A 72,089-nucleotide genomic window follows, 5' to 3' on the forward strand; every position below is an offset into this window, starting at 1 on the left:
AGCTTGGTCATTAAGGTCTAAAATAGGCTGGTCACTAAGGGGTTAAGAGAAAATAAGTTTTTTACTTACAAGTACATGATACCTCATCTTTCAGAGGTTTCTCCATTTTGGAATGAGCATGTGAAGACGCTTAGTCATTGATGGACAGTAGCACATGGTGATATTTCATGTTTTATCGAATAAGTTTGGCTAGTAGATGGTTAATGCTATATTCGGTTATCTGCCGTTTCTTGCAGTATATCTGTGTCTGCAGAAAAGGCCTAAATGAGCGCTATTTACGCGAACGCTGCGCATCTCGGACGTGAAGAACTGCCGTTTTTCACGTCCGAGGTGCATCCGTGCTCAGCGCTGAGGGATGCGATGTCACGCATCCCCCATAGTTGAGAGTCTATGGAGTGATGCGTGAAAAGAACGGACATGTCCTATTTTTGCACGGACCCTTCACACGGTCCGTTGAAGCAACGGCTGTGTGAACGGCCACATTGAATTACAAAGGTCCGTGGGACGGCCGCTGTTTCACGGACGTTTAACACGTTCGTATAAATAAGGCCTTAGTGAAAAATGAGAAATGTGTCCGGTTTATCAAAACATTTATTATGTTACGTTGAGGTTTCAATAATATATGTGGTTCATGTGTGGTCCATATTGAAGTACTTCATGTTTAAATGTAATATTATGTACATTAATAAATGAGAAATATAGTTGTTAAATGGATGTATAAATAAATAAATAAAAGAGCTTATATACTTGTTTTAACAAGTTCTGCCTGTGTGAGATTGGATACTCGGTATTGTGAGTGACTGGTGTGTAACTATTATTAAGAGTAGAAGACTTGTGTAGGTCAGTGTTTTATTTTAGTCTGATTATTTGATATTAAAAAGTTTCTATTGACATAGGACGATACATAGTGCACAATATGTTTTATCATTTGTGCGAATGGATTGGTTTATATAATAGTGACATACTCATTAACCCCTGAATACCAAAAGGTATGTTAAACCCTAGGTGACCAAGCTATTTAAGTTTTTCCATCGTCGCATTCCAACAGCTATAACTTTATTTTTGCGTCGACACCGCTGTATAAGGACTTGTTTTTTGCGGGACAAGTTGTATATTATCTTTTTTTCCCGCACCATTTTGGGGTACATATAATTTATTGATTACATTATATTAACTTTTTTTGGTGGGCAATAGAAAAAAAATTCTGAAATTTCACCACGTGTGTCTAAAATTTGCACAGTTTACAGTAGGGTATAAGCATAACTTTATTCAGCGGGTCGTTACGATTGCGGCACTACCAAATTTATATTGTTTTTTTTAGGTTCTACTACTTTTACACAAAAAAGTTTACCAAGTTAGTTTTTGTGTATCCATAACTTTTTTATTTTTCTGCTGACAGATGTGAGGGCTTTTTTTTGCGGGATGACTTGTAGTTTTTATTGGTACCATTTGCGTACATGCGACTTTTTGATCACTTCATTTTTTTTTGAAGGCAGGATGAACAGCAATTCTGGCATTGTTTTAAGTTTTATTTTTTACGTTTTTCACCGTGTGGGTTAAATAATGCAATATAGTTTTATAGTTGGGGTCGTTACGGACGCGGCGATACCAAACATGTGTAACTTAACTTTTTTTCATAATAAAGCATTTTGTAAGGGGAACGTGGGACTTTTATTAATTTCATACAAACTTTATTAAACTTTTTTTTAGTCCCACTTGGGGGCTTTACTGTGCGATCTTTTAATCGCTTTTATAATATACACTGTAATACTTCTGTATTGCATTGCAGTGAATTATTGCCTGTCAGTGTAAAACGGACAGGCATCTATGGTATATTCATATGCACACACATACATTCACATACAAACATATTGGGAATATTATGAATAAAAAAATGCAAATAAGGTAGACTTATCTGGTCTTTTGGAAGGAAATGAATATAATGGTTTAGTAATGGTTAGAAGGTTGACACATATCAATTAATAAATACCCTATGAAGGATATATTCAACTATATATCTAACTGGTTGATTAAATATTTTATGAAAAAAAATATATATATATTTCTATGGCCCAGTTCAGTTTTTCAATGTGGATTTTAAACTGGAAACCGCGTCGGAATCCGCTGCAAAAAAATGGCCGAAACTGCTTCCGATTTCAATGGGGGGGTGGAGAGTTTTTCGATGAGGTTTTTAGCCGCTCGTGGTAAAAAAAATAAAAAAGCAGCATGCTCTTTCATTCCGCGGTTCTGTCTCTGGCTTCCCATTGAAATCAATGGGAGGCAGGGAAAGTGTTTTTCGGTGCATTTTTTTGCCCGCGGCGCTCATTGGCCACGGCCGAAAAATGCAGCAAAAATCGTTGCACGAGTTTGCAGGCAAGTCCAAATATGCCTCAAAATTCCTGAAGGAAATTTGAGGCAGATTTCCTGACTGCAAAAAACAAAAGGTTTTTAAATATAGGTTTTTAAATAGTTTTTCTATGTACATTTTTTTTAAAAGTTTTTCCAGGAAACATTTTCTGGTCCTATTTATACTGTATAAGTATATTTTAGTCAACAGATGGCTTAAGAGTTAATCATGGTAAAAGCTAGTCAGAGTAGCTAATAAGGAGATATTATAAGATTATAATTCAGTGGTTATCCATACAAAATGCAATGTATGATGTGCTTTTATTCGGATATCTTCCGAATGGGAAATAAAGAATGGGAATATACAATTATTTGACATCTCAAACAAGAACACATTGATGTTAAATAAATGTTTGATATAGAAAATATTGCTTTATTAAAAGTGAGGGTTTGGGTTTATTTAAAACATTTCATTCAAGGTCTATGTTCAATTATACCAGTGTCTTACTATGGTTTATTGATAATGGTAAAACATCTACATACATTAAGTCTAAAGATTGTTTTCAATGAGGATTCAAAAGTTAAATACATTTATATATATATATATTGAAGTTTTACTATTTATTTTGAAGGTCACTGATATTTATGTTTGATTATCAATATGGTATAAATGAATGTTATGATACACTGATTGCAGTAAGTTAGGAATTAACTAATATTTTGGTATAGCGAAGACTAGAATCAAGGTAAAGTCCAAAATTCTGGGATATTAAAGAGGCTCTGTCACCAGTTTATAACTGTCCTATCTCCTACCTAATGTAATAGACGCTTTGATGTAGATAATACTGTTTTTTTTAAAAACACTTATTTTTGACAAAATTATGAAGATTGTAAGATTGCAAATTTGTTCTTAAAGAGGCTCTGTCACCAGATTAGAAGCGGCCTATCTTCTACATAATGTGATCGGCGCTGGAATGTAGATTACATAAGTGTTTTTTATTTAGAAAACGATCAATTTTGACAGAGCTATGACCTATTTTAGATTTATGCTAATGACTTTAATGCCCACCTGGGTGTTTTTTTAGCTTTTGACCAAGTGGGCGTTGTAAAGAGAAGTGTATGATGCTGACCAATCACCCTCATACACTTCCCTCCATTCATGTACTCCGCACATAGTGATCTTGTGCGGAGTAAAAACGCTTTTTTTTCAAAATTATTTGTTTTTGTGTCTCCATATTTGAAGAGCCGTAACGTTTTTATTTTTTTGCTGATGCAGTTGTATGAGGGCTTTTTTTTGCGGGACGACTTGTAGTTTTTATTGGTACCATTTTTGAGTAGATGCGACTTTTTGATCACTTTTTAATCACATTTTTTTAAAGTGAGGACTCACAGAAAACAGCAATTTTTCCATCTTTTTTTATTTAATTTTTTACAGCGTTCACCGTGCGGGTTAAGTAATGTAATAGCTTTATAGTCTGGGTCGTTACGGACGCGGCGATAACAAATATGTGTAACTTTTTTACTTTATTTTGTTTTTTTAATACTAAAGCAGTTTGTAAGGGCAACAAGTTGGTTTTTCATTTTTTTTTTTATTAACTTTATTAACCTTTTTTTTAAACTTTTTTACTAGTCCCACTAGGGGACTTTAATATGCGATTCTGCGATCGCTATTATAATACACTGCAATACTTCTGTATTGCAGTGTATTATGCCTGTCCGTTTAAAACGGACAGGCATCTGCTAGGTCATGCCAGAGGCATGATCTAGCAGGCATTCGCTCCAGGCAGACCTGGGGGCCTCTATTAGGCCCTTGGCTGCCATCGGAGACACAGACACTCAGCGATCTTATCGCCAGGTGTCGGTGGGATGAGAGGGAGCTCCCTCCCTCTCTCCAAAACCACTCAGATGCGGTGCTCGCTATTGAGCACCGCATCTGAGGGGTTAAACGGGTGAGATTGATACTAATATCGATCTCACCCGGCAGAGCAGGGACGCCCCCAGCCCTCAGCTACCTCTGGCAGCTGAGAGCAGGGAAATTTGACAGCTCCCTGCTCTGTTTACTTATTCTGATGCCGCGACGTAAAAAGTCTATGGCATCGGAATAAGGCCCGTTAGTGACCGACGTAAAAAGACTATGGGCCGGTCACTAACGGGTTAATGCCCAACTGGGCGTTTTATTTACTTTTGACCAAGTGGGCGTTGTAAAGAAAAGTGTATGACGCTGACCAAAGTAAAAGAAATCCCAGTTGGGCATTAACAACAAATTTGCATAAATCTTAAAATCTTCATAACCTTGTAAAAAATAAACGTTTTTCAAAAGAAAAACAAAAAAAAAAAAACAGTACTTCTCTACATCAAAGCACCTATTAGATTAGGGAGGAGATAGGGTAGTTATAAACTGGAGACTGAGCCTCTTTAAACATTTTATAAAAGACTAATTTCAGCTTTAACCGATTATTGCAAGCTGCAAGAGAGGAAAGACTGATGGAGGCAGATGTCACCGCTGCATGCTTATGCTGTTTTTAAAAGGACCTTATATATTACATTTGATTTTCATCACTGACAATTACTGGAGTTTGGTAGCGTTCATATATGATGCTAAATGGACTGTTATGTTTGTTGTGGTCTAGTTCCTGATGAGAAGAATACCAACTTGGACACTTCAAAGAAGTGAAGCTAGACTGACTGGTGAGCGGAGTAATTGACATGAACTGGTGTGTCGGGATGCTACAACCGTGATATGCGTTCTGATAATTTAAGAAACGTAGGCTTTCACACGTGTGTGACAGATTTACGCACAATTTTAAAAAATTGTGCGTAAGTCGGTCGGTGTGCGTCACGTTTTGCATCAGTGTGCTTTGCGCTTGGCATGTACTTTTCACTCACTAGCAAGCACTTTTTTTATTGACAATGTAATTGATGCGTAAAACACGGACAGCACATGGATGTGCATCCGTGTGTTATCCATGCTTTTCACACACCCATTGACTTCAATGGGTGACTAGGTGCGTGAAAACGCACCAATATATGACATGCAGTGAGATTCACGCAGAGAGAGAGTCCATTGCGTGAAAACACACGTGTAAATGGCCCCATTGTTTCAACGTTAAGTTATGGACTGATTTCATACTGAAAAATCGGTGACTAAAAACATTTGAAAGGCTGCACAGCCAAATTCATCAATATTTCCAGGAATGTTTATCCAAGCCTGTGCAAGGTAAAGAATGTGTACTACTGCATGGGTTTATAATATATGGACTTGGATTTGATGTCTACGTCTTCAATTTATGGACTTTCGTTTTAAAGGACATTTACAAGTTTATCAGAATAGATTTCAAGGGATTCTACAATCTAAGGACTGTGTTTAAGTGGAAAAGTTTATAAAGGTATCGGCCTGACTATGAACATGTCAATCACAGAAATATTAATTCTGCAGTGGAACCATAAGATTAGAAGAAGATGACTTCATCATTATAGATAGGTTTAGTTAAAATCTACTTATGTATATCCAATCACAGTTTACTATAACATTAATGGACATTATACATTTATTGCAATTCATTTGTGGTCATTTAATTTATTTGATCAATGGACATTTATTAACATTCATAAAAAAAAAAAGAAAAGACGACTCATTGACTATTGTATTCGGACTATTGTCTGATACATTTGTATATTTTGAGGGTTCCAACGTATCTCACCCTCAAGAGGGGAGTCCAATGGATTCCAAATAGCAAAAAAAAAAAAAAACACTCCTTCATGTGAGGCTACTGTATTGCTTGTGGCTTGTGCCAGAAATTTAATTAATTACTCAGTTCCCAGGTGGTGGAGTAAAATAAATAATTTCTCTAACAACGTGGATAATTGCAAACAGTAAAATAAATGATAAAATAGCGACGAGTTTCAACCCAGCACCTAGGACTTCCTCAGGCTTGAATCAAATTGTGCCGACCATCCTGCACAAACAGAGGGCGAGTACCATGATCACCCCTTTCTGTTCACTCATGATCGGTTTCAACAATCACATTTACTTGTTATATGTCCTATCCAAACCTTATTACCATAGAGGCGCGCCAGTGTTTTTTTTGTTTTTTTTTCCCTTTCCCCACTATTCTACCCTCAAGAGGGGGGGGGGGGAGCGTTAAATACCGTATAGCGTGTTATAATATAAAATGTTATTAGATAGAACTAAAAAGATACATTATGTGGACTATGACCGTTAAGCAAAACATCTTTCAGTACCCGAGGGAATGCATGAGCAATTACATTTGGAAGACTTACAACTGTCGAAAAAATGCCACCTAAATGTTAAGACATGCCTACATTCTGGGGACAGACAGAGATAGACATGGGGAGCTGGTCATCCAGGGAGACGCCCAAAGACATACACCAATACCAACGATGAAAACACGCCCAAGATGGAAGTGACAAGTGTCTCATACAATGACTACGCTATTGCTTCCGGCAAAACGACGTGACCGGTGCACAACAGAGACAAATGGAAACCATGGGCACCGGATCCGTCACCATTGAAATCAAACCTCTGGTTTCCGTCAGTTTGTATCTGACGGAAAGCTCAGACAGAAAGTCAGAACGGGACCCCAACGCAGATGTTAACAAAGCCTAAGATTATATCTTTATTCTGTATTAGAACCTCAGCTATATTACAATACGTATCGGTCTATGTATGTAGCTCTACTATAGTACTATTATTTAGTACTGTATCTAAATAAACTAACCATTGTTTTGTATAAGTTTCATATTCCTCCTATTAAATACGGATCAAGAATATTGAAACACAATCAATATTAACTATTTAGGGAGTCAGAAATAACATTTAACAGTAACAACCCGCAGAATAACACGGTTATTTGTACCACGTGATAAACAGTGTAAATTTAAAAGGCAAAAAAGAATGGTGGGATTGATGTTAATCAGTAAGTTGTGTACCCCAAAGTGGTGCCATTTAAAATACAACTCAACCCACAAAAAACAAGCACACGGCTAGGTCTACGGAAAAAAATTAAATATGGCTTATGAATAAGAAGAGATCAATTTTTATTTTTTTTTATTTTTAAGGGGCTTTCCAGGCATTTTATATTGAAGGTCTAGCCTTAAGATAGGTAAATCAATATCAGATCAGTGGGTGGGGGTCCAACTCCAGCCCCCCCCCCCATCGATTAGCTGACTGATGGGGTTACGGTGCTAGTTGCCGTAGCCTGTTCAGTTTACTGTCATAGCGCCATAATCTTGCCCCCACACATTGGAAAAAGCCACCCCAAAAAAATGCAAATAAATTGACCTGCGGTGCGGTTTCCTCAACCGCAGCATGCCAATTAATGCCGTGGACTCGCAGCGCTTCTGTTTTGGGTTTTCCCCCATTGAATTCAATGGGGTGCTTAAACCCGCAACAAAGTGGTGTTTATTTGACATTAGCAGCAGAATCAAAGCGATTCCGCCGCAAAAATCGCAACTAAGAAAGAATAAAAATATACTTACCCAGAGTTCCCTGCTTCTTCTACAGTCCGACCTCCTGGGATGACGTTTCATCCCATGTGACCGCTCCAGCCAATCACAGGCTGCAGCGGTCACACGGCCTGCAACGTCATCCCAGTAGGCCGGACTATGCCCAGAGAAGAGGGAGGGGGTACAGTTCTTTTTAATTTTCCGGCGATGCTTTACGCAATGGAAATTCTGCCGGATAAACGCACCACAATGTGGTGCGATTTTTCTCAGATGGTATTCCCTACGGTGTTCAGGGCAAATACGCTGCGCAGCTTGACGCCCTGAAATCAATGGTGATGGAAACCTCTGGTTTCCATCAGTGTCAGTTTGTGTCTGTTCAGAGTCCCGTTCGGACGGAAACCTCCGACGGAACATCAGAACGGGACCCCAACGCAGATGCGAACAGAGCCTAAGCTGCACAAATTTGTGCAACAAAATCTACCACGTGTCAACTAACCCCAAATAGAACGGTGTAGGATTATAAATGAGGTACAGAGAAGGAATCCGCATCTGGGGTGTACAATGATTACAGAATAGACTTTCTACATGGTTTAGGAGTGCACCACAGACTAGAACTCTAGTTTGGTAAATTCCAACACTGTCAAAACAGCTTAAAAAGTAAATAAAGTTTTTGTGGTTTTAGCACCAGTTTATAGCGCTTTGGAAAGGACAGTATTTTATCATTATAAATTAAAACAGTTACACATACGATTAAACATTTAAAAATGGTTAGGATGCTCATTATTTTAATTTTACCTTTACTTTTATAAATTAACAATTGTTAAAGAAAAAAAAAAAAAAAAAAACCTTTTAAAACAATCATTCAACATAGAGCTCAATCATCAAAAAAACTTGAATATAAATATTATCAAACAATATGGTTTCAAGAGTTTGGAAGTCCGCTTTCCAGAGCCCGCAATAAACACATCTGCAAATCTCCAAGAGGAGCTATAACCGGCCCTTGGAACACAAGAAAGACAGCACCATTCATTGTATATCATTGTGTTCAGGAACTCTGCATGGCTTTTCTCCATTTTACAGTTATACCCAGTGTCGAGTGTATACTTTAGATCATTTCCTTTCGGTTAAGTTTTGGTTTGATCCATATAAAACGGTGTGATACAAGCCAAAAAAAAGATACAAATAGAAAACAAAAAACAAACCCCACACACTAAGAACCTCAACGTCAAATAGATAAATCCAGGGCTAAAAAAAAGCTTTCATGTATGACACATAAGTTAAGTCATCGTACCTAGGAGAGGGCTCATTCACATCTGTTAACAAAAAGGTTACAAAATTCTATTGCCCATATATGCATGAACTAAGAAAATAAATCTTTTATGACTTGTCTCCCGAAACCTGCCAGGAAAATCGTTGTTATAAAAATAAAAAGTTGTTTTTCCAGGATTTCTCTCCTGACCTTTACCAAGCACTAAAGGAGGTTGACCTTCCGAGAACAGGTTAAATTACTATGCACAAGTTGCCACATTTGTTGTAGTTCCGCAGGCAGCAGTTTGTGCACAACAAGCATACTGCGATAAAAACATGGCTCTTTGTTCATCTTGCTGTTTTTATTCTTTACAATGCCAAATGTTTTGAACCCTTCGTGCAATAATGGGTTGACCTTAATAACTTCCAGGCACATCCCCAAAAAGACATCATCAATAGGATAAAGATCCAAGTTTTCTGAAGCTTTGAACAATCTCTTCACCAAAGAGCCTGCCATGAGGAATCCGCCACCACCAGCGTATGGAGGATAGAGGCTTTTGTTATACAGCAAGTTTGGGATGTAGTATTTATTTTCTTTCTTCCGGATGGGGCGAGCTTTGTAGAGTACATCTCCTACAAAGAGGTCTGGTGTGTTATTGCCATCCAAAAAGTCCAAAATATTATTGGGGCTGACAAATACATCATCATCCCCTTTGAAAATATAGGTCACATGCTGACAGTAGATAGTCATCCACTTTAGAAAATGCACTTCCTTTAACGTTAAGTTAAAAAAGGAATCTAGAAAATCCCACTGTAGTATATCTCTATATATCTGGTTCTCAAAATCCAATAGTTTCTGGTAATTGTCTCTCTCCTCTTCTTTCATTGCAGTCCCAAGAAGAAATACGGTTCTTATTTTCTTGCCATTAACTACTTTCTCCTTTCCCCAGGTTTTACGAATTACATCCCTGCGGTCATGCTGAGTGATTATGGACTTTACCACAATCAGAAGATCAATGTCTCCACTGCACTTCTGTGGGTTATTAATAATCATGGGGAAATACCGACAGTGGCGGTACAGAAGAAACTGCTTGTAGTTCGGTTCCAGCGACTTAAACCAGTCCAAATTGGTAAGGTTCCAATTAGCAGTGCAGTTGATAGACTTGACATCCCATTCAGTAGGATATGTATCAGTAATAGAAGCTGTGGTTACCTGTTCCTCTGTTTTGGCTGCCCAAAACCCATCTGGGACAGGATGGGTGTCCCTTTTCATAGCACTCAAAAGCTCCTCTGAATCCATACTACTTTGAGTAAAAAGAAGTCCAGGGGATGTCCCCTTCTGGAAGATGGTCAACATGATTACCAAGCAGAATGAGATGCACACGCTTTTGTAGAGTTTCTTTTTCCTGGAAATAGAAGAGATGCCATTATTAGATTTTTCACTGAGTAGTATGTGAAGAAAAAAGGATGACATAACAATTACTATTCTACAATAGATCTTCCCTGGCTCTTGACGGGACTGTCTGCCAGAACACAATGGCAGAACATGTGCAGTTCCTATTTTTGTATTTCTTAAATGTTAACGTTTCAGATGTTCTCTTTCAGGCAATATTTCCTGTGTGTAAAAATATCTAAATTATTCCAAATTGAAGTTATATTGTTACAGGGAATCAAATGCACAACAGACAACAGCAATAGATACTATATAACAAAGATGAACAGTTTGTGGTTTTTTTTAACACATCAACTTTTTGGGATAATCTTGTTAAAACTAATTTTTAAAAAAAGTTGGATTAAGTAGTAGGAGTTCAGCAGTTTACGTGTGAAATATGAAAAATCATGTTGAGTTGATTGCATAGAATCATCTGGTAACATAAGTACTCTTAAAAATCTCAAGCACGCACCCAACACAGAAAAACGAATAGAAGATTCTTGTAGCATTTGGAGAGTTTCTCTGCATCTCATTTATTAGTTCAGGATGTGTACTACTGGTTCGAATGTTTACCTTGTACTTTTTTTTTTTCTTTTTAAGAAGATTTAAGAGCAGTTGGGGGATGTTAGAATTTGCATGTTAACATTTTGGAGTGAATAGCACAATTATCAACATGCTCTCCTGATCTTATGTGGATAGAGGCTTGAGAGGTTAACATGATTCGGATCACCTTCGGAACGCCTCACACACCCTGCCTGGCACGTTTACATTACAGAGAAGCCTCCTCAGTTTCGAGGCAATTAAATGGGGCTTTGCAATGAAAGGCGTCTTTCTACTCCACAAGCAGTAAAATGCTAGTTAACGGGAAGGGAATAGGACATGAAAATCAAACTGAGCTTTGTAAGCAGACTGGCAAAAGTATACATGTATGTCTATAAAAATAGGAATACCTATATAGATATGTGTAAGAAATATGACCAAGGTACGAAAGGACAGTTACTAAAAAAAAAAGTCACAGCAGATATAAAAAGGCATATTACTTTATAAGAGGTTACACTATTGTCTATGTAACATTCATAGAAAGATCTGACAACTTGCATATTTGCTCCATGTATCTTTGGAAAGGTCTAGTAGCCTTTTTTGTTGTTTATTTATTGACATGTTATAGTGCAAAAGTCTCTCAAGTGGATTTCTGACAAGTCTCTCCGATGCGATAAATTCATATTGACAATTTGCATGTATTGCTCAGAATTTATTTTTTACAGGGAGATCCTCATGGAGTAGTTCCCAAAATGTCTTTAAACTAAAAAGTACTATAGGATGTATGATGGCCATAGACCTAGAATAGCTGTCAACTGAATGATTATCGGGGCTATAGACTGATTGCCATCCCGAATTGATCATAAAGACTATTACATATCCATAATACTGATGGGCTGCCTTCTAGGGCAGAACAGTCCTTTGAATAGACTTCAACAGCTGTTTTGTCTCTGCAAAAAGGATTAAAGTAGTGCAGGCTGCAGACAATCTATGTGGCTTTTTCATAGGCATATTTGAACATTGGCTTTGCAAAATGGGCGCTATAAATAAAAGGGCAAAAAAATAAATAAATTATAATATAAATAAAATTGATCTCGTTACAATGACACTAGTGAAGGGTTGGGATATATTAGGCAGCAGTAAACAGTTATGGGGCATTTCACACCTGCCGATAATCGGCCGGTGAAGAGAGCAACGATCAACGAGACACCATTGATTGGCGCTCGTTTGCTCCTGTCACACGGAGCTATGGATGGGGGACAAGTCCGGTTTAACCAATATTTTGGTGAGCAAGTGACTAAAGGGGTTTTACACTGGCCGATTATCGGGCAGACCAGCGTTCATATAACGCTCGTTGCCGATAATTACCCTGTGTAAACAGGGCAGTGATCAGATGAACAAGCAAACTCTCGATCATCTGCTGATCGTATCGTTTAAAAAAAGTAAGATATTATCGTTGTCGGCAGCACATCTCCCTGTGTAAACATGGAGACACGCTGCAGACATAATGTATGGGGACGAATGATCGGAGTAACGATCACTCGTGCTCATCTATAGCTCCATGTGACAGGAGCAAACGAGCGCCAATCAACGATGTTCCGATCGGCACACGCTGCACAGGCTGATATTCGGCCGGTGTAATAGGGCCCTAAGGCAAAAATGTGATCCTTAAAGTTTTTGTTGTGTATCCATTTCCCAGTAAAGTATAACACAAAAGTATATTCTATGCTGATTGGATATAGAATGGAGGTGCTTTTTGATTATTACCACTAGCAAGTCCTCTTACACAAAGCCTTACATTGCTGCATATATGTCTGATTCAAATCAGAGGTTGCACTAAATATTTTTCAGCAGGGTTAAAACGCTCCTAGAATTTGTAAGTAGTAATTTTAGCCAAGGAGTATATAATTTGTGGTAATTCAATAAATATAAATTCATGTTGGTGTGTGTAGATATGCAGTAGCACACCTTCTGCTGTAAATGCTGCAGTCAGTACACAGTGTAGTACAAAATCTGTAGTTTACAGCAAAGAGTGTTACTGTCCATATATGTGCACGCGTGTTATTAGAATGGAGAACCTCTTGTTCTTACCTTAACTTTTGTATTGCACCTCCAGCTCCCTTGCCGGAGCTCAGTCTCATACATAGAAATATGTACGAGACTGAAGTCAAAGCGTGCAGATGTCTTTACAGGTGTCAATCATGCCTGTAGAAGTGTTATTGTGACCTCTGCTTATCACTAAGGGCCTTAGCACATCACCTTTTTGCCTTACCATGTAAGTACACGTCGGGAGGACTCCCAACATATACCTCCAATGGAAGGCTTCAATGTTTCCCACTGTATAGGCATACAGTGGAATACATTGCGCAAACCCAACAGGCAGAGCACTACCTGAAGCGCTGTGACCGGGAAATCTCCAGACATCACTGTCCATATTTTGACACTGATGTCAGGAGCTAAAATACCGCAGTTCCCGGCTAGAGAATCGCAAGGTCACGGTCACTATTTTGAGCTTCCCTAGGGCAAATGTCTGTGTGTAGAGCGCTTCTGATGTTCTGCTCGGGAACTCCGGTATTGGGAAGCTTATGACATCACTTAACATAGACAGTCCTGGAGTCCCCGGCTACAGCATAGTTCGTGGCCCTGGAGAAGCCCATGATGTTACTATCCATATAGAGACATTGATATCAGGAGCGTTACAATGCTTGAGTCCCCGGCCAAAGCATCGGAAGCGTTCTGGCCAGGGACTCCGGCCCTGGGTAAGTTCCGGACATCACTCCTCATACATGGAGTTTCCGCAGGGCCAGAGCTTCACACACTCTGCCCGGGAACTCTGGCATTTATGGACAGTGATGTCAGGAGCTTCCCAACATATATCTGTGATGGATGGCATCTAGTGGCATCCGTCATCCATAGGCTCCCAGGTTATAAAAAGAAATAAAAAAAATTATGATTTTCTATGAAAAAAAAACCAAACCCATCTTATTCCAGTTTCTTGCAATAAAGAAGCCTTTTGATATATCTATGGTCAATGGAAATGGTTGACTTTCATATACGTGAATGTATGTCAGCAAATGCACCTGCGTGATTCAACAATGAATCCTTCTGAGTCAAGTACCAGAGATCAAATTTCTCTTTACTAAGGAATGTTATTACTGCATAGTCTCTATTCTTCTATTACAAGTGCTAATTTTCTATATTAAATGTGCCTACTGTGTTCCTTTGATAGATTACACACAAATATCTGAATATGTAGATCAATGCAACGTTATTATACTGTCGGGAATTGTTTCTCACTTATTAAAAAGTGATGAAGCGTTTAAGACCCTTTCATTAAAGCTGTTCTAGGAATCTCATACCTTGGAACATGCATTGATAGTTTGTTATATATCAATAACATACTTCTCACTAGAACATGATGATATTCCAAGCCACATGCTGATGCCAGTTGCAAACGACCAAGTGCCACTCGGGCTGTTTTTCATGGCATCCGATAGTTTTCACGGACCCATTCACTTCAGCGGGTAAATCGGGTCCATGAAAACGGATCGGCTTTGCAATCCGTGGAAAGATCAGACATGTCCTATCTTTCCACGGATCATGGACGGGGCCTGGCCGGCACATATGGTCGTGTGCATGAGGCATAAGTGTGGAGATCGGTCTATACATTTATCATATCACTTTGGGTGTGTTCACATCAGTGTCAGGGTTCCAATCGTGGGTTCCGTCAGATCTTTCCGTCAGGGGAGCCCATGAACAGAAACGAAACGTAAAACCATAGCTTTCCGTTTACATTACAATGGATTTCCATGGTAATGCTTTCGTTACAAATGGTTTCCGCTCCGTAAGGTTTAAGTTTTTTGGCGGAATCAATAGCACAGTCGACTATGCTTGGTTTCCGTTCATGGGTTCCCCTGACGGAAAAGTCTGACGAAACTCATGAAAGATGCCCTGACTGATGTGAACTGGCCCTTAAACAGTCATATGTATTCTCAAGGCCAGTGAGGTCTCCTCACCAAAGGCACAATAAACGCGAGGGATTTTTTTTATCACATCACATGCATTGGATGAAATCCATGCAGATATTAGGGTCACTTTTCTGTTTAGAGTTAAAGTGTAGACAAGTAAATGTCAGTTTTCTGCCCCATTGTCTCCTCCAGCTGACTAAGCCAACTTTGATACTTGGAGAAAAAGGGTTTAGAAGCAACCCAAACCTATTTCTGCCTCTAGACATGGAGGTTGTTCTTTTTCAGCCTATTGAAATATACCTGGATAGAGGAAGATGAAAGAGGGTTTTACATCATGTACGATGCATATATTTGACCCTTGCACCAGTGGTATAATCCTTGCATGGATAAACACGGAGTCTGTAGTACTTTTACCACCCAGCAGCAAACACTAACACAGACTATATTACAAAGAGAGTGGTCATGTGGTAAAGATTTGTATGGAACTTCTTTAGGTAAATCATAAATAAAAAAGGTTAAAATGACCTTTCAAGATAATCTGATTTGTGAAAAAAGAGAGTGTGTATTGCATCATACTCCTTGACAAGGAAATATCGCTTAGACTAAACAAAAACTTAACTGATAAAACTGGACTTATTTTCTCACACCACATTAAGATTACATGCAAATACTTTTTTCTAATCTTTCTTAATCAATTTTTATCAAAGAGCAAAGTTTAGACTATAAAACAATAAAAGATACGTACGATGTGTTACATTTTAATAGGACTAAACAGATTATTTTATAGAACTTTTATATGAAACCAGGGGCGGATTGAAAGGTACTTTTTCGTTCTTTTTCATCCGGTCCAGACCTCTATGATGACTTCTCTCGGCCACAGCCCATTTCTGCAGAGTTTGCCGCTCAGATGTCTTCGGCTCCACTTTTCCACACCTATAAATGGAGAGAATTCTTATGGTGCCACACTCTATGCCCCTGAATATAATAGGACCATAGTCTGTCCCCATTAATTAAATGGTGTTAAACACTGTAAAGTATACCACATACACTGCCCCCTGTAGAGAGCGCCAGTCACACTGCCCCCTGTAGAGAGCGCCAGTCACACTGCCCCCTGTAGAGAGCGCCAGTCACACTGCCCCCTGTAGAGAGCGCCAGTCACACTGCCCCCTGTAGAGAGCGCCAGTCACACTGCCCCCTGTAGAGAGCGCCAGTCACACTGCCCCCTGTAGAGAGCGCCAGTCACACTGCCCCCTGTAGAGAGCGCCAGTCACACTGCCCCCTGTAGAGAGGGCCAGTCACACTGCCCCCTGTAGAGAGGGCCAGTCACACTGCCCCCTGTAGAGAGGGCCAGTCACAATGCCCCCTGTAGAGAGGGCCAGTCACAATGCCCCCTGTAGAGAGGGCCAGTCACAATGCCCCCTGTAGATATTGCTCCCAATACTGACCACAGAAGGAAAAAAAAAAACAAAAACACTCACCTGTCCCCATTCTTGCGCTGTCCTCCAGCGACAATACCCTGACTGGTCAGTAACCAGACAGTATCACCCGGGGGTAACGGTGCATTTGGCGTGATAACGTCATTGTTAAAGCGCCGAATGGCGAGGTGGGAACGCATGGTTCCCGTCTCGCCAGCGCAATAGTAATCAATTGTATTCGCGTCCTAAGGACGCGGATACAATTGGGTGAGAGGTCCCGCTTCACCCCGGTTCTCTGAACCGGCTGTAATTTTAACAACCGGTGAACTGGGCCCCCTTCCAGCCTCGGGCCCCGGGCACTTGCTCAGATTGCGCTCATGGTAATCCGCCGCTGTATGAAACGCTAAGTGCCCCTACACCATTAACAATTTCCTTTTGGGCAGTTATTGTTTATAATCATTGTTATGTCCATTTTACTTAAATGGTCTGGGATTGGTACTTGCTTCATGAGTGTAGCCTCCCTGTCCTGTTCTCTCCCACACAGGATCCAGGTGTTATTGATCACATCTAAGTTATGAACCTAGATGTGATCTATAACCGGTAGATCCTGTGTGTCAGAGACCCACCGTAACCGAAGCGGTCAGTCCCACAGACCTAACATTTGGATTTAAGCGCAAGATACAGCTTCTATGTATCCAGGATACATAGAAAATGTATGACAAAAAGCAAAGCAAAACAAATTAAAAAGTTCTCTAAAATCTAAAAAAATTTTATTATAGAAAAAAAGTGCTCAAAAGGTTTACATGACCTGACAAGCTTTAGAGGTGATCAGATCAATACTGCTTCTTATATTGTAAGTTTGTCGCATTTGATCACTGATAAAAGATAGTAGCAAAATAAATTTAGTAACGCCGGCGGCAGGCCCCGCATCTGCCAGCAGTCCCCGGGTCTCTACCTCCCTTGGCGCTCTGTCTTTTGCAGCTCACGGCCACCAGCTCCCTAGTGCGCGCGTTGTCCTTTTAAAGGGCCAGTGAGTGCAAAATTCAAAAGTTCCCCAATCACACCTGCTGCTTCCCAGGACTACTTAAAGAGGCTCTGTCACCACATTATAAGTGCCCTATCTCCTACATAATGTGATCTGCGTTTTTGAGCAAGTTCTAAGCAATTTTAGATCTATGCTAGTTAGTTCCTTAATGCCGAACTGGGCGGTTTTTAACTTTTGACCAAGTGGGCGTTGTAAAGAGAAGTTTATGAAGCTGACCAATCAGCGTCATACACTTCTCACCATTCATGTCCATTTGTACTCAGCACAGCGTGATCTAGCGAGATCACGCTGTACTGTCACTTACTCCCACATTAACTTTACTGAAGGGTCTTGAGAGTTAATAGACATCACCTCCAGCCAGGACGCGATGTCTATTCACACTCCCGACACTTCAGTAAAGTCACTCACAGCACAGTGCAGAGGCGGAGAAGGATCCTCCACCCGTCGTGGGAACGGATAAGTAGTTATGTTATTATTTTTCTATTAGGTACATACCTGTGGGGGCATTATACTGGGTATGGGAGGGGGGGCTCATATGGTAGCTGCTGAGGGGGCATTATACTGTATGGGAGAGCTATCGGGGGCATTATATTGCGTGGGGGACATTATTAATTTGATCATTTTGTACGGCCCGCGAATGATGTTAGAAATATCCAAATGGCCCTTGGCAGAAAAAAGGTTCCTCCATCCCTAACCTAAATAATGAATAAAGCTTATGTTTTATGAAGAGTTCCCACTAGGATACTACCTATAAATAGAATGTAGTCAAAGTGAATAGAAAATGCCACAAAAGACATACCTAGCATGTCTAGATCTTTGTTCTTACTTCTTGTTCAAGAAATGACTGGAATGAAGTTATAAATGCAATTGAACCTTATGACAATTCTGTCATTTCCAATATTGAATCCCATGTGTGGAAGAATTCAATGTACTCATGCTCGCTCTGTGCAGATCATTTAAACACTGTGCAAATTTAATAAAGCACACTAAAAGTTCATGCACATGACGTGCAGTGTGGCCCACAATATGGCCTAGCAGTGATAGAAACATCTCCATGTGCCCTTAGGCTATGTTCACACAGAGTATTTTGGGGGAGGAATATCTGCCTCAAAATTCCGTTTGGAACTTTACTTTGAGGCAGATATTCCTCTCCCTGCACGCCGATTTTCGCGGCAATTATCGCGCCGTTTTTCGCCCGCGGCCATTGAGCGCCGCGGGCATAAGGGGTTTTCCAGTTTGTTTAGAGAGAAAAAAAAAAAAACTTAATTTACTGGATAAATGAAGAAGTTCTGCAACTTTCTAATATACATTGGGGAATTTCTTAACTTTTCAACATCAGTTTTCTGAGAAATGTCGCAAATAGCACAACATTCGCAATCAAAAATGTGACTTGTGCAGTTTCACCGCTCACGCCACATTTAAAAAAAGATGGGGATGGGGCTTAGCAGAAGGGGACAGGGCCACCATGGCCCGACAAATTAACAATAATATGCCAGAAATTTGAGTAAATTAGGGCACAATTCTCCGCCAGCTCATGACTGGCATAGATTCCAGAACTCTTCATATTAAGACTGGCATTTAGTCTTAATAAATCCCCACCGCCCTTGTGTTTGAATTCATCACCAATTTAGAGATATTTGTTGACATTGAATGAGAAAACTTACATTCAGAGGCAGCAAACACCTGTACCTAGTCCTGTATGTACCCCCAGAAGTAGCCACGGCAAAATGTTTTTTTGGGGTCCTACCCTTTCTCTGGTCGGTATTTGTACCTTGTATGCGCGCTCCTTTGCTTTAGACCATAGGATTGTGGTTTACTGCTAAGTTAGGTTCTCAATATTGCAGGACATATCTCCTCTGGTGTGTTGAATCTGTGTGCTTTTAGTATACTATTGTCGCTTTTCTACTGGGTGTGCTGTATTTGTTTTCATATAGGCGCTTAGTTTTACTTCTATACAGCTGATTACCCGTTTTGTGCCCTCCTGTAATGTAAGATATATATATATACATATACACACATATACACACACTAGTCCTGTATAAGATAAAGTGGTTAAGAGTAAAAAAGGGAAGCAAAAGTGAAGAAAAAGACAAGAACCTAGCGAACGGAGACAAACGGAAAGCAACTGAAACAGAAGAATTACCATTGAAATCAATGGTAATTCTAATGGAACCATTGCTTTCCGTTTAATTTTTCGATCCCCTCTTCTTCTGATGGAAGAGAGGTAAACGTATAGACAGTAGCGCAAAAGAAGCCTTAGGATCAGTTCACACAGTTTTGACACGTTTGACGCGGAAAACGCGCCAAAAAACGTCCGAAAATGCCTCCCAATGGGAGTCGGAGGCATTTTTCCTGCGAGCGGAAAAAGAAGCGACATGCTCTATCTTCGGGTGTTTACGTCTCTGACCTCCCATTGATATCAATGGGAGACAGAGAAAGCGTATTTTGTTTTTTCCTGTGGCCCTCAATGCGCGCAAGCGAAAAAGACTGCAAAAAAAGAACGCGAAAATCACGGCAAACGGCGTGCAGGCAGATCAAAATCTTCTTCTGCAAAAAAACTCAGTGTGAAAATAGCCTTACTGACATATTTGTGCTACTGCTGATTTATTGCTCACAGAATTGGCTAGACTGCACACAATTGTATCCACTTCTTAGCAGAGAGCAGAACTAGGTCTGTACCAGTTTGCAGCCGGATTGTAAATAAGGCCTCATTTACACGAGCGTGTGCGTTTTGCGCGCGCAAAAAAACGCTGCGTTTTGCGTGCGCAAAAGGCAATTGACAGCTCCGTGTGTCATCCGTGTATGATGCGCGGCTGCGTGATTTTCGCGCAGCCGCCATCATAGAGATGAGGCTAGTCGACGCCCGTCACTGTCCAAGGTGCTGAAAGAGCTAACTGATCGGCAGTAACTCTTTCAGCACCCTCGACAGTGAATGCCGATCACAATATACACCAACCTGTGAATAAAAAAAGACGTTCACACTTACCATGAACTGCCTGCTTCCTCCAGTCCGGTCTCCCGGCCGTTGCCTTGGTGACGCGTCCCTCTCTTGTCATCCGGCCTCACCTCCCAGGATGACGCGGCAGGCCATGAGACCGCTGCAGGCTGTGATTGGCTGCAGCCTGTGCTTGGCCTGTGATTGGCTGCAGCTGTCACTTGGCCTGAATTGTCATCCCGGGAGGTCGGACTGGAGGAAGGAGCCGGGACTTATCGGTAAGTCAGAACTTCTGTTTTTTTTTACACGTATATGTATATTGTGATCGAAAGTCACTGTCCATGGTGCTGAAACAGTTTAAGTCTTTGAGCACCGTGGGCAGTGACTGTCTCCTGACGTCGCGTACCCGAACATTTTTTGCCGGGTTCGGTTAAAACGAGTTCGGCCGAACCCGGTGAAGTTCGGTGCGCTCATCTCTAATTTGACAGTCCGTTTGGAGGTTTGTAACCAGAAAAGCACGTGGTGCTTTTCTGTTTACATTCATCCTTTTGACAGCTCTTGCGTGATTTTCGCGCATGCAACGCAGGACCGTCAGTGTGGCATGCGTTGTTTTCACGCACCCATTGAAGTCAATGGGTGCGTGTTGCGTGAAAAACGCAAGAATATAGAACATGTCGTGAGTTTTACGCAACGCACTCACGCAGCGCAAAATTCACGCATCGTCTAAACAGCCCCATAGACTATTATAGGTGCGTACGACACGCGTGAAAAGCACGCGCGTCGCACGCGCGTATAATACGCTCGTGTAAATGAGGCCTAAGAGTGTGCTCTTTCTCCAATGGACAAATATCTTGAAAACGATGAGGAATTAGAAACACAAAAGGGAAGATCTATTATGTAATTTCCGCCAGTTAGCAGAGAAAAGTCGGCGCACACTTGTTTTCGATGCTCACCATTTTTCAAAAAAAAGTGGGTGGAACTTAATCTAAGGGCACTGGGCCACCTGCGGCACGACAGATTTATTCTAATTTACGCCAGAAATTATAGTGGAAATCTACGCCAGCTCATAGCTGGCATAGATTTCAGTTTCTGGCGCACAGATAGTCTAAAGACAAATGTATTAACAAGTGTTTTGTTTTTTAAATACCCACACGTTTTTATAAAGTGCTGCATCTGTAAACCTATGATTATTAAATTCAAAACCAGATTACAGCTGCAACATTTTGTAAAAACGCATGAGAAACGAAACGCATGCATTTGTTCAGATGCGTTTCTTGTGGCCGCATTTGAAAATGCATCAAAAATGCTCAATGTGAACTTAGCACAATTAAACCTGCAAAATATATTTCTCTGTCCCATTAACAAATTTTTGCTATTGGACTGATCTTTTGCAAAAATTTTTGCATACATACAGACTTGTTGCAGCAATTGAACATTCCCTCACCCCACCCACATAAAATTTAAAAAAAAAAAACACTTTTTGAACACCGCACTCACATTTTCCATAAAGTAAATGGCAATAGGGCCAATAACCGCCTATGTGTTGCCATCAGGGCTGGCTCAAGATTTATGTGGGCCCTTGGGCGACACAGACTGTAGGCACCATTGCGGGGAAACTCACGGCAGCAGTAAGATGGCAGAAAATAATGTCACTTTGTGCCCCCATATAGATGTTAGGACCTGTTTATGCCCCCATACAGAAGTTAGGCCCCCAGTTTGTGCCCCAATAAATGTAGTGCCCTCTGTAGATAGTGCCACACAGCCCCCCCCCCTCCTCCCAGATAGTACCACACAGCCCCCTCCTCCCAGGTATTGCCACACAGCCCCCCTCCCTGTAGCCTTTGGGGTTCCATCTAGGTGTGGAATCCCCAGCCAGAGCATTGTCGACACTCTGGCTGGGGATTCCGCTTCAAGAGAAGCCCCTGGCGTCACTGTCCATATATGGACAGTGTAGTCAGGGGCAACCCAAGAGCCATAGTCCCGGGCAGAGCACTACTAGCGCTCCACCTGGGACTCCTGCTCTGCTCCTGACATCAGTGTCCATATATGGACAATGATGTCAGGGGTTTCCCCAGAGACTAGCGCTCTGCCTGGGACTCCTACCCTCCTCCTGACATCACTGTCCATATATGGACAGTGATGCCGTGACAATGGTAGAGTCAGCACTTAGCAGCCGAGTGGGCTCCCCCAAGGGTAGTCGGCCCCGGCACTTGCTCGGTTTCACCGGGTGCTGACGCCGGCCCTGGTTGCCATAACAAAGATGATCAAATTAAATATTTTTAATACGTCTGATAGTTTCCTACTGACGGAACAGACTTCCATCTGTCAAGGACACTTGTTTTGGTACTATAGCTGCAGTAACTATGGGCAAGAATACCATGCTAGCTTTTAGATAAACTAATAAAAAAGGATGTTTCATTTAGTAGAACACAGAAAAATGAAGATGATTACTTCCTAAAAATAAATTCTTTGATATAAATTCTCAGGTTGTCCTTTTGTCTAAAGTCTTAATATACTAATCTGCAATCTTTTGAGTTATGTTGGTCATCCAAATTGGTACGAGATGCTGAATGTGTGTTGCCACACAGTTTTTCACAGAAACAGAACGGCATGAAAAGGTCTAGAGTCTTGTGATAGTTAATTAAATCACATGTCAAGGCCAAGGTAAATACCCTGACAGGCACAACAGCTGACATTTATGAGACAAAGTCCCTTCAAAAAGCTGATCGTTGGGGGTGCAGTCAGTCCCCCACCAAACTAATTTTGATGGCCTATCCTATGTATAAGCCATCATTTTTTTAAGAACCACACTCCCTTTAAAGGGTTTATCCGTCTGTCATCAAGCAGAAACCACATAGAACGCAGGACACTTCCTCGATTGCAGGACTCTTCATTGAGTTGAGCGGATTGATATATAATATTGTGGTGAAAAAAAACATAATATAACTTGCTCATTCTTGGCTTAGGAGTCCAGTGACTCAGTGATTGACTGGACTCCTAAGCCCAGAATGAGCCAGAAAACAGGCATAAATTAGAGTAGAAATCTATGCCAGCTTCTGTACCCAGATTACCACAATTATAAAATGTAGTTTTTGGCCATACTGAATTTACAGCCAAAACACATTAAAAACGTGTTTTACCTATAAAACTACTACAAGCCCATGCACCCTAAACGCCAGTTTAAATAGAGAATGAGCTACACATTATTAAAACGTACTAGTGGCGTGGCTTTAAAGGGAATGTGTAGCTAGAATTTTTTTATTTTTTTTTAGTTAAACAGTTCGTGTATACATGATTAGACATTGTTCTAATTTTTTCACAAGTCAGGAAATATTATAAATTAGATTCTAATTTATAAAATTTCCCTGTGCTGGTCACTAGAGGGAGCAATTCCCAAAATTGCAGCATTGGCAGGTGGTAAAGCAACCACATTGCTTTATGCTGCAAAATTTGGAGAATACACACTCGCTCTAGCGTCCTCAAACAATCCCCCCTCCTTTATCCTGGCTAGTGCCAGGAGAAAGGAGGGGATTGAATGTTCAAACCTCCTACACTGTGTGCCGCCATTTTTTGAGCGAACACAGTGTGTAGTAGGCTTACATACAGTAGTAATCACACACTAAAACACGAACATACACAGACATAACTCACCTGCTCCTGCTGCCGCCGCTCCCTCCGCTCCTAGCCCTTGCTTCTAATCACATGTCCGGTAGCCACGACTGGAAGTAGTCATCTTACTGTCCGGCCGCAGCTTCCGGTCCACAAGAAAATGGCGCCGGATGTCGCTCGGCCAAAGACCTTCCATTTGGACTGTGTGGGAGCGGTGCATGCGCCGTTCCCACACAGACGGCGTACACTATAGTGAATGGAACGGCTCCCGTTCGCATTCTCTATGGGGATGTATGTGCCGTATTCCATCTCTGTATGTGCTGTTAATCGACACATACAGAGATGAAAAAAAAAATGGCAGCCCCCATAGAGAAGTAAAAGAAAGATTTACGCGAACGTGTAATACATTCGTGCAACCCGCGTGCTTTTCACGCGCGTCACACAGACCTATGCTAGTCTATGGGGCAGTGCAGACTGTCAGTGATTTTTGCGCAGCGTGAGTCTGCTGCGTAAAACTCACGACAGGTCCTATATTTCTGCATTTATTGTGCATCAGGCACCTCCGTGGGACGTGAGTGATTCACGCAACAGCAGTCAAACTATGATTGCAAACAGAAAAGCACCACGTGCTTTTCTGTTTACAAACATCCAAACAGAGTGTCATAATGATGGCGGCTGCGCGAAAAGCACTCAGCCGCGCACCATATGATCATGACACATGGAGCTGTTAAGTGACGTTTGCGCGCGCAAAACACAGCGTTTTTTGCGTGCGCCAAACACACGCTCGTGTAAATCCGCCCTAAGGACGCAGATACAATGGGTTCCCCTTGTGAAGGCTAGAGTCAGTTATTAACGGCCGTCAATTAGATGGTTTTCTGAAAAACGTCCGTTAAAAATGGATCCATTGACTTCTATGTGGGCCGTGAATACAGCCAAAAATAGAACATGTTCTATTTTTTTTTTGACGCCAGTGATTACGAGCCATTTAAAATAAAACAATGTACAGAAAATAGAATAAAAATTCTAAAATCAAAATAGAAAAATAGATTAGAAAAAAATAAAAAAAGTTTCACTATCTGGGAAAACACAGATCTTGAAAGCCATGAGGAATTAATACAGAAGGTATATCGGAAAATTTTATAAATTTATTTATACAAAAAAATGACAATTGCTGAAAGTGGACAACCCCTTTAATAGAAAAATATAGGCGATGCAGTCCTTTTAAAAGAGGCGTTTCTAGACATATTTGGGACTTTCCCAGGCAGCACAGAGGCAGAAAACGTTCCACAATTTGGGATTCTAATGTTGAGAGGTAGGATACCTTACCATTTAAACCTTTCATTTTCGTTTCTTCATCCCTGCCCTCCAAGAGCCATAACTTTTTCCGTTGACATAGCCATACGAGGGCTTATTTACACGACAAGTTGTAGTATTTAAATGGCACCATGTAACGTACTGAGAAAATTGTAAAAATTATTTTGTAGGGTGGAATGGAAAAATAGACAGCAATACCTCCATTGTTTTTTTGATTTCGGTTTTTCCAGCATTCACTGTGCTGTAAAAATGCCATGTTAACTTTATTCTGCAGGTCAATACAATTATATAGATACCAAGTTTAGTGTTTAAGTTTTACTACTTTACTAAAAAAAGAAATGTATTTGTGTTGCCATATTCTGAGACCCATAACGTTATTTTTTTTTTGCACGGAATGGCGAAAAAAAAAAAAAGGAAAATTGACGGAATGGAAGCCAACTGCAATGAAAGTATGAGGGTATGTTCACGACCTATTTTCAGACGTAATTCAGGCTTTTTACACCTCGAATTACGCCTGAAAAGACGGCACCAATACGTCTGCAAACATCTGCCCATTGCTTGCAATGGGTATTACGATGTTCTGTTCAGACAAGGTGTAATTTTACGCGTCGCTGTCAAAAGACGGCACGTAAAAATACGCCGGCGTCAAAGAAGTGCAGGACACTTCTTGGGCCGTTTTTCATGGACTCCAATGAAAAAACAGCTCCAATTGCGTCTGCAATGGACGCCGCGGAAAACGCGAGTACTTGCAAAAATGTCTGAAATTCAGGAGATGTTTTCGCCTGAAAACAGCTCAGTAATTTCAGACGTATTTTGCGTTTGCGTGTGAACATCCCCTTACTGTTGAAATCAATGGTATTGCAAACAGAAGCTATGGTTTCCCTTTGGTTTTCCTCCAATTGAGAGGTTGAACAGAACCGACAAATGGAAGCCCATCACTAATGTGAACAGGCCCTTACCGATCACATCTAATACCTTAGATGTGATCGATTATAGGTGGATCCTGCATGTCAGACACGCAGGACCTGCTGATAATGAACCAGTCAGTGCCGCTGACCTGACAGCTGCTTTGTATACACAGTACAGAGCAACTGTATCTCAAAAAGTTAAAATAATTTTTAATAAAATGTAATTACAGAGTTGCACTAACCACACTGATACACATGTCTATTTAAAAAAAATAAACCTCGAATGTGTACATTGCCTTTAAGACACATTTATAGACAAGTTTATAAAGCAACAAAAAGCAGTATAGACTCCGTGTAAACTGAGCCTATACTGCTTACTGTTGCTTAGAAAACTTGTAGTCTGGGAACGTAAAAATAAATTTATTTTAGAAACATACCATATTAGCATATTAGAAAATACAACAATAGACAAACCAAAAGGGTAAATCCTTATTCTGTAGACAGAAGTGTATTTTTCCATTCAGCATTTTTCCTGTAAAAGTTGAAGGTTTATGCAAGTGTTCTTGCATAAAATAGGAGTCAATGGTGCTTTTATAGTGTATGCATCATTGTATGATCAAATTAATATGGAGATCTTGTAAAGGTAATAGAGTATCGTACCAAAACCGGATGTGGAAAATCCACCGTGTAATACAGTAGCAGCAGAGTAGATGAGATTTGAACAAATCATCCACACGCTGCGTAAAAAAAATACGCCAAAAAACGCTCTTGAATTGACCAGCGTTGCATTTTTTTAAATCAGCATGTCAATTTTTGCAGCGGAAAAATTGCAACTCAGAAAATAAAAAGCAGCTTATACTTACCCGTAGACATGGCGATGCGTCCCTCGGATGTCCTGCAGCCCAGCCTCCTGGGATTACATTTTATCCCATGTGACTGCTGCAGCCAATCACATTTTGGTGCAGTTTGTCAGACAGAATTCCTTGCGGGGTCCAGGGCAGATACGCTGTGTACTTTTATGCAGCGTATGCACCCTGTGTGAACATACCCTAGAGACTTTATTTAATATTTAGGAGCAATTATAAAGCGCTTCACAATTTTAATCAGCTGTTTATTTGTGACGTGTTAGGCAGTATTAGGAATTGTAATTACATGGAGAGAGAATATTGTAGTTGTGCATCTATTACATGACGAATACTGTACCAAATTTGACACGCTGCAAACAAACAAGTTTCCGCACTTGTCCTCTGCTGATTTTTATTGCAGTGTGTGGATGACATTTGATCAGATCTCATCCATCTTGCTGCTACCGTAATACGCTATGGAATTTCCAGATGCAAAAATTAGATTTTTTTTTTTTTTTTTAAATCTACGGCCTGCTTAGCCCTCAACAGTAATCAGTCTCAATGACCAGTGGAATAATAAATCGGGAGCAGGCTGATCCCTTTTTGTATTTGTAATAGAATGACTCAGCTAGGGACAGGGGTTACCATGAAATGACACTGTATCCAGGTGACAAGATTGACACACAGATAACAGTTAATCAGACCTGGAAACCAGACACACACACTAAAGTTGTCAAACTAGAATCCAACAGCTATTGTTCCATGAGCATGGATTAGCCACATTATATATTTAGGAGTAACAATACAACACATTATCCAAGCACTGCCAACACAGTTTGTGAGAACCAGATTCTATAATTTTATTCTGTACAGCGGTCAACTCAATAGAATCCACTAAAACTTGCCATACAAGGGACAATCTTCCCAGATCTAATAAGTATCCCGATATTATTTTCTATTTGGATGCGGTTCATTGCAAGATATCTGCACTGATGGGAAAAGTTTATTAGATTGTGCAAAAGGGGATTAAATGCTTTGATCATAATGTTGACTAAAAGCGGAGCATGAAGGCCTCCCGACTGTCCACAGAAAGCAGATATTGGGGGAATGAGGGATCGAGCATGTTTGGTTTCAACATGCCCGAGCATGTGTCCCGGTCATCAACAATTATCGTTACGTGAATAGGTACATTAACCCCCATACTGATTATCCCAAGCATAGCTCGGGGCAGCAGTGTGACTGTAGATAGACCCTAATAAAGGCTCTAAATCAGGTTAGATAGAGTTTAGACTTGTTTTAAAGCCAAGAAACTTAGCTTCAAACTAGGACCAGGATTGCGTCTCTAGCCACGATCTAGCCGTGGTTGTTGAAGAGGATAATCTGGTCTTTCTTCTGTCCCTGTATGACTTCACATGACCCCAGGGGAGAGGTAACATTAACTTTTGTTCATGTTTTTCACCCCTTTTATAAATCTCAAATCATGCGGTCACGTTATACTTATTTTTTGTACCCCTGATATGCACCCTATTAGGCTGTTAACACTATAACCCAGACAAAATGAAAAAAAAAAAATAAAAAAAAAAAGAAGTTTAGAATTTTTTTTTAAATCCTATGCAAAAAATAAACTTTGTTTCCCTTATGCAAAGTTTTATTAATGGGTGAAAAAAAAAAAAAAAACGACAATTGCTATAGCCACGTCAGTAACAAAAAAATTTAAAATAGCCGTTTTCTGTAATATCCTCATTCAAAAACAGAAATAAAACGTGATCAAAAAAAGTCATGCCGGAAAAAACAAAACAAGCCCTCACAAATTAACTTTGGTATCAGCGTAAATATAGCAACCTGTAGGAATAAAGCTATGCCATTTATAATGCACTATAAATATAAACGCCGTAAAAAATAAATAAAAAAAACCAATAAGGGAATTGCTGTTTTTTCCCCCACTTTTCCAAAAAATAATAAAAAAGTTATTAAAATGGTTCCTTTAAAAACTACAACTCATTCCTCAAAACGACAAAGTCTCATACAGCTGCGTTGAAAAAGTTAAAAATAAGAAAGTTATGACTGTTGGAACACAGAGGGGAAACATCTTTTACTGGTCATTAAAGGCTAAAACTTTGATTGAGATTATCTGTGCCCATCGAAGCCTCGAGTCCCGATGACCTGACAGATATATCTGTGACCGCAAGATAATAAAAGGTTATGTATAGTACATCGTTAAAGAGAATTTTTTTTCTTGAATAAATTATTGTTTTAATTGGATTTTAAACAACTTTTAAATTGACGCATTATTTTTTTTTTTACCCTGTATACATAGAATCTGTATCGTTCTGTCAAAGCTGCGGCCGTCGGGTCAGCTGAGCTGATGGCTCGACAGAAAGCTGGTCCTGCGAGTCTGACACACAGGACCCAGCTAATAACTTAGATGTGATTGTTATTAGCTGGGTCCTGTGTGTCAGACACGCAGGACCAACTTTCAGTCGAGCTGTCAGTTCACCTGAACTGATGGAATCGGCTTTGTCAGAACGATACATCATCTTCGTATACAGAATGTATAGAAGCTGTATCTTAAAAAATAAATTTTTAATAAAAGTCAATTTGAAAGTTGTTAAAAATCACATAAAACATTTATTAACCGGTCCAGGACCGGGCTATTTTGAGCCTTCAGGACCAGACACCATTTAACTAACACACCGCTAAAAATGGCTAAACGGTTATACATTTTTTTTTTATTTGCTGGGCCAGCGACGTGATTTTTGCAGCGTTTTTTTCGTAGACAATGCAGGTTTCTTTTTTTATTACCCTTTTTGCCATTATAGAATTTCCAGGCTTCTAGTTTGAGAAAAATAGTGGAAAAATTGTTGTTTTACTTTTCAGCTAATTTTTTTCTGGTAATACTACAGTTTTACCCTAAAATATACATTTTATTTGTGATAGGCATTGTCTACCGTAAATTTTGATATGTTAGATGTCTATTTTAGGGTAATTGAGTCACGGCTAGCTTTACGACAATGATTGCCGTGGGGAACGTTTTTTTTTGGGTAGGTATTTTATGTCAAATTATTATTAAAGGGGTAATCCCATCAGGTTCATTTATGGCACATCCACAGGACCTGTACCCATCTCTAGAATGGGCCCCTAAACCCTGTTCTACCTTTCCGTGATCCCGCTGCCACTTGTGATTTCCAACCACGTAAGTAGAACTCAGCGTAGCTCGTTGAGCTGTTCTGTTTTCGTAACTCCCATAGAAGTAAATAGCAGTTACGGAAACAGCGTTGGAAATCACAAGTGGCAGCGGGAACACAAAGGTAGAATCGGGTTTAGGGGCCCCATTCTAGAGATAGGTGGAGGTCCCAGGGGTGGGACCCACATCTATCTGACATTTATGGCATATCCTGTGGATATGCCATAAATGTCCCTGATGGGGAAAACCCCTTTACATTTTTTTGCACTTTATTTTACTTTTATTTTTTTTTATTATTATTATGGTTTGTCCCTCAAAAGATCAGAAAAGACCTTTCTTCTTTTACACCGTGTTTTTCCACTGCAACGGCACAACAGCCCCAGTAAGGGTATGTGCACACACACTAATTACGTCCGTATTTCGGCCGCAAGTCCCGGACCGAACTCAGTGCAGGGAGCCGGGCTCCTAGCATCATACTTATGTACGATGCTAGGAGTCCCTGCCTCTCCGTGGAACTACTGTCCCGTACTGAAAACATGATTATAGTACGGGACAGTTGTCCTGCAGAGAGGCAGGGACTCCTAGCATCGTATATAACTATGATGCTAGGAGCCCGGCTCCCTGCACTGTGTTCGGTCCGGTACTTGCGGCCGAAATACGTCCGTCAATTACGGACGTAATTAGTGTGTGCGCACATACCCTTACAGGGGAAATCAGGCTTCTTATAGTGACTATTGCCACTAATAGGACTGTGCTGGGTTTAGTCAGAGCCTCTCACTAACAGCATCCCGGTGATCATGTGACCAGTCACATGATCACCAGGACCAATAGAGGCAGCAGCACTGCCTGTATTCTATACACAGCGCTCATTGTGCGCTGAGTCAAAGCGATCTGAGAAGACAGAAGCAGTGAAAGCTGCTTCTATCTTCTCTTCAGTGTCCCCAGCAGTCACTGACTGCTGGGCACCCGACACTTGTCTGCCAGCTAGAATCTACGCCGGAAATACACTATGGCGCAGGCTTTAAGGACCTCGACCAGAGGCCGTTTATATACAGCCGGAAGTTTGCAATCGGTTAAAAAAATAAAAATCTGCAAAGATGTACATAGACCTTAAGGCTAAAATTATTTGGCACTAAGGGGTTAAAATGCACTTAAGGCACCTGAGTTATGCGCCTACTATATTTACTTGAGATATAAATTCAAAAACGTACAATAAAAAATAAAATAAAAAGTTTTTCTAATTTTAATGAGACTGTTAGGGGTTAAAGGGTTATTGCCATCTCAGAAATTTATGCCATTCACAAGATATGCTATAAATGTCTGATAGATGCAGAGCCCACCCTTGGGACCGGCACCTATCTATAGAATTGGGCTCTCTGACCCCCGTCCTACCTTCTGCCACTGGGCTCTTCCGGAAACAGCCAAGCGCGTTTTGGTACGCTGTTTCCGGACCTCCCATAGAAGTTAATAGACATTCTGGAAACAATGAAGCACAGTCAGTGGCCTAAACTGTTTTCATGGCTCCCAAATTCCAGAATCAGCAAAGCTCGCTGCGCTGCAGTTTTCATAACTTCAAATATTATAAAGGGTGAAAAAGGGTTTTGGGTTTTCTTTACATCCTTAACATTTTATGCAACTTATTTCCAATTGTGTTTTTAAAGTCCCACTAGGGAACTTGGACATGCGATCACTTATAATTCACTGCAATATCGCTCATTGAAAATACAACCTTACCCCCCCCCCCCGCCCCCCGCAGATTTTGTTGCAGAAATTTTCTGAGACTGAAGATCAGTTCCACTTATGTGAATGGTGTGGCTTCTGCAGCAAGCACAAAACGCAACTGTGTGTGAAGATTCCAGTGAGTGCAACAGAGGAATTCTTGTAAGCAAAGGTTGGGTAAAGCAGCTAGGTTCACATTGCGTTTTTGTCTTTTTTTCGTTTTTAAATTCCACTACTGGCTGTGGCCCCAAAAACTGGCCTTAAAACACCCGTGTCGCAAGGGGAGGTCATCAACCAAAACACAAATGTTAAAAGCGCAACAAAAAACGCAGTGTCCATCATGTCATCAGTCCATAAACGACACAATTTTCTGTGATTTGTGGACATGTGCGGATCCTCAGTGTCTAGCGCTCCAAGAGTCACACAAAACCAATGCTGTTCTCCTCTCTAGTTGTAGCAGAGACAGTCATTCATCTTCACAACTCTCTAGTCTACGGTTTTACATAGGACTGCAGGTAAATCTACTTCATTATCAAGCTCGTCAATCATCACGTTACGCAGTCTCAAAAACCATTCAAAAGTTAACTCCGCGCTGCTACCCCTCAGAGACCCAGCGACAGCAGTGACTGGGCGTCTGGGACCTCCATTACTTACAGATCTGCTTGGCTTTACCAGGCACAATATACTAACGCATACTGCTCTAGCGCACTAGAAACCGCTGCTATCTGCGCCAGACCCTGCCGCTGCCCCGGACAGTCCCGTGCTTCAGGGACTGAGCTAGCCCGGCATTCCACGTCTCTACAGAGATTATTAAAACTATATTAGGTTACAATACAGCAAATAGCATCAAACGTGAAGATAGCAATGCAGAGTAAAATAAGTCGGGGTCAGTAAGGCTTTGGGGTGCGTAAGAGAGCACTCACCACTGCAACATCTTGACAGGGCTGCGAGGAGTCGGGAGATGAGAGTCCGCTGTGTGTGAGGGAACGAGCCACGAAATGAGTGAGAGTACAGGGGCATTTCTAAAAGGAGGGGCGAGAGGAGGAGGAGAGTGCGGCCACATTCTTACAAAGGTGGAGTCCATGAACCCTCACAGGTATCTTACCTGCTACTTGTACCACACAGCCCCGACAGAAATATGACATGTCTCATACACTACATACAGCCTTCACCTGTTAGAACGTATTTATATCTCATGGGGTATGTACATCACAAAACTTTCACCTGTGTGTGTGTGTGTGTGTATATATATATTATATGTATCACACACAGCCCTCACGTGTAACCTGTTATATATACTGTATACAGCCCTCACAGGTATGTAACCTGCTATATGTATCACACACAGCCCTCACATGTAACCTGTTATATATACTGTATACAGCCCTCACAGGTATGTAACCTACTATATGTATCACACACAGCCCTCACATGTAACCTGTTATATATACTGTATATAGCCCTCACATGTATGTAACCTGCTATATGTATCACACACAGCCCTCACATGTAACCTGTTATATACTGTATATAGCCCTCACATGTAACCTGTTATATATACACTGTATACAGCCCTCACAGGTATGTAACCTACTATATGTATCACACACAGCCCTCACATGTAACCTGTTATATATACTGTATATAGCCCTCACATGTAACCTGTTATATGTATCACACACAGCCCTCACATGTAGCCTGTTATATATACTGTATATAGCCCTCACATGTAACCTGTCATATATACTGTATATAACCCTCAAAGGTATGTAACATGCTATATGTATCACACACAGCCCTCACATGTCACCTGTTATATATACTGTATATAGCCCTCACAGGTATGTAACCTGCTATATGTATCACACACAGCCCTCACATGTCACCTGTTATATATACTGTATATAACCCTCACAGGTATGTAACCTGCTATATGTATCACACACAGCCCTCACATATAACCTGTTATATATACTGTATATAGCCCTCAAATGTAACCTGTTATATATACTGTATATAGCCCTCACAGGTATGTAACCTGCTATATGTATCACACACAGCCCTCACATGTAACCTGTTATATATACACTGTATATAACCCTCACAGGTATGTAACATGCTATATGTATCACACACAGCCCTCACATGTCACCTGTTATATATACTGTATATAGCCCTCACAGGTATGTAACCTGCTATATGTATCACACACAGCCCTCACATGTAACCTGTTATATATACTGTATATAGCCCTCACAGGTATGTAACATGCTATATGTATCACACACAGCCCTCACATGTCACCTGTTATATATACTGTATATAACCCTCACAGGTATGTAACCTGCTATATGTATCACACACAGCCCTCACATGTAACCTGTTATATATACTGTATATAGCCCTCACAGGTATGTAACCTGCTATATGTATCACACACAGCCCTCACATGTAACCTGTTATATATACTGTATACAGCCCTCAAAGGTATGTAACCCTGCTATATGTATCACACACAGCCCTCACATGTAACCTGTTATATATACTGTATATAACCCACACAGGTATGTAACATGCTATATGTATCACACACAGCTCTCACATGTAACCTGTTATATATACTGTATATAGCCCTCACTGGTATGTAACCTACTATATGTATCACACACAGCCCTCACATGTAACCTGTTATTTATACCGTATATAGACCTCACAGGTATGTAACCTGCTATATGTATCACACACAGCCCTCACATGTAACCTGTTATATATACTGTATATAGCCCTCACATGTAACCTGTTATATGTATCACACACAGCCCTCACATGTAGCCTGTTATATATACTGTATACAGCCCTCACAGGTATGTAACCCGCTATATGTATCACACACAGCCCTCACATGTAACCTGTTATATATACTGTATACAGCCCTCACAGGTATGTAACCTGCTATATGTATCACACACAGCCCTCACATGTAACCTGTTATATATACTGTATACAGCCCTCACAGGTATGTAACCCGCTATATGTATCACACACAGCCCTCACATGTAACCTGTTATATATACTGTATATAGCCCTCACAGGTATGTATTTTGTTATACTGTATGTATCACACACAGCTCTCACATATAACTTGTTATATATACTGTATATAGACCTCACAGGTATGTAACATGCTATATGTATCACATACAGCCCTCACATGTAACCTGCTATATATACTGTATATAGCCCTCACATGTAACCTGTTATATGTATCACTCTCTGCCCTCACATGTAGCCTGTTATATATACTGTATATAGCCCTCACAGGTATGTAACCTGATATATTTATCACACACAGCCCTCACATGTAACCTGTTATATATACTGTATATAGCCCTCACAGGTATGTAACATGCTATATGTATCACACACAGCCCTCACATGTAACCTGTTATATATACTGTATATAGACCTCACAGCTATGTAACATGCTATATGTATCACACACAGCCTTCACATGTAACCTGTTATATATACTGTATACAGCCCTCACAGGTATGTAACCCGCTATATGTATCACACACAGCCCTCACATGTAACCTGTTATATATACTGTATATAGCCCTCACAGGTATGTATTTTGTTATACTGTATGTATCACACACAGCTCTCACATGTAACCTGTTATATATACTGTATATAGCCCTCACTGGTATGTAACCTACTACCGTATATGTACCACACACAGCCCTCACATGTAACCTGTTATATATACTGTATATAGACATCACAGGTATGTAACCTGCTATATGTATCACACACAGCCCTCACATGTAACCTGTTATATATACTGTATATAGCCCTCACAGGTATGTATTTTGTTATACTGTATGTATCACACACAGCTCTCACATGTAACCTGTTATATATACTGTATATAGCCCTCACTGGTATGTAACCTGCTATATGTATCACACACAGCCCTCACATGTAACCTGTTATTTATACTGTATATAGACCTCACAGGTATGTAACCTGCTATATGTATCACACACAGCCCTCACATGTAACCTGTTATATATACTGTATATAGCCCTCACATGTAACCTGTTATATGTATCACACACAGCCCTCACATGTAGCCTGTTATATATACTGTATATAGCCCTCACAGGTATGTAACCTGCTATATGTATCACACACAGCCCTCACATGTAACCTGTTATATATACTGTATACAGCCCTCACAGGTATGTAACCCGCTATATGTATCACACACAGCCCTCACATGTAACCTGTTATATATACTGTATAAAGCCCTCACAGGTATGTAACATGCTATATGTATCACACACAGCCCTCACATGTAACCTGTTATATATACTGTATACAGCCCTCACAGGTATGTAACCCGCTATATGTATTACACACAGCCCTCACATGTAACCTGTTATATATACTGTATATAGCCCTCACAGGTATGTATTTTGTTATACTGTATGTATCACACACAGCTCTCACATATAACCTCTTATATATACTGTATATAGACCTCACAGGTATGTAACATGCTATATGTATCACATACAGCCCTCACATGTAACCTGTTATATATACTGTATATAGCCCTCACATGTAACCTGTTATATGTATCACTCTCTGCCCTCACATGTAGCCTGTTATATATACTGTATATAGCCCTCACAGGTATGTAACCTGATATATTTATCACACACAGCCCTCACATGTAACCTGTTATATATACTGTATATAGCCCTCACAGGTATGTAACATGCTATATGTATCACACACAGCCCTCACATGTAACCTGTTATATATACTGTATATAGACCTCACAGGTATGTAACATGCTATATGTATCACACACAGCCTTCACATGTAACCTGTTATATATACTGTATACAGCCCTCACAGGTATGTAACCCGCTATATGTATCACACACAGCCCTCACATGTAACCTGTTATATATACTGTATATAGCCCTCACAGGTATGTATTTTGTTATACTGTATGTATCACACACAGCTCTCACATGTAACCTGTTATATATACTGTATATAGCCCTCACTGGTATGTAACCTACTATATGTATCACACACAGCCCTCACATGTAACCTGTTATATATACTGTATATAGACGTCACAGGTATGTAACCTACTATATGTATCACACACAGCCCTCACATGTAACCTGTTATATATACTGTATATAGCCCTCACAGGTATGTATTTTGTTATACTGTATGTATCACACACAGCTCTCACATGTAACCTGTTATATATACTGTATATAGCCCTCACTGTTATGTAACCTACTATATGTATCACACACAGCTCTCACATGTAACCTGTTATATATACTGTATATAGCCCTCACTGGTATGTAACCTACTATATGTATCACACACAGCCCTCACATGTAACCTGTTATATATACTGTATATAGACCTCACAGGTATGTAACCTGCTATATGTATCACACACAGCCCTCACATGTCACCTGTTATAAATACTGCATATAGCCCTCACAGGTATGTATCTTGTTATATGTATCACGCACAGCCCTCACATGTAACCTGTTATATATACTGTATATAGCCCTCAGGGGTATGTAACCTGTTATATGTATCACACACAGCCCTCACATGTAACGTGTTTTTATATACTGTATATAGCCCTCACAGGTGTGTAACCTGCTATATGTATCACACACAGCCCTCAAATGTAACCTGTTATATATATACTGTATACAGCCCTCACATGTAACCAGTTATATATACTGTATTTAGCCCTCACTGGTATGTAACCTGTCATATGTATCACACACAGCCCTCACATGTAACCAGTTTTTACACTACCGTTCAAAAGTTTGGGGGTCACCCAAACAATTTTGTGTTTTCCATGAAAACTCACACTTATATTTATCAAATGAGTTGCAAAATGACTAGAAAATATAGTCAAGACATTGACAAGGTTAGAAATAATGATTTTTATTTGAAATAATAATTTTCTCCTTCAAACTTTGCTTTCGTCAAAGAATGCTCCATTTGCAGCAATTACAGCATTGCAGACCTTTGGCATTCTAGCTGTTAATTTGCTGAGGTAATCGGGAGAAATTTCACCCCATGCCTGCAGAAGCCTCTCCCACTAGTTGGATTGGCTTGATGGGCACTTCTTGCGTACCATACGGTCAAGCTGCTCCCACAACAGCTCTATGGGGTTGAGATCTGGTGACTGCGCTGGCCACTCCATTACAGATAGAATACCAGCTGCCTGCTTCTTCCCTAAATAGTTCTTGCAGAATTTGGAGGTGTGCTTTGGGTCATTGTCCTGTTGTAGGATGAAATTGGCTCCAATCAAGCGCTGTCCACAGGGTATGGCATGGCGTTGCAAAATGGAGTGATAGCCTTCCTTATTCAAAATCCCTTTTACCTTGTACAAATCTCCCACTTTACCAGCACCAAAGCAACCCCAGACCATCACATTACCTCCACCATGCTTGACAGATGGCGTCAGGCACTCTTGCAGCATCTTTTCAGTTGTTCTGCGTCTCACAAATGTTCTTCTGTGTGATCCAAACGCCTCAAACTTCGATTCGTCCGTCCATAACACTGTTTTCCAATCTTCCTCTGTCCAATGTCTGTGTGCTTTTGCCCATATTAATCTTTTCCTTTTATTAGCCAGTCTCAGATATGGCTTTTTCTTTGCCTCTCTGCCCTGAAGGCCAGCATCCCGGAGTCGCCTCTTCACTGTAGACGTTGACACTGGCGTTTTGCGGGTACTTTTTAATGAAGCTGCCAGTTGAGGACCTGTGAGGCGTCTATTTCTCAAACTAGAGACTCTAATGTACTTGTCTTGTTGCTCAGCTGTGCAGCGGGGCCTCCCACTTCTCTTTCTACTCTGGTTAGAGCCTGTGTGTGCTGTCCTCTGAAGGGAGTAGTACACACCGTTGTAGGAAATCTTCAGTTTCTTGGCAATTTCTCGCATGGAATAGCCTTCATTTCTAAGAACAAGAATAGACTGTCGAGTTTAATCGAACCCACAAATGTAATTCTCCAGATTCTCAACTAGCACACAGGAAGGTCAGTTTAATAGCTCCTCTAAACAGCAAAACTGTTTACAGTGGTGCTAACATAATTGCACAAGGGTTTTCAAGTGTTTTCTAATCATCCATTAGCCTTCTAACACAGTTAGCAAACACAATGTACCATTAGAACACTGGAGTGATGGTTGCTGGAAATGGGCCTCTATACACCTATGTAGATATTGCATTAAAAACCAGACGTTTGCAGCTAGAATAGCCATTTAGCACATTAACAATGTATAGAGTGTATTTCTGATTAATTTAATGTTATCTTCATTGAAAAAAACTGTGCTTTTCTTTAAAAATAAGGAAATTTCTAAGTGACCCTAAACTTTTGAACGGTAGTGTGTATATATATATATATATATATATATATATATATATATATATATATATATATATATATACTGTATATAGCCCTCACAGGTATGTAACCTGCTATATGTATCACACACAGCCCTCATATGTAACCTATTATACATACTGTATATAGCCCTCGCAGGTATGTAACCTTCTATATGTATCACACACAGCCCTCACATGTAACCTGTTATACATACTGTATATAGCCCTCGCAGGTATGTAACCTGCTATATGTATCACACACAGCCCTCACATGTAACCTGTTATATATACTGTATATAGCCTTCACAGGTATGTAACCTGTTATATTTATCACACACAGCCCTCACATGTAGCCTGTTGTATGTATGTATGTGTATATATATATATATATATATATATATATATATATATATATATATATATATATATATATATATATATATTGAAGAAAATCCCACAGCACTCCGTGTTAGTGAGAAAAATTGTGGTTTATTAAGCCAGCACAAGCTGCAACGTTTCTGTCCTGCTATAGGACCTTTATCAAGCATAGTGATACAATCAATGTGTGAACCATATATAGTGAGTGTCTCATTAGCATAATGAGTAAACATTAAGACAGTATATATAACAAGACCATACTGATATACATTCAAATCCGACACTTTTAAAAAGATTTCTAGTGATCAGTTGCCAGTGTTGACAACAGTGAATACAAAATTACAAAAACATTATTAAAACATGCAAAATCTGTATGATTGTCATGAAATTGAAAATGCGACAATATGTGTGTGGAACATCCTAAAACACCTTATTTATACCTATTGCCCAAGATACACAAAAGTTTGATCAAGCCCCCAGGGCGTCCAATTGTTTCGGGCAGGGGCTCTCTATTGAACAACATAGCCATCTTTGTTGATAGGACACTTCGTGATTTTGCCATCAACACTAGATCATATATTAGGGACACCTCTGACTTCATCACTAAATTAAAACAAGTGACACCACCTCAGGGAGCATTTTTATACTTTATACCTCCATTCAACACCATAGAGGCATAGAAGCGGTTAGGCGTAGACTCATTACATCTACACATAGTGCATAATGTTGTGAACTGATTATCTCTCTATTGGATTTGATTCTCACTTCAAATTATTTTTCTTTTACAACTAATTTTATTTGCAGGAGAAAGGTATGGCCATGGGCTCCAACATGGCGCCTACCTACACTAACATTTTTGTGGACATGATTGAGGAGATGTCAATCTATGTATCCCACCATTTCGCTCATGTTTTGAAATGGTGGCGGTACATAGATGACATCTTCCTCATCTGGACGGATACAGCAGAATTGTTATATGATTTTCATTCTTTTTTGAATCACATAGACCCAGATATTCAGTTCACTATTACATATTCTAACACCACTATTCAATTTTTGGATGTTTTGGTGGACATTACAGACAATGCATTTCAAACCAGTCTCTACACAAAACAGACTGATCGCAACACGTTACTTAGATTTGACAGTTGCCATCCTAAAAAAATGGTACGGTCTCTTCCACACAGCCATATGCTTAGAGCTACACGTATTGTCAATGATGGAGACAAACTGGATTAAACATTAGATCAGATGGTGGTTACATTTTCACAAAGAGGTTATCCCAGGAAATTATTACGTACGCGTAGGGACAAGATTGCATCTTCTTCCAACGCTGGTACCTTCGCTGAAACAAAAGCTTCCAAACAACATGAACGTATCCCATTTGTTACCACATATAACGATTTAAGTGGAGAAGTGTCGAAAATTGTTAATAAACATTGGGGCATCATACAAAATAGCTACAAACATATTGGGCCATTCAAGAACAAACCTCTTATGTTATACAGACGTCCACAGAATTTACGGGACAAATTGGTTAACAACGTAGGTGATAAAACATGTGCGACAGACCAACAAACATTCCTCAGACCTAGAAAAATGGGCAATTTGCCTGCACTGTGTTAATTGTCGGTTCATGTGCAAGGGAAACGTTTTTGAGCATCCTGTTACCCACAAACAACATAAAATTAAACAATTTCTTACTTGTGATACTGGGTGGGTTATATATGTTCTTTGGTGTCCTTTTTACTGCATTATGTGGGTGAAACCACTTGCGACTTTAAAATCCGTTTTAACAACCATAGGCACATTCGCAAAAAGAGACGTGATTTGCCAGTGGCAAAACACTTCTGTGATTTAGGGCACTCAGAGAAGGATTTGAAATTTATGATCCTTGAACACATTCCCATTCCTTACAGGGGGGAGCTAGACTCAGACTTTTACATAAATGTGAACTTAAATGGATATATTTATTGCGTTCCTTACATCCTAGGGGCCTTAATATCGAATTTAATGTGGCAAGATTGAATTAATTAACACATGGCTTTTGCAATGTTGGGTGCCCATGCAGTGTCCTCCTTATTGAATGTTTTTATACACGCATGCATGTAATAGCATGCGGTATGTGATATATGTTATACAACAAAAAATTTCATATTTATTGTTACAATCTTGTTGAATAATGTTTTATTTATATAAATTATTGATGTTTTTCAGATAACCATTGGAACATCGTGACCACTCACCAGCTCTACCTGTACTGGGATATAATTATACGCATCCACATCTGCCCGACTAATCCTGCTAGTCCAGTAGTACATAATCAGATGTATATATATATAAAAATTATATAAATTTTTTTGATCATCTTGATACATTATATGAGTTCCGTTTCTTACCCCAAGGGGACTACTAATATCATAAATGTAGCACTGTTATGTTGTACAGTGCTCTATCTCAGATATTAGGTCATCATTTAAATATCCGTCCTGGATTGCAGTCTGGCAGATTCAGATGCTAGTTGACACACCTCATTTCTTCTTCCTGTATTGCTTGCTGTGTGGAACTCACTAACTGGCTTGAGTGTCAATTGTTGCTATGCAACTCCAGTCTTCATTCTTCTTTATGAGAGCATGCGCAGTAGAGGGGTGAGGACACTAATGAGCTTGTGATTTCAACAGGTGGAACGGACCTGCCTCTCCTTTCACGCATTTACATACACTGGCCCGGATTGGTGAGTGGTCGGATGTTCTCCACCCACACACATATTGTCGCATTTTCAATTTCATGACAATCATACAGATTTTGCATGTTTTAATAATGTTTTTGTAATTTTGTATTCACTGTTGTCAACACTGGCAACTGATCACTACAAATCTTTTTAAAAGTGTAGGATTTGAATGTATATCAGTATGGTTTTGTTATATATACTGTCTTAATGTTTACTCATTATGCTAATGAGACACTCACTATATATGGTTCACACATTGCTTGTATCACTATGCTTGATAAAGGTCCTATAGCAGGACAGAAACGTTGCAGCTTGTGCTGGCTTAATAAACCACCATTTTTTTTCACTAACACAGAGTGCTGTGGGATTTTCTTCAATATTGACCTATATCCCCTGGATCGGGATTACCTGCTTGCACCTGAGACCATCTTGGAATTGCATTGTGAGTGCTGCTGCTTTTCCATTGTGTGTGTATATATATATATATATATATATATATATATATATATATATATAATCTCAGAATCCAAAACACAAGACGGCACTCCAAATTCAGTGAAAAGATAGGATCACTTTAATCACCACTTGCAACGTTTCAGCCCTACTCCATGGGGCCTTTCTCAAGCAATACATCTCAGTGAACAGTGCACATATAAATACATGATTTACCAAAGTAGATAATAAAACAATATAAATACAATGTTGCATAATTCATCAATTTAGATACATAGTATATAGTGAAAAAAATCTTCAATGTGATGAACAGGATATGATGATCGTATTTCATCAAATATTAAGAGGGCATTTAGCCCATACTGTATATAAGACCTAAAAAAGTATTAAGTGCCAATACATAAAGTGCAGGTGTACAAAATTGAAGATATTAAAATCTTTTAATCAATAGTGTTGGGCTGACCATCTGGCGGATCCCCTCACTTCCTCCATGCTGTTCCAATCTCTTTGCGTCTTCCGAGAGTAAGTGCGCATGCGTTAACCCTAACGTCTCGCGTATGACTGTTCTCACCATTCATTCCAAAACGAGTCGTGACACGCACTGACTAATGGAGTGCATCCTGCACATGCTCAATTGCAATAACATCACTCTTGTCAGCTTCACTGAGGAATTAACGCTGTAAGTCCCACTTAAGAATAACAGAATTTGGATACGTTTTTTTGAGAAACGTTGCTTCCGTCCTCTGGGTTTAATTATGTCCAATAAAAGATGATTGTCCCCCTTGAACGGGGACGTTTCAACTTTAAAAGGGAATGGCATAATGTCAGATCCATGTGCCACAGACCATACACCTGTCGCCCCATATGGACCATTATAACCTAAGTGAGGGAAATTGAAGCAGTTAACTATGACATAAAACAAACACTGTTTTTGTGTTCACTTAGGGCTTTCCTTAAGTAATGTATATTAAATCACACACTACTGTGTTTCAAAGACAGACATTGATATTATAAAGTAAATATGAAATCAGTCAATATTAGTAATTCTTTGCAACATATGCATGGTAATCGAATGAGGGGATCCGTACTGGGTGAGTCTTCATAACTTATCTGTAATAGACAGAAAAAAGAAGAAGAAATCTCATTAGTCAAACAGTATGTCTTGTCTCATCAATTTCCACCTAATGTAAAGAAAAGACAGCAAGGCAAAGGGCAAATTGTCTCCTATCCAACACCACTCAATTTAAAATCAGCGTTTAATCCGTATGGACATAATGTATGTAATCTGTAAATCCACTCAAATTCGCGTTTTTTAAGCAAAGACACTCTATCGCCTCCTCGTCTAGGCTTGGCAATATGGTCTATAATTCTGAAGCGTAGATCCCTTTCTGTAGGATTAGCTTCCACAAGGTGCTTTGACACTGGTAAATCTAATCCTTTACTGTGAATTGTAAACTTATGATTATTTATGAGTGTTTTGCAGTCCAGTGTGGTCTCCACTATCTAAAGAAGATTACAAGGGCATTGTAGTATGTAAATGACCCATTCCGATGTGCAAGTGAATTATTGTTTAATTCTGAATTCTTTTCCAGTCATGGGGTGAATGAAAGTCTCCTCCTTAATCATATATCTACAGTTTACACAACCAAGGCAGGCAAAGCATCCCAACTTTTGCTTCCTGAGGAATGTCTGTATTACTTTCTTATTATAGCCTACTTTTACTAATTTGTCTACGTTTATAGGACATCAGTGTGGGTACCCAAAATTCTGGGACATGTCTTAAATTGCTATTGAGTATCGACCAATGTTTGGGTATTCTTTTTGCAACATCATTACTGGTTTTACTGGTACGTGGATACAAATAGTATTCTCTTACTAATGTTCTTTACAGTTGTCTGTGTGGGCGTTTTGTATGGATATGAGCCCCTCTCTGTTGGACTTAGATACTCTATCCCTGTGATGTTGAATTTATTTCTTTGGATACCCATGGGAGATAAATTTCTAACCCATTTCATCCAACCTCTTATTGTTTATCTCTTTTGTATCCACAATTCGTCTCACCCTCGGTAGTTGACTATACGGAAGCGCCCTTACTAGGCCCCTTGGATAACAACTCTCAAATCTCAAGAGATTATTCATGTCTGTAGTTTTATTAGAAATATCTGATGATAATTTTAATTCTGATTTGGTTATTGTGGTATCTAGGAATTGTATCGAAGTACTTGAATGTACTAATGTAAATTGTATGTCTATATCAATATTATTAACAAAGTTATGAAACCGTTGCAGTTCTTCTACTATCCCTAGCCAAATGAAAAAAAATGTCATTTATGTATCTCCACCACCTCAGGACATGCCTGAAGTGGTAAGATACATAGATTGACTCTCTCTCCAATGCCGCCATAAAAATGTTGGCATAGGTTGGTGCCACATTGGCACCCATTGCCGTCCCTCTGAGTTGTATGTAAAATTGATCCTGAAATAAGAAATAGTTGTATCTCAGAACTACATCCAATAAAGAGAGTAAGAACTCTATGCATGTGTATAGACTCACTACGTCGAACGAGCAAGTAGGGCCATAGTAGGGAATTTAATATCTTTGATTTTCAGTAGAAAATCCTAGGTCTCCCGAATATAGGAGGACACTTCAATTGCGTACTTGCGCAATACCTTATCCAAAAAGGATAGAAATTTTTCCAAAAATAGACCCAATGCTGGATACTATGGGTCTCCTAGGAGGTTTAACAAGGGACTTATGTATTTTTGGGAGTATATATAAAATTGGTGTAACTGGATGTTGTACTGATAGGAAATGTTTCAAATTATCATCATTACTATTGTCTTGTATTGCTCCATCTAATAATCTGTAAATTAATCTTCCTATATTTAATTTAGGATAGGTTGTTAGTACGCCATAGACCTGTCTATCTTGTAACTGTCTCATAATCTCTTCAATATAATCCCTAGTATCCATCACCACTACTGCTCCCCCCTTGTCTGCTTGCTTAAAGAGACTCTGTCACCAGATTATAAATGCCCCATCTCCTACATAATCTGATTGGCGCTGTAATGTAGATAACAGCAGTGGGTTTTTATTTTGAAAAACGATCATTTTTAAGCAAGTTATGAGCTAGTTTAGATTTATGCTAATGAGTTTCTCAATGGCCAACTGGGCATGTTTTTACTTTTTACCAACTGGGTGTTGTACAGAGGAGTGTATGAGGCTGACCAATCAGTGACTAATCAGTGTCCTACACGTCTCATTGTTCCAGCCCAGCATGATTCACAACACAGTGTGATTGTGCAGTGAAAGAAGTAAACACGCCCAGTTGCTAAAAACACAATACACACCCAGTTGGAAATAAGAGAAAATACGCCCAGTTGTCCATTAGAAAGGCTCATTTGCATAAATATAAAATTGCTCATAACTTAGCCAAAAATGATCGTTTAAAAAAAACAAAAAACTTTGCTGTTATCTACATTTCAGCGCCAATCACATGCAATAGGAGATTTGATAATCTGGTGACAGAGCCTCTTTAAAGGGCCAGTGCGCGCATAATTGCAGGAAGTCTGCTCTGAGCTATAAAAGGGGCCCTGTCCTCTTGTTCCTTGCCAGAGCATTGTTCGTTACCCAAAGTTTGTCTTGCTAATGGTCCCCTAGTGTCTTCCAGTTTCCTAGTGTTCCCTGTTCCTGTATCCTGTTTCCGTGCTATCCTGATCTAGTGCCGTGCTGAGTTGTTGCCGTGTTGTGCTGCATTCCACGCCTGCTCTGCTACGCCACACCTGACAGTCTACCTGCCACCTGGTCCCAACCGTGCCTGCCTTGCTACTGTCTACATTGCCTCAGGTATCCTCTCTGAACTATAGACTCTGTACTTTACCTGTTTGGCCAGCTGCCATCCCGCTATGCGGTACGGCTCAGTGAGTCCACACCCCGCATCATGACATGTACGACCAAACTGAATGGGTGAGACGCCAACGAGCAGACGAAGATATCCAAAAAACCGTGGAATGGGTATGCCAAGGGAGAAGAACGACGGCGTCCGAGAGAGACCGCCTGACATCCCAAGCGCGGACGCTGGCCCGACAGGTGGAGCGAATGGAGCTACGAGACGGAATCCTATATCGGAGGGTGTGGGCCCCATGAGAATATCTGGAAATGTGGCAGTAGGTGTTGCTGAAGACTGATGTAAAGTCGGTGTGTAAATGGATGCATGAAAAGGGGGGTCACTTCACAGCGGATAAGACTGTGCACTTGATCCATAACCAGTTCTACGCCCCAGGATTGGAAGAAGTGACTAGACGTGTCTGTGAAGAATGCACTACCTGTAGCGTGAATAAGGGCACAGAACAGCTCGAGGAACCAATGGTCATTAGGCCAGGGGAACCTTTGGAATTGCTGACAGTCGACCTCCTGACTATACAAGAAGTTACATCAGGGCATAAGGCTTCTTTGAATTTGCGGTGGTAATTCCCACCAGGGATCAGACAGCGCAGACAACTGCCACTGCATTATGGAAACATGTACTGTGTCCCTACGGGTGTCCGAAACGATTGCTATCCGATCAAGGCCCGAACTTCGAATCAGAACTCATCCGAGAGTTATGTAGTCTACATGGGATCAAGAAGTCGAAGACGACGCCGTATCACCCGCAAAGCAATGGGGCTTGTGAAAGATTCAACCGTACACTTCTTGGCCTACTGAGGACCCTCGGGGACCCCATATCAGTTAATGTTCAGCCGTCCTAGCCGGTTAAAATTAGCCCTACTGTGTGTTCCTACTGTAGTATCCTCTCCACATCAGCCTGGGTATATGGGAAGACATCAGGTTGATCAATTCCCTGGTGATGATCCTTAGTAGTCATTTTATAAACGTGCAAAGCTTTGTACGTCAACAATATAAAGGAAAAAAGGGGGCGTGGCTTGGACATGGCACTGACCAGACGTGCTGTTCGAGAGCTCCGTTCCTGCACTTCCCTAACCCGCTCATAAGCACAGCAAAAGGCACACTTGGACCTACCTAATGGTCAGAAAATCTAAGGCCACCACGGGGACTCCATACTGTACGAGGCAGATGTCTTCAGCCGGCTCCATTCAGAGATTCCTCACCGACGCTGCTGCTGGGCCATCTCCCAAGATGGCGCCGCTGGAGGGGAGACGAGCTGGCGCTGGGATCCCGCTTGCAGAAGAGTCTTCTTCGGCGGCTGCCGCTGCAGCATCTGCTACCGATAGTACCCCCTCTTCAGTCTCTGGCTCCCTGGGGCAGTTTCCATCCTGCTCGCCACGTGGTGTTAGTCATGGCGCCCGGGTCGCTCCTTCCTCATCCTCCGGCATGCTGGGATCTGCATCGATGCCTGCTTCTCCTCGGGATCTGGATCTACATTCCTCTCCCCACAGTGTTGGTTCTGCTAGCATGGGAGATGATTTACAGGGCCTGAGACAACAGCTCGACACATTGCCCACTAAACAGGACATGGAGCGTTATGTGAATCGTCTTGAGATGACTTACAAATCAGAGATACAAGCTCTTACTAATAATGTCTCTCAATTGTCCGATCAAGTGCAGCGCATAGAAGGCGACGTTTCCACTGTTACACAGCAGCAAGTCTCTCATGCAGAACGGCTAGATCATCACTCCCAGCAGATTAATGCGCTATTTAACCTGGCTGAAGATCATGAGAATCGGAATCGCCGTAACAATATTCGGCTTCGGGGCATTCCTGAGGATATCTCTCCGGGGCAACTTATACCCGTCTTACAATCCCTGTTTAACGCCTTGCTGGAGCGTCCTGCTGATGATCCATTAGAGCTGGATAGGGCTCACAGGACTCTTGGTCCCCGTAACCCAGATCCTGATAGGCCTAGAGATGTGCTCTGCCGTGTCCATTTTTTCTTTCTGAAGGAGCAGATCATGAGGAAGGCCCGAGATAAAGGGGAAGTTTTATTACAAGGGGTCAAGATCCAGCTGTTATTTGATCTGTCCAAGATGACCTTGGACAAACGCCGAGTGCTTCGCCCTTTATTGGATATATTGAGAGAGCATGAGATCTCCTATTCCTGGGGTCACCCCTTCCAGCTGCAGGTTCGCAGAGATGGGACATTGCTGAGTGTTTGGGACCCAGGGGATGTTCCGGATTTCTGCACTGCTCTCAGGGTTCCGAGAGTTTCCCTTCCTGATTGGCCTTATGTTCCCCTTCCACCGCAGCGTCCAAGACCACGCAGGCGTGGTCGTTCTCCTGCTTCTCCTATGGGGCGTCCTGGTGGGCGACGTGCTGATCCGATGTGATCTCGTCCGGATGTCTCTTTGGCGGGCTACAGTCGGACTGGGCCTGTCAATTTAAATTGTTACTGCATATATCTTATGATGCGATAGTCTGATTTGTTTCATGTAATACTTCGTTATGTCCGTTCTTCCGCTCTAGGTGGAGGCTGTAGGAGATCAGATAGGCCACTTGCCGGTGGTTAATTAATATTATCCAGTTACCAGTGATGCTTCACTATGTCTGTTATGCTATTACTTACGTTATTACTAATTGCATGCCTGTACATTTATGTTGAAAATGAGTAAATCTTGGGGAATGTCCTTTTCTGATAGCATTCTGTTTGATCCTGACAAAACTATCGGCCATTACCTAATTTTCCTGGGATATTGTGCTAATTACCTTGCTTTCTTTCTTTCCTTTTATGTTTTGGTTCTTAGATGTGTGATATTTGTACTGGGTTGGGGGGTGCGGGGCGCTGGCTAGACCTTGTCCTGACACTTCTCCTCTTAGGGACTCACTGGTTGTATCCGGTGTACATTGGATTGTTTCTCCTTGAGTAAATCAAGGAGTGTGTGATTATTTTGCCTGTTTGTCTGTCTTTGTTGTCGTGTCTCCCTTCCTTGTCTGTCTTGTTCTTGTTCGTCTCGCCTCGGCTTAGTGCGTTGCTCCACGAGCTCCTTCGGTAAGAGGTGGTGATGGCACAATTGAAGGTGTGTACCTTTAATGCTAGGGGGCTTAATGTCCCAGAAAAACGCTTGCAAATTTTATATAATATGCACAAAGAGCGGGTACATATATTGCTCCTACAGGAGACCCACTTTCGGGTGGGCCATACGCCACAGTTCACGAATCGATATTTTCCGGTCTGGTTCCACAGTGCCAACCTGGAATCCAAGTCCAAGGGTGCTAGTATCTGTATTCATAAGTCACTCTCCCACAAAATTATTGATGTTATTGTTGACCCAGGTGGTCGATACATTTTTCTCAAGCTGTCTACAAGAAATAAGACCTTTACTCTGGCTAATTTGTACCTCCCCAATCAGGACCAGGCTTGCGTGGGCCGATTGTATTTGAGGAAATTGGAGGAGTTTACTGAGGGCGTTTTGATTGTCGGAGGTGATTTTAATTTGACTTTCGATTCCAGACTTGATACCTCCTCAGGCAGGTCTGCTGTCCCTAAGTCGCAATTGGGGGCACTGAAAACTGTGATGCACTCCATGCAGTTGATTGACGTGTGGAGGATTCTACACCCTCGGGTAAGAGAGTATACTTATTTCTCGCCACATGTACAGTAGGATAGACGCTTTTTTGGTTAGCCACCACTTGCTTACCTGGCATCCTACTTCTGATGTGGGCCCTATGGTTTGGTCAGATCATGCCCCTGTGTTTCTGACCCTTACATTTCCTAATTCGGTGCCTAATTTCCAGTCATGGAAACTTAATGACAATTTGCTATGGGACGGACACAGTGTGCGTATCGGCCATTAAAGACTCACTTACTTACCGTCTTTTTTTAGATTCATGAACACTAATCCACTCCCTTGCCACTCCAGTGGGAGGCGCTGAAATGTGTTATTAGAGGGGTTCTGATACAAAATGGGGCACGCTTGAAACGAGAAAAAGGGTTTGCTATTGCACGTCTCCTGACTCAGATACGGGATTTGGAATCCAGTCATAAACGGGTTCCATCCTCGCAGATTTTTGCAGAGCTCACTACAGCGAGAGAATCCTTACGTTCTTTGATAGATCAGTCACACGCTTGGTTCAGGGATCGGATGCGGAAGCACTCCTACGAATTTGCGGATGAATGCGGTAGGTCTTTGGCACGGATGTTGCATCCCCGTACACAAGCGTCATACATCCCTAAAATTACATCTCCCTCAGGCGGTGAGGTTCATGACCCGGTTGGTATCATTGACTGCTTCAGACACTATTACTCGGCTCTATATAATATTAAAGGCCAATTTCATGATATGCCGGCGGATGCATTACGGGATAAAATTGACCGTTATGTTCATGGTACTGCGTTGCCGTCCTTGTAGGCTTTGGGGCTCGAGGAAGATTTTTTGGAATCGGAAGTGGAGCGTGCTATTGGAGAGTCACCCTTGGGCAAGAGCCCGGGGCCCGATAGGTTTAATAACAAATTTTATAAGACGTTTAAAGATCAACTTTTAAAGTCTTTAACTCAGTGTCTATAGAACCTAACAACGAACCAAATGGGACATATCCCTTAAGAAAATAAAAATGTCATCTGCCCTCCTGGGCGCCCAATAGTGTCAGGGATTGGAGGCTTATGTGAGAACATCTGCAGATTCGTGGATTTTTATCTACAGAAATGTGTGGAAACTTTGCCGTCATATATTAGGGATACCACGGATATGTTGCAACGTCTTGATGGGCTGTATCTTGAGGATGACATGCTTCTTGTTACATGTGACGTGGAGTCCCTGTACACATCTATATGCCATGACCACGGGATCCGAGCATCTAGACATTTTTTACAGATGACCAATCATGACCCGGATCTTGTTGAGTTTATTCTATGCCTTCTCGACTTTGCACTAACACACAATTTTTTTGTATTTAAGGACCGTCTCTTCCTACAGCTCCAGGGCACAGCAATGGGGGCCACTTGTGCGCCCTCATATGCTAATTTGTTCTTGGGGCTGTGGGAGTGGGAGACTGTGCAGCAGACTCCGGGTCATGATTCAGTGCTCCTGTGGTCACGGTATATAGATGATATTCTATTCATCTGGCAGGGCTCCACGTCTAGCTTGGAATCTTTCCTCAATTCCCTTAATAGGAATGATATCAACATCAAATTGACGTGGCAGTTTAGCTTCACTTGCGCGTCGAGGCGCTTGTTCACCCAGATCTTCTGATCCTCCACGCTCTTTCAACATGTCTCAGGGTATGTGTATGTGTTTTTGCTAAACCTATACTGACTTTTGGGCTATATTGTCTAACTTTGGCAGCTGCATTTTTCTATAGCTATTTGAGCTACACTATCTCTTGTTATACGTCAATAGCTACACTCTTTTCTTGTGCTGACTCCTATTTAGCAGTATACATATATCTATTTTTTTATACTGCGTTGTCTTTATACGTATTATTGTATACATATCGATTTAGCTGCACCCTTTCTGTGTTGGCTCTGACGTATTATCATTATATGCATGCTGCCACATGTTATCCTGCCCTCCCTTTTTTGTATAGGTTCTGATATTGTACAGGCCACCTTCTCATTTCTATTTGCTACATGTGGGATTTATATTACACACCCCTGGGCTTGTGTTATTATTGGATATTATTCGAGCGTGTGAGTGATCATTAGTATATGGTTGATTCTGTTGGTCATGGTCTTTTCCATCTGACCCTGCTGTATATGTCTCCGTATATGCTGTATTATTTCTCTTTTTCTATTACTGCGTTATTTTGTCATTATATTTAATAAAGATATTTTTTGTGCTTTTTATATTGAGTACAATATTTTCTTAAGGGATATGTCCCATTTGGTTCGTTGTTAGGTTCTATTGCTATAGGGGACCCCACTACATGCCATTTCTATGGTGCGAGGTTTTTGGTTAGGTTGTCTTGACTATTCTTGTCTGTGTTTACAGAAAATACCTCAGGATTTATGGATTTCAGGAAAAGAGATAAGGATTGGATTACACAACTCGGTACCATATTCGGAGAGAATTCAGCAGTGACTACAGAAAGTAGTAACATTAAGGGCTTGAAACTTAAAATACGTGATCTTCTCAAAAAACGCACCAAGGTTTGGTGGAACAAGGCAGCCTTGGAAAATTATCTGCAGAAAGATATTATACCTCGCGGCCTACGCCTGCAGGTGTTCCCCACTTTGGATACGGAAGATCCTTCTTTTGTTGCGAAATGGGAAGATTCCCTTACTAAATGTTCGCGCACGCTTATTGAGCTGCTCATTGGGGCAGATCGTAGAACCCTCGACTCTATGGAAAAGGAAATTGATTCCCTTAAGGAAAAGATACATCAATCTCTTAGTACAGAAGAGCTTGGCACTTTTGATAAGGCATTGGAGGAGGAGCTGAAAAAGTGGGAGAGAGAGATACAAGATCTTAAAACCAGAAAATTCCAGCGCGATTTGGGTGATTTCCAGTCAAATAAAATCTACCGTTGGCATACCAAAAGGGATAGAGCTCGGTCCTTGTCCCGTTCTGTCTCTTCTGCTTCTCTTGTATCTGAAGAAGAATGTGGCGGTTTTTTAGACAAACCTCAGGCCACGGGAGATGGAGACCCCCTGTTCGACCCCAGAACCCCGGCAGTCAAAAGAAAGACCAGAGGGGTATTCAACAGGGACAAGAGAAACAGGAGGCTCTAAAGGTAATTAACCTCTCTTCCCATACTTTGTCGTCCTCCCAAATTAATGTTTTGCAAAAGGGTCTGTCCTTTTCCCCTACGGGTAAATTTGATCTCTTTACCACTATTAAGGATTTGGCTCTTTTTTCTAGAAAACTACTGTTTAAAAAACATTTTGGTAGAAGGGATTATAGTGCTGCTATGGGTTCCCCGGCAGAGAGACAGGCATTTGATGCCCTTCTATCACTTCTAGAGGAACAGGAGGCTCACACTGATCCCAGACTTCCAATGCATCTGTGCCGCCGCTCCCAACATTTCCCCCCTTTCACTCTATGCCCCTCAGTGGATATTTTTTTCAAACTAGTCAAGAAGGATCTTGAAAGTATTTCCGAGTCTAGGACATCATGCAATCTCAACTATAAGGAGAGGCAGGCTGTTCTGGAACTTAGAAAACTCAGGGATGTTATTATCAAACCAGCTGATAAGGGGGGCAATGTTGTATTATGGCCGGCACAGATGTATGAATGTGAGGCCTTTCGTCAACTAGATATGAGCCAATGTTACCGTAGGTTACCATCTGATCCTACGCTAGCCTTTAAAGCAGAACTAGATAGTTTATTGCAACGTGGTGTGGATTCAAATATTATCAACTCCAAATTAAGAGATGGTCTTTCCGTGGACTTTCCCATTAAGCCCACTTTTTATTTACTGCCTAAAGTGCATAAAAATGTCATCTGCCCTCCTGGGCGCCCAATAGTGTCAGGGATTGGAGGCTTATGTGAGAACATCTGCAGATTCGTGGATTTTTATCTACAGAAATGTGTGGAAACTTTGCCGTCATATATTAGGGATACCACGGATATGTTGCAACGTCTTGATGGGCTGTATCTTGAGGATGACATGCTTCTTGTTACATGTGACGTGGAGTCCCTGTACACATCTATATGCCATGACCACGGGATCCGAGCATCTAGACATTTTTTACAGATGACCAATCATGACCCGGATCTTGTTGAGTTTATTCTATGCCTTCTCGACTTTGCACTAACACACAATTTTTTTGTATTTAAGGACCGTCTCTTCCTACAGCTCCAGGGCACAGCAATGGGGGCCACTTGTGCGCCCTCATATGCTAATTTGTTCTTGGGGCTGTGGGAGTGGGAGACTGTGCAGCAGACTCCGGGTCATGATTCAGTGCTCCTGTGGTCACGGTATATAGATGATATTCTATTCATCTGGCAGGGCTCCACGTCTAGCTTGGAATCTTTCCTCAATTCCCTTAATAGGAATGATATCAACATCAAATTGACGTGGCAGTTTAGCTTCACTTGCGTTGACTTTCTGGATATCAGGATTTGCAGAGATAATAGCGGTTTTATTTCTACCGATATTTTCAGAAAAGAAACTTCTACAAATGCCCTCCTCCATGCTACGTCTGCCCACTACCCAAAGGTTACAACATCCATACCCGTGGGCCAGTTTTTGAGGGCAAAGCGTATCTGCTCCAGTGACAGCAACTTTGAGCGTCAGGCTTTGGATCTTACAGCCAGATTCAAGAGTCGTGGGTACAGTCAGAGGGTCATTAAGAAAGGCTATCTAAGAGCTAAAAACTCAACTCGCGATGGACTTCTGGTGAGTAGACCCAAGAGACACAAAATAGATCAGAATGTCAGATTTATCACTACTTTCAACCCTCATTGGACTGAGATTCGTGATATTTTGCAAAAGCACTGGCGGGTCCTTCTCACTGATCGCGACTTGGCAGGGGTCTTACCCAGTTATCCCTCCATTACCTGGAGGCGGTCTAAAAATCTTAAGGACCTTCTGACTGCGAGTCACTATATTCCTAGTGCTCCCCCCAACCCGTTTGGGAGTAGAGGCCCTCCTTGGGGCTCGTATAACTGCGGCCATTGTTCTGCCTGTAAATATATTCTACGTACCTCTAACTTTTATAGCTCAAGTGGAAGGAAAGATTATAAAATTGTCTACCACATCACGTGTAATACCGTGGCTGTGGTGTACTTTGCTACCTGTCCGTGTGGGCTTATTTATGTTGGTATGACTACCAGGCAATTGAAGGTGCGGGTGCTGGAACACGTGAGTAAGATTAAATCGGCACTTACTGTCGTGGACATTGACAAACTCCAGCCTGTTGCCCGGCATTTTCGCGAGTTCCACTCCTGTAATCCAAAGGGTTTTGAGGTACGTGGAATTGACAAGATCTCTTTGGGCTGTAGAGGTGGGGATGTACGTGTGGCGTTATTAAGAAAAGAGATGAAGTGGATCACGTTACTTAATACTGTAGCTCCATCTGGCTTAAATGAAGCCACTAGTTTTAGGCCTTTCTTGTAATCTTTTTAACCATGCGTGAATTTTAATTTCTCTAGGGTTTTTTTCTTGTGTTTTATACTTACTTTTGTATATTGCAGTTTATCTTGTCCAGTGAGTGGGTCTACTTCTCTATATGTCTACGAGGATCGCATATGGCCTTTATTGCAAACCAGAAGTGGAGAAGTTATACACATATTGTAATTCTGATGTATTGTGTATTTGTTGTATCATTTCTGCCAATGTGTGTATTTTTCTAAAAAAACTTTTTTGGAGCGATTGCTGCGTTTTTCAACTAACTATATAAGAATATATTTCTATTTATATATGTATTTTTCATATATATTGTGTAGCACTTTATATCTATTTTTGGTATATTTGATGTTGCAGCATTTTGTACATCCACTAATGTATCTATATGTGTGTATTTTTGCCGATATTGTGGATTCCATTGTATTATTATATTTTGGGTTCCACTTTGTCGGCTTTCCATCTGTTATATATAGTGGGATATATAGGATGGAGTATATTGATGTATTTTAAACATTTTGATGTATTTTGTTTCTTGTATATTTATTTATATATATATATATGTATTCACTTGTCACTATTTCATTATTTAATTTTTGTACCATGTACATTTATTTCTTATAGGGTGTTTGGGAATTGCCCATTCACATTCATGTATATCACTTTTCGCACGATGTATTATATTTATTATTTTATTGAAATGCCCCCCCCCCCCCCTCCTTATTTATATCTGCTTCACTTTACTGGATCACAGTCCACTTACTTTTTCCTTTTGTGCACAGTCTTGTTGTATGTCCCCAGTCCTATTTTAATTTTATTATTTTTAGTTACGTGACCCCCGGTATTTTGTGTATTTTTTACATCCTGTTCTATCTATATGTACCCTCTATTGCTAGATTTCGTTGAATATATTGCATTCTCGTAGTTACTCCCCACTCCTAAACTGCCATTGTGTTAGTCTTGTTTTATGTTGTCTCCCCTGTGGTGTCCGCACAGACGCTCGGCTGCGCATGCGCAGTGTGGCCTACATCCGGGAGTGCCGCTTAGCGTCTTACGTCGCTATGGTGATCTTTCATCATGCGGCGTCCTCTCCATCTGACGCGCGGCGCGTCCCGTGATGTGGGCGTCACTGGGCGTGTGTTCTGAGCGCCGATTTGCGCTCATCACAGGTGAGCCTAACTTTATGTCCTCTATTTATAACCCTGGAGTACCATTTTAAATTAGCCTCCTGACGAAGCCGGTCTATCGGGCGAAACGCGCGTCGAGGCGCTTGTTCACCCAGATCTTCTGATCCTCCACGCTCTTTCAACATGTCTCAGGGTATGTGTATGTGTTTTTGCTAAACCTATACTGACTTTTGGGCTATATTGTCTAACTTTGGCAGCTGCATTTTTCTATAGCTATTTGAGCTACACTATCTCTTGTTATACGTCAATAGCTACACTCTTTTCTTGTGCTGACTCCTATTTAGCAGTATACATATATCTATTTTTTTATACTGCGTTGTCTTTATACGTATTATTGTATACATATCGATTTAGCTGCACCCTTTCTGTGTTGGCTCTGACGTATTATCATTATATGCATGCTGCCACATGTTATCCTGCCCTCCCTTTTTTGTATAGGTTCTGATATTGTACAGGCCACCTTCTCATTTCTATTTGCTACATGTGGGATTTATATTACACACCCCTGGGCTTGTGTTATTATTGGATATTATTCGAGCGTGTGAGTGATCATTAGTATATGGTTGATTCTGTTGGTCATGGTCTTTTCCATCTGACCCTGCTGTATATGTCTCCGTATATGCTGTATTATTTCTCTTTTTCTATTACTGCGTTATTTTGTCATTATATTTAATAAAGATATTTTTTGTGCTTTTTATATTGAGTACAATATTTTCTTAAGGGATATGTCCCATTTGGTTCGTTGTTAGGTTCTATTGCTATAGGGGACCCCACTACATGCCATTTCTATGGTGCGAGGTTTTTGGTTAGGTTGTTTTAACTCAGTGTCTTCCTCGTGTCCCTTTGCGCCTCAGTCCCTCCAGGCTCATATCACTCTTTTGCCAAAACCAGGCAAGGACCCAACGTTGTGCGCAAACTTCAGGCCCATATCGCTCATTAATGTTGATGTAAAGCTTTTCGCAAAGTTGCTTGCCTCTCGTTTATCGCCGTTACTGCCCGGCTTGATCGTGGATGATTAGGTGGGGTTTGTATGTGGTCGGGAAGCACGGGATAACACTAACAAAACTCTCCTTTTGACATCATTCTGCCAATCCCGTAAGATACCGACGTGCTTACTCTCGGTAGATGCCGAAAAGGCTTTTGACAGGGTGCACTGGGTGTTCCTCCGCAGTGTCCTGACGCAGGTTGGCCTTGGCACCACTATGGTGGATAGGATAATGGCGTTATACCATAGACCTACAGCTCGAGTTCGTGTCAACGGACTGTTATCTGATTCTTTGTCTATTGCTAATGGCACGAGACAGGGGTGCCCACTGTCGCCTCTATTGTACGTTTTGGTCATGGAACATCTGGCCGTGGCACTGCGGAACAACCCTAATATTAATGGTATACGTGTTGGCTCACAGCATCATAAATTGGCGCTATATGCGGATGATCTCCTTGTGTACATTACAACTCCCATCATTTCTTTGCCATCTTTGACGGAGGAGTTTGAGCGCTTTGGTCATCTAAGTAATTTTAAAGTCAATTACTCTAAATCAGAGGCCTTGAATATCTCTTTGAATGCCCCTCTGGCTGCCCATCTCGCTCAGGTTTACCCGTTCAAGTGGCAATCTACGTCCTTAAAATACCTAGGGGTACATGTCCCCACGCAGCAGTCAGACCTGTTTGCTTTGAATTATACGCCCATTCTGCAGCGTACTCTGAAGGAATTGGCGGAGTACGGTGGGAACCGCATGTCATGGTTTGGACGTATCAACACAGTCAAAATGGATATCTTGCCCACATTTCTATATATCTTCCAGACCGTCCCTATTGCCGTACCATCCAGTTTTTTCCAGGTTTTACATAGGGCCATAAGTAAATTTGTATGAGGCTCCTCTAAGCCTCGCATCCGTTTTGCTATCCTTAGCCGGCCAAAAGTAGTCTTCCAGACTTTAAACGATACCATCAAGCTGCGATGATCATGAGGGTGGTGGATTGGTTCCGTTCGGAAATGGGTAAGCAATGGGTGCGCATTGAAAAGGCTATGTCTCCTCTTGCATTGTCCTCTCTGCCGTGACTGTCTGTCCTTCAGCGACAAACTCTTCCTCTGCCCTTCCTCACACGTCAGTTTCTCATGGTATGGGAACGGATCCTTGGTACTGCGGGCCTTGTTCATCGCCCGGGTCCTTTGACTCCTCTCTTCGATAACCCTTCCTTCCCTCCAGCGGAGGGTGTTGATACGTTCCTCTGTTGGGGGAGAGGGGAAGGAGGACGTTTGGCTGAGACCCTCACTCCTGAAGGTGCCATCTTACCAATGAATGCTGTTTCTGATGCCTGCCCGGGGAGACGATCGATCTGGTGGTCCTATTTGCAGTTACGGTCCTATCTTTCTTCCATGGGTGACTGTTTGGTATTGCTACAAGATAAGACTCCTCTGGAACACTACTTGTCCTTGTCCACTGCCCCTTCTCATATGTTGTCCTACTTACATGGGATTCTTCTGCCAAAATTTTCTTTCTCTCAATTGTCCTTCACTGCTGCATGGGACGAGGAAATGGGGGTTTGACATTCTGAAGAGTGGGGTACCGCTTTATTTTTAGCTCACAAGTTACCAATGTCTTGTTTTGCTCAGGAAAAGAACTACAAAATACTCACCAGGTGGTACCGCTGTCCGACCTTGTTGCATAGGAAATATCCTGATGTGTCTGCTGACTGTTGGAAGTGTGGGGAGGCTCCTGGAACTGTGTTGCACATTTGGTGGGACTGTCCCATGCTACGTCCCTTTTGGGGAAATTTTTTTGATCTAGGCAACAAGCTTTTCCATACTGAGGTTCCGACCTCGGCCTCCATTGGATTGCTTTCCATGGTTCCTGGATCACTCCCACACCTCAAAAAGGGGATCTTTCGACATTTCCTGACCGCGGCGAGAATGGTGATACCTCGTCACTGGAAGTCGCACACTGTACCGTCCCTGAAGGAATGGGTGACAGAGGTGAACGGGATGATGAGGATGGAGGAGTTGCTGTCCACTGATAGGGGCAAATCAGTGCTCTTTGTCCACACTTGGGCAGTATGGTCTGGATTCCGGGGTGGGGCTGATCTACCTCTCTGGCTGGATGGAATGTTCTGAACGCCTGATATAGCCTAACTGAGTGCGCTGTGTCCGTATGTGTTTCCCTTTGTCGTCTGGTGTTATGTGTTGTGTGTCTATACCTTTAAAAGTGCTCTTTTATGTACCACTCACTTTACTGGGGGACTGTCTCCCTGACTATTGCACTGTCTGGATGTGAACATGGTACAGTTATTACCGTTACGTTTCTATTATCACTCAATTTTGATAGTTGGGAGGCTACCTCCTCATGATGTTCATATACATGTATTTATATATTACATATTGTTATTATAACATGAAAATGAATGTATTGCACTGCGTGCAAATTTCTATTTTTTGCAAATATGTGAAATGTTTATATCTTGTTATATCTTCAAAATAAAAATCTTTGATAATGAAAAAAAAGAATGGAGAAAAACAGCACCGTTCAGTTAGTGCAGGGTGCAAAGTTCCTGTTCGGACATACAACCAATGTCCCAAATTACCCAGCAGAATCCAAAATACAAGACAGCAATTCATCAATTTAGATACATAGTATATAGTGAAAAAATCTTAAATGTGGTGAACAGGATATGATGATCGTATTTCATCAAATATTAAGAGAGCATTTTTTCACTTTATGTATTGGCACTTAATTACTTTTTAGGTCTTATATACAGTATGGGCTAAATGCCCTCTTAATATTTGTTGAAATACGATCATGGTATCCTGCTCATCACATTGAAGATTTTTTCACTATATACTATGTATCTAAATTGATGAATTATACAACATTGTATTTATATTGTTTTATTATGTACTTTGGTAAATCATGTATTTATATGTGCACTGTTCACTGAGTTGTATTGCTTGAGAAAGGCCCCATGGAGAAGAGCTGATGTTGCAAGTGGTGATTAAAGTGATCCTATTTTTTCGCTGAATTTGGAGTGCTGTCTTGTGTTTTGGATTCTGCTTGGTAATTTGGGACATTGGTCGTATGTCAGAACAGGAACCTTGCACCCTGCACTAACTGAACGGTGCTGCTTTTTTCCATTTTTTGATATTGTTGACCTACAAAGATTTGCACGTTTATAAAATGACTACTAATAAGGATCATCACCAGGGAATCGATCAACCTGATGTCTTCCCATATACCCAGGCTGATGTGGAGAGGATACTCCAGGGCACAGTGGGAGATGTTTTTCTGTCTATACCTCGATTAAAGAATTAAAAAAGAAATATGAAAATGAAACGAAGAGAACCATCATGATGGGACTACATTTATCCACCTTAAAGGAAGGGTGTCGCGAAGAAAAATTAATTTATATTAATTTGCTTTTAGTGTTTTATTAAAATACATTTTATTTATTTGTGTGTTTGTGTTTTACTTTTTTTTTTTTATAAATTTTTCTTCACTATGGGGGCTGCCATTTTTTATTTTCATCTCTGTATGTGTCGATTAACGACACATACAGAGATGGAATACAGCACATACATCCCCATAGAGAATTCGAACGGGAGCCGTTCCATTCACTATGGTGTACGCCGTCTGTGTGGGAACGGCGCATGCGCCGCTCCCACACAGTCCAAATGGAAGGTCTTCGGCCGAGCGACATCCGGCGCCATTTTCTTGTGGACCGGAAGACGCGGCCGGACAGTAAGATGACTACTTCCGGTCGCGGCTTCCGGACATGTGTTTAGAAGCAAGCACTAGGAGCGGAGGGAGCGGCGGCAGCGGCGGCGGCTGGAGCAGGTAAGTTATGTTTGTGTATGTTCGTGTTTTAGTGTGTGACTACCACTGTATGTAAGCCTACTACACTGTGTGTTTGCTCAAAAAATGGCGGCACACAGTGTAGGAGGTTTGAACATTCAATCCCCTCCTTTCTCTTGGCACTAGCCAGGATAAAGGTGGGGGCATTGTTTGAGGACGCTAGATCGAGTGCGTCTTCTCAAATTTTGCAGCATAAAGCAATGTGGGAATTTTGGGAATTGCTCCCTCTAGTGACCAGCACAGGGAAATGTTATAAATTAGAATCTAATTTATAATATTTCCTGACTTGTGAAAAAATTAAAAAAATTAGAACAATGTCTAATTATGTATATAATAACTGTTTAACTGAAAAAATATATATATATATTCTAGCGACACATTCCCTTTAAGCGAATATTACAGATCGCATAGAATCCATAGAGGTATGAGGTCTCAGATGAGACCAAATTTCTTTTTCTACAGTAATGATTTTTGCACTCAATATATCCCAAATTTCCAATAAATATGCATTGGATATATTATTGCTAAATATTGAATATCTACAAAAAGATTTACACTGCACTGGAGAAAAGGTGCATACTATTGAAGCCACATTGAGAACATCACTATCTATGCAAGCATATGATGAGTATATGGCTAAACGAAGCAGCTATTTGGATAAATTTCGATCTGGATTAGAAGAGACAAAACAACAGATGTGGCAGAGGGACTTAGATGATTATACAAATGGAAATATATACAACTAGAAAATTGAAAAGAAGAATCATCGTCGATATGTTGGAAATGATCGTCCACAAAATAGGCATACAAGAAACGAGGGGATACAAAGGAGCAACTCTACTGTGGAGAATAAGGAGCAGGATTTTTTAGGTCGAGCATTGGACGAAGTACTTCCACATACCACCAACGGAGAACCCGACACGGGGGCAGGAGGCACTTCAGACAACGCAAATTCCAGGCAACCCACGTTGCCCAAACCAGTGATGACTTGGACATAATCCCTCCGCAAGGTGGACAATCAACCAAAACATTAGTGGTAAATATCTCTGTTATATTAACAAAAGCGCAATATACTGTACTCAATAAGGGTTTATCATTTTGTCCAACATCTAAAACTGATTGGTTCGATTTAGAACTTGATTTGCATAGATTTTATCGTACAATCAAATTGAAAACCTAGTTTGCGGAGCAGGAATATGCAGCTAGCAATGACAGGTCTGGAGAATTGAAACTATGTGATTTTGTTCTTTCTCTCAAAACCGATTTTGTCCCCTTCTGTAATGTGTCAGCAATTGAAACTTTTATTAAGGCTGTCAAATTAGACATCAAGATCCTGAAAGAAAGATCAAAAACCCAGAAATGTAAACATCCCAATATGACTAAAGAGGAGATAGGGGCACTTACAGAACTTAAAGGGAATGTGTTGCCAGCAAAACATGTTTTTGTTTTTTTTAGTTAAACAATTTGTGTGTATGTGATTAAACATTGTTCTAATTTTTTTTATTTTTTTCACGAGTCAGGAAATATTATAAATTGGATTCAATTTATAATATTTCCCAGCACTGGTCACTAGATGGAGCAATTCCCAAAATTGCAGCATTGCATGTGGTAAAGCAACCACATTGCTTTATGCTGCAAAATTGGGAAAAAATCCCTCGCTCTAGTGAGCTCTCAGAATCCCCCCCTCCTTTATCCTGGCTAGTGCCGGGAGAAACGAGGGGTTTGAACGGTCTAACCTCCTACACTGTGTGTCGCCATTTTTTGAGCTAACACACAGTGTAGAAGGTTTACATACACTAGTAAAACACACTGAAACACGAACATACATAGAAATCACTTACCTGCTCCAGTCGCCGCCGCTCCCTCCGGTCCGTCCGCTCCGTCTGCTGCCGCTGCTCCATGTGCACAAGTCCGGAAGCCGCGACCGGAAGTAGTAATCTTACTGCCCGGCCGCGACTTCCGGTCCACAGGAAAATGGCGCATTTCAAATCGGACTGCGTGGGAGCGGCGCATGCGCCGTTCCCACACACACGGCGTACACCATAGTGGATGGAACGGGCCCCGTTCGCAGTCCCTATGGGACTGGAGCTGCCGTATTCCATGTCTGTATGTGTCGTTAATCGACACATACAGAAATGGAAAAAAAAATGGCAGCCCCCATAGGGAAGAAAAAGTGTAAAAATAGAAAAAAGTAACACACAAACACACAAATAAATATAAACGTTTTTAATAAAACCCTAACATAAAACTGATATAAAGAAAAAAATGTTGGTGAAACTGTTCCTTTAAAGGAAACACTAGGATTACAATTAACCCCTTAAGGACACGGCCAATTTTGGCCTTGAGGACAGAGCAATTTTTTTTACATTTCCCTCTTTGCATCCCGACGCTCATAACGCTTTTATTTTTTGTATCACGTAGTTGTATGAGACTTTTTTTTTTGCGGGACGAGTTGTACTTTATGTAGGTACCATTTTTTGGTACAAATACATTATCGTTTCATTTCTATACATTTTTAATTAGATTAAAATGCAGAAAAAAAGCAGTTGTGCAGCAGTTTTAATATTTTTTTTTTTACACCCTACACCGATCATCAAAAATAATGTTATACATTTGTTGTACAGGTTGTTACGGTCGTGGCGATACCAAATATGTCTATATTATTTCATGTTTTGGGACTTATATTTTAAAAAGTTTATTTATTATAAAAAATGTGTGTTTCTCTGTATTTTATTAACTTTTTATTTATTTATTTATTTACCATTATTTTTTTTTTACATTCATTTAACTTTTTTTTTTTAATCCCATAAAGGGATTTATCATTTTGATTTTGATTTTGCAACTGCAATATACTGGCATAGATCTCTATGCCAGTACATTAGCCTGTGTACTGATTGTACACAGGCAGTTGTTAGGGCATACCTCAGTATGCCCTAACAACAGGAAATATGTTCAGACAGCCCTGGGGTCCTTCACTGGACCCTGGGCTGTCTGGCCATATGAGTTGTGGGCTTTGATCGCGTCACAGTTATTTTCTGTGACGCGATCAATGTGAAGTCCCCTCTCTTTGAACGCCGCGATCAGCTGTCATCGCGGCGTTCAAAGGGTTAACAGCAGAGAGAAGATGTTTCTCTCCTCTCCGCTGTCAGAGTGGGGCCGTGGATGTGTATTACAGCCGTTGCCCCGCTCTCGATCGCACACACAGAGACGGCACAGACGGCTGTCACACAGGACGAGTATGCTCGTCCTAATGCGCGAAGTGCTCGCTGCTCAGGACGAGCATACTCGTCCTGTGTCGGCAACCAGTTAACAGGTTCCCGACCGCTGGCCGTAAATATACGGCCAGCGGTCAGGGTCTCTAAAGTCCGGCGTATAGTATATATACGGCCGCACTTCAGAGACTGTGCACGCGCGATCGCGTGCACACAGCTCTATGCCCTGGCTGTTGCTAACAGCCATGGGCACTGGGCAGAATGTCAGGGGTCAATCTTTTGGCCCCTGAACATGTGATCGCTGTGACAACCAATCACAGCGATCACATGCATTTCTGCTTAGAAAACAGTGTGCACGCGATCGCGTGCACACAGCCCTGTGCCCGCGATCGCGTGCACACAGCCCTGTGCCCTCGCTGTTACCAACAGCTCTGGGCACTGGGCAGAGTATCAGGGACCAATCTGATGGTCCCTGAACATGTGGTCGCTGTGAAAATCACAGCGACCACATTTGTTTTATTTTGAGTTTTCTGGCAGTAAATCTCCTGCCTCTTTTCTTCTCCTCAAATATTGTTTCAGTTTGAGGAGAAAAAGAGACTCGGGAGAATTGCTGCCAGAAGATTACAGTGAAAAAAAAACAAACAGTTACACTATAAAACATTCTCTGTATAGATAGATTTCTATCTATCTATACAATCTATCTATCCATCTATCTTTTTTTCTATCTATCTACCTTTCTTTCTTTTATTCTATTAGAATAGGCAGGTAGGGAGTATATAATTATATATATATCCACATATATATAATATATATAGCAATAGCGGTTTATTTTTTTGTTAGCGGTAGTGTAGATATATATAGCAGTTAGGCCCCATGCACACGACAGCAAAAAACCTCCGTTTTTGCGGACCGCAACTGCGGTCCGCAAAAACTGAGCCATTCACTTTCATTGAACGCTGACACCTTTCAGTAGCACTACGGAAGGGTGTCAGTGCCGTGGAAATGTTCCGGGAATTATGGAACATGTCCGTTCTTTCGCATTTTGCGGGCCGTGCTCCCATACTTTGTATGGGAGCACGGCCCGAAAATGCGGCTGTCAGTCAGCGGCCGGCCGTGCCCGCGATCGCGGACAGCAATTGCGGGCACGGTCGTGTGCATGGGGCCTTAGTTTGTGTGTTTTATAAAAAAAATAAAAAAATAAAATTTGTTTAGTTAGTGTTAGTGTTAGTTACGTTATGGCGAGGAAGTTGTTTAGCGCCGAGGAGGCATACGCCATGCTGTGGTCTGAGTCGGAGACCGCATCAGAGATGGCGTTCGAGATGGAACCTGTTTTAGGTAGTGACGATGATAGCGTCACTTCAGGTTCATCTTCAGGGGACGTTGTCCCTGATGCAGTCGAAACTGCAGAACATGAAAGCGCAGGGCCAAGTAGCGCTGTAGCACGGGACAGCCTGGTCCCTCCAGTCCTGGCTCTTGTATGGGCACCTGCCCCATCTTTTGGGCCTAGAATCCACGGATTTACTGCCACTCCTGGCATAACCGTGGACAATACAAATTTTGTCCAAATGGATTACTTCCATTTATTTATAACGGACGACATCCTAAATCAGATTGTCCACGAAACAAATTTATATGCCACGCAATATATAAGGCAGAAACCTTCATCCACCCATGCCAGAGATTGGACGCCCACCAATTTGCAGGAATTAAAAAAAAATTTGGGGCTCACCCTAAATATGGGTATTGTCAAAAAGCCCTCCATTAGGTCTTACTGGTCAACAAGACCCGCCCAAGCCACCCCAGTATATTCTGCAGTAATGCCCAGGTCTCGTTATGAGACAATAATGAGGTTCCTCCACTTCAATGACAACGCACAGGCCCCCCCAAGTACCGATGCAAACCGGGATCGGTTGTTCAAAATAAGACCGCTAATAAATTCCCTGAATAATTTATTTCTGCAACTCTACACCCCTGAGCAGAATGTAAGTGTGGACGAGCAGATATTTTGGAAGTGTTATAGAAACTCTGTTGAGTTTTGTAAAACCAGCTTTGAAAAAAAGCGATATGTGAAATAATCTTCTTCTATCGTCCGCCCTCCTACATCTCTATGTGATAAATAAGGCCACATATTTGGTATCCCCGTGCACGGGAGAAGTGGCAGAATGTGAACGGAGATTAATTTTGACCGTGGTCTATACCGTGTGTGAAAAATGCTGGTATAAACTGACGCATTTGCTAAAAAATTGCTAATTTTATTTTGTTCCATCTTATTCAAGAAACTTTCAGAAGAAAACTGGACTGTCTAAAAATATGATAAACCCCTTGAAGAAAACCTTGTGGGGTCTGCTTGCGTGAATGAAGTCATTTATGGGGTGATTCTAATCTTTCAGCAGCATTACACCCCCCAGAAAACAGTATGCGGCTATAAAGTCAAGTGCAGAATTCCTGGACCGAAAAGGCCAAAAAGCCTCCTTTTATGCCAAGCCCTGGCACATGCCCGCACAGTGAATAAGGCACACATATTTGGTATCCCATGCACGGGAGAAGTGGAAGAACGTGAAAGGAGATGAATTTTGGCCGTGGTCCATACCGTGTGTGAAAAATACTGGCATAAACTGACGCATTTGCTAAAAAAGTGCTGATTTTATTTTGTTCCATCTTATTCAAGAAACTTTCAGAAGAAAACTGGACTTGCTAAAAATATGATAAACCCCTTGAAGGAAACCTTGTGGGGTCTACTTGTGTGAACGAAGTCATTTATGGGGTGTTTCCAATGTTTCAGCAGCATTACACCCCCCAGAAAACAGTATGCGGCTATAAAATCAAGTGCAGAATTCCTGGACCGAAAAGGCCAAAAAGCCTCTTTTTATGCCAAGCCCTGGCACATGCCCATGAATAAAGCACACATATTTGGTATCCCCATGCACGGGAGAAGAGGAAGAATGTGAAATGCGATGAATTTTGTCCGTGGTCCATTTTGTGTGTGAAAAAGCTAGCATAAACTGACGCATTTGTTAAAAAAAAAAGCTAATTTTATTTTGTTCCATCTTATTCAAGAAACTTTCAGAAGAAAACTGGACTGTCTAAAAATATGATAAACCCCTTGAAGGAAACCTTGTGGGGTCTACTTGTGCGAATGAAGTCATTTATGGGGTGATTCTAATGTTTCAGCAGCATTACACCCCCCAGAAAACAGTATGCGGCTCTAAAATCAAATGCAAAATTCCTGGACCAAAAAGCCTCCTTTTATGCCAAGCCCTGGCACATGCCCGCACAGTAAATAAGGCACACATATTTGGTATCCCCATGCACGGGAGAAGTGGAAGAATGTGAAAGGAGATGAATTTTGACCGTGGTCTATACCGTGTGTGAAAAATGCTAGCCTAAACTGACGCATTTGCTAAAAAAGTGCTGATTTTATTTTGTTCCATCTTATTCAAGAAACTTTCAGAAGAAAACTGGACTGTCTAAAAATATGATAAACCCCTTGAAGGAAACCTTGTGGGGTCTACTTGTGTGAATGAAGTCATTTATGGGGTGTTTCTAATGTTTCAGCAGCATTACGCCCCCCAGAAAACAGTATGCGGCTATAAAATCAAATGCAAAATTCCTGGACCGAAAAGGCCAAAAAGCCTCCTTTTATGCCAAGCCCTGGCACATGCCCGCACAGCGAATAAGGCACACATATTTGGTATCCCCATGCACGGGAGAAGTGGAAGAATGTGAAAGGAGATTAATTTTGTCCGTGGACTATACCGTGTGTGAAAAATACTAGCCTAAACTGACGCATTTGCTAAAAAAGTGCTGATTTTATTTTGTTCCATCTTATTCAAGAAACTTTCAGAAGAAAACTGGACTTGCTAAAAATATGATAAACCCCTTGAAGGAAACCTTGTGGGGTCTACTTGTGTGAACGAAGTCATTTATGGGGTGTTTCCAATGTTTCAGCAGCATTACACCCCCCAGAAAACAGTATGCGGCTATAAAATCAAGTGCAGAATTCCTGGACCGAAAAGGCCAAAAAGCCTCTTTTTATGCCAAGCCCTGGCACATGCCCATGAATAAAGCACACATATTTGGTATCCCCATGCACGGGAGAAGAGGAAGAATGTGAAATGCGATGAATTTTGTCCGTGGTCCATTTTGTGTGTGAAAAAGCTAGCATAAACTGACGCATTTGTTAAAAAAAAAAGCTAATTTTATTTTGTTCCATCTTATTCAAGAAACTTTCAGAAGAAAACTGGACTGTCTAAAAATATGATAAACCCCTTGAAGGAAACCTTGTGGGGTCTACTTGTGCGAATGAAGTCATTTATGGGGTGATTCTAATGTTTCAGCAGCATTACACCCCCCAGAAAACAGTATGCGGCTCTAAAATCAAATGCAAAATTCCTGGACCAAAAAGCCTCCTTTTATGCCAAGCCCTGGCACATGCCCGCACAGTAAATAAGGCACACATATTTGGTATCCCCATGCACGGGAGAAGTGGAAGAATGTGAAAGGAGATGAATTTTGACCGTGGTCTATACCGTGTGTGAAAAATGCTAGCCTAAACTGACGCATTTGCTAAAAAAGTGCTGATTTTATTTTGTTCCATCTTATTCAAGAAACTTTCAGAAGAAAACTGGACTGTCTAAAAATATGATAAACCCCTTGAAGGAAACCTTGTGGGGTCTACTTGTGTGAATGAAGTCATTTATGGGGTGTTTCTAATGTTTCAGCAGCATTACGCCCCCCAGAAAACAGTATGCGGCTATAAAATCAAATGCAAAATTCCTGGACCGAAAAGGCCAAAAAGCCTCCTTTTATGCCAAGCCCTGGCACATGCCCGCACAGCGAATAAGGCACACATATTTGGTATCCCCATGCACGGGAGAAGTGGAAGAATGTGAAAGGAGATTAATTTTGTCCGTGGACTATACCGTGTGTGAAAAATACTAGCCTAAACTGACGCATTTGCTAAAAAAGTGCTGATTTTATTTTGTTCCATCTTATTCAAGAAACTTTCAGAAGAAAACTGGACTTGCTAAAAATATGATAAACCCCTTGAAGGAAACCTTGTGGGGTCTACTTGTGTGAATGAAGTCATTTATGGGGTGATTCTAATCTTTCAGCAGCATTACACCCCCCAGAAAACAGTATGCGGCTATAAAGTCAAGTGCAGAATTCCTGGACCGAAAAGGCCAAAAAGCCTCCTTTTATGCCAAGCCCTGGCACATGCCCGCACAGTGAATAAGGCACACATATTTGGTATCCCATGCACGGGAGAAGTGGAAGAACGTGAAAGGAGATGAATTTTGGCCGTGGTCCATACCGTGTGTGAAAAATACTGGCATAAACTGACGCATTTGCTAAAAAAGTGCTGATTTTATTTTGTTCCATCTTATTCAAGAAACTTTCAGAAGAAAACTGGACTTGCTAAAAATATGATAAACCCCTTGAAGGAAACCTTGTGGGGTCTACTTGTGTGAACGAAGTCATTTATGGGGTGTTTCCAATGTTTCAGCAGCATTACACCCCCCAGAAAACAGTATGCGGCTATAAAATCAAGTGCAGAATTCCTGGACCGAAAAGGCCAAAAAGCCTCTTTTTATGCCAAGCCCTGGCACATGCCCATGAATAAAGCACACATATTTGGTATCCCCATGCACGGGAGAAGAGGAAGAATGTGAAATGCGATGAATTTTGTCCGTGGTCCATTTTGTGTGTGAAAAAGCTAGCATAAACTGACGCATTTGTTAAAAAAAAAAGCTAATTTTATTTTGTTCCATCTTATTCAAGAAACTTTCAGAAGAAAACTGGACTGTCTAAAAATATGATAAACCCCTTGAAGGAAACCTTGTGGGGTCTACTTGTGCGAATGAAGTCATTTATGGGGTGATTCTAATGTTTCAGCAGCATTACACCCCCCAGAAAACAGTATGCGGCTCTAAAATCAAATGCAAAATTCCTGGACCAAAAAGCCTCCTTTTATGCCAAGCCCTGGCACATGCCCGCACAGTAAATAAGGCACACATATTTGGTATCCCCATGCACGGGAGAAGTGGAAGAATGTGAAAGGAGATGAATTTTGACCGTGGTCTATACCGTGTGTGAAAAATGCTAGCCTAAACTGACGCATTTGCTAAAAAAGTGCTGATTTTATTTTGTTCCATCTTATTCAAGAAACTTTCAGAAGAAAACTGGACTGTCTAAAAATATGATAAACCCCTTGAAGGAAACCTTGTGGGGTCTACTTGTGTGAATGAAGTCATTTATGGGGTGTTTCTAATGTTTCAGCAGCATTACGCCCCCCAGAAAACAGTATGCGGCTATAAAATCAAATGCAAAATTCCTGGACCGAAAAGGCCAAAAAGCCTCCTTTTATGCCAAGCCCTGGCACATGCCCGCACAGTGAATAAGGCACACATATTTGGTATCCCCATGCACGGGAGAAGTGGAAGAATGTGAAAGGAGATTAATTTTGTCCGTGGACTATACCGTGTGTGAAAAATACTAGCCTAAACTGACGCATTTGCTAAAAAAGTGCTGATTTTATTTTGTTCCATCTTATTCAAGAAACTTTCAGAAGAAAACTGGACTTGCTAAAAATATGATAAACCCCTTGAAGGAAACCTTGTGGGGTCTACTTGTGTGAACGAAGTCATTTATGGGGTGTTTCCAATGTTTCAGCAGCATTACACCCCCCAGAAAACAGTATGCGGCTATAAAATCAAGTGCAGAATTCCTGGACCGAAAAGGCCAAAAAGCCTCTTTTTATGCCAAGCCCTGGCACATGCCCATGAATAAAGCACACATATTTGGTATCCCCATGCACGGGAGAAGAGGAAGAATGTGAAATGCGATGAATTTTGTCCGTGGTCCATTTTGTGTGTGAAAAAGCTAGCATAAACTGACGCATTT

General features: G+C 41.1%; 1 protein-coding gene across 1 annotated transcript; it reads right to left on the reverse strand.

Moving 5' to 3' along the window:
• Window positions 1-8,665: 8,665 nt before the first annotated feature.
• B3GNT7 (UDP-GlcNAc:betaGal beta-1,3-N-acetylglucosaminyltransferase 7) lies at window positions 8,666-32,960 on the reverse strand. The gene is made up of 2 exons (XM_075864115.1): window positions 32,898-32,960; window positions 8,666-10,466 (listed from the first exon to the last, which is right to left on the reverse strand). Exons 1-2 carry the CDS (start codon window positions 32,906-32,908, stop codon window positions 9,284-9,286), a joined length of 1,194 nt encoding a protein of 397 aa, XP_075720230.1. The 5' UTR covers window positions 32,909-32,960; the 3' UTR covers window positions 8,666-9,283.
• Window positions 32,961-72,089: the final 39,129 nt, after the last annotated feature.

The sequence above is a fragment of the Rhinoderma darwinii genome, chromosome 4 (genome assembly GCF_050947455.1).
Source record: "Rhinoderma darwinii isolate aRhiDar2 chromosome 4, aRhiDar2.hap1, whole genome shotgun sequence".
Classification (NCBI taxonomy): domain Eukaryota; kingdom Metazoa; phylum Chordata; class Amphibia; order Anura; family Rhinodermatidae; genus Rhinoderma; species Rhinoderma darwinii.